General features: G+C 42.4%; 2 protein-coding genes across 6 annotated transcripts in view; both read right to left on the bottom strand.

Moving 5' to 3' along the window:
• Positions 1 to 1,001, bottom strand: part of rpusd1 (RNA pseudouridine synthase domain containing 1) — a 9,776-nt gene extending 8,775 nt beyond the window's left edge. The window contains exon 1 of one of the 3 annotated variants that reach the window (XM_036590078.1): positions 763 to 1,001. In XM_036590078.1, the coding sequence (XP_036445971.1) occupies positions 763 to 808 (46 nt within the window). In that variant the 5' untranslated portion in view covers positions 809 to 1,001. The remainder of the gene's footprint in view (positions 1 to 762) is intronic. The other 2 variants (XM_036590079.1, XM_036590080.1) reach the window with 2 other exon arrangements.
• Positions 1,002 to 9,193: 8,192 nt separating this feature from the next.
• On the bottom strand, positions 9,194 to 66,064 carry LOC118821680 (trinucleotide repeat-containing gene 6A protein-like). Of its 3 annotated transcripts, none has more exons than XM_036590401.1 (23): positions 65,930 to 66,064; positions 52,837 to 52,883; positions 50,049 to 50,136; positions 37,377 to 37,673; positions 35,932 to 35,979; positions 30,089 to 32,692; positions 25,879 to 26,088; positions 24,643 to 24,812; positions 23,583 to 23,660; positions 23,286 to 23,334; positions 23,046 to 23,176; positions 18,765 to 18,896; positions 18,450 to 18,587; positions 17,091 to 17,165; positions 16,640 to 16,841; positions 15,194 to 15,331; positions 14,942 to 15,103; positions 14,208 to 14,348; positions 13,145 to 13,252; positions 12,572 to 12,781; positions 11,264 to 11,331; positions 10,787 to 10,926; positions 9,194 to 9,722 (listed from the first exon to the last, which is right to left on the bottom strand). In XM_036590401.1, exons 5-23 carry the CDS (start codon positions 35,975 to 35,977, stop codon positions 9,368 to 9,370), a joined length of 5,157 nt encoding a protein of 1,718 aa, XP_036446294.1. In that variant the 5' UTR covers positions 35,978 to 35,979; positions 37,377 to 37,673; positions 50,049 to 50,136; positions 52,837 to 52,883; positions 65,930 to 66,064; the 3' UTR covers positions 9,194 to 9,367. The 3 variants fall into 3 exon arrangements, with proteins under 3 accessions (XP_036446294.1, XP_036446295.1, XP_036446296.1); XM_036590402.1 differs by lacking the exon at positions 65,930 to 66,064 and adding an exon at positions 65,734 to 65,801; XM_036590403.1 differs by lacking the exons at positions 50,049 to 50,136; positions 52,837 to 52,883; positions 65,930 to 66,064 and adding an exon at positions 43,167 to 43,873.
• Positions 66,065 to 68,581: the final 2,517 nt, after the last annotated feature.

Below are 68,581 nucleotides of genomic sequence, written 5' to 3'. Positions count from 1 at the left end.
CTGGTCTGGTTGCTCCATCTGACTGACTGGTTGAGCCGCCTGACTTTTCAGACTAATTTCAGACTAAACAGGATCTACTCAGACACCCTGTAGAAACCTTTGACCTTCAACCTGAGATTATACTCACATTTTCTCAAATAAATAAACATTATAATAATAAATCCACATTTTCTTGGTTCCCCTGAGGTCAGAACACCTGACATGGTAAACAGAACCGTTTCTAACCACGACTCAAACATCACTTTTACTGAATCTGTGAATTTCACTGAAGTTTTCAAAGATAAAATGATGCCAAACTATTTTATTTAGAATTTTATAACTAAATTACCCTTTTAATCAACACACATGGTTGGACGGCTGCACCACCTGACGTGTTCAGGCCTTTGGAGGCAAAAAGAAACTAAAATGAATTTTATATGAATGCACTGAAAATTGTTTCACAAAGAAGTTGAGTAATTTGAAATGTGTGAAGTATTTATTAAATTATTTTTGACTTGGACACAAAAAATGCACGTCATGTCAATGATCTCCACACACACACGATTAAAAATGACAATATTAGGATGAACCTCAGGTAAAGCTGAGAAACAGCGCCATCCAGTGGCAAGTGTGTGAATTTTAAACTGCCACAGTATTTGCGTTCAGTTTAAACTGCAGGTTCTGCGGACACAGCGGCGCAGTCTAATAACCCACGTGACTCAGTCAGGTTTAAACTCGGTTTAAACTCTAAACCTCAGCTTAGAAATGAACCTAATAACGAACCGCTACAGTCACAGCTACAGCAGATCCAGCTCGCCGTTTCCTTCATTCCGCTCCGGGTTTTAATCCTCGCTCTGTACTCACCGCTCAGCGGAGGAGCGGAGACTCCGGACTCTGTTAATTAATCACATTAATTAGCGTCTTAATCAGTTTCAGTTTTCAGATTCTCTCACTTTCATCTCTGCTACACACAACACGCGCTCCCCTCGCACACAAGCCCCTACCTCCGGGTAGGGATTTCAAAATAAGAGTCTGACCCTACGTATTTAGGTACTTTTATTCGTCAAAATAAGAGTCTGCCTCAACGCATTTATGTATTTATCAAAATAAAAGTCTTACCTAACGTATTTATGTATTTTTTATTTATCTGTCTGCACATTTATGACTTCATTTATCAAAATAAGAGTCTGACCCAACGTATTTATGTATTTATCAAAATAAAAGTCTTACCCAACGTATTTATGTATTTATCAGAGTCTGCACATTTATATGTACTTCATTTATCAAAATAAGAGTCTGACCCAATGTGTTTATTTATCAAAATAAAAGTCTTAACCCAACGTATTTATGTATTTTATTTATTTATCGGAGTCTGCCCAAACATATTTATGTACTTCATTTATCAAAATAAGAGTCTGACCCAACGTATTTACGTGCTTTATCAAAATAAGAGTCCGTCCCAAATATTTTTTTACTTCATTTCGTCCACACATACTGAGGTCAGTCGAACCATCTGTAGATCCAACGCTGCATCTCAGGTTTAACTCCGGTCTAACTGACCTCTACAGAAAAGATCATTTACACATACACACACGCTTGTCTTGCTATACTTGTGAGGACATCCATAGGTTTCTATTGATATTTGTATTACCGTATTAAAGCAGCACCAGAGCTAAACCTAAACCTTAGAATCCAAAAGGCATTTTAGTCTTTGCTATAAAAAAATGTGATTTGTGGTGAAAAACATGTTGACCAGCAAAATGGCTTACCTGAGCAAAGTGAACAAGTATAGCAGAACAAGTCCACACGTTTTATATTCATTCCAGTACAATTTTGAATGGAAGTTTTTGAAAGGAAATATAATAGAAATTTCATTTCTGTAATGAAAGTACTTTAATCACAAAACAGCACCGGTATTTCTTGTATGTGTACAAACTAGATTTACATCCAGAGGAGTTGCTTCTCAAATCGAGGGTCACATAAGTGTTAATATTACATTTTTATTTAAAGTATTTATTTAATATGTTATTTCTTTATGGTTCAGTAAACACAGATGCACATAGTCTAAAATTAAAGCTGAATGTTCATCTGGAAAGACGTAAGGACGGCAGAGACCACAGCTTTTCTTCTCAGTCCAAAACCAACACTGTGCTGATGCAAATCCTCTACGTCTTCTTGCGGAAATAAAAATGGGAAAGTTGGTAATTTTTATCAATGATAGAAATTTAGTCTTTGCATTGTTATTAACCAAACTCTCTATTCAGTGACCTGTTATGATAAAACGTTGGTCTTGGACAGATAACAGGTGACTAATTAGGCCCATCACTGCACACCGGCCTGTGAGCCTCATGGTACCTCAGACATTTCATATCATCATTCACTCCTGAATAAACACATTCAGTTTCATGAAAACAGATTATCCTCATTTACGGCTATTCAACCTATAAAACAACTCGTTAAAGGTTTTCAGTAAAGACAATGGTTTTTATCTAGAACGATGAACACTCAAAAAACCATCTGCATGCTTAAAATCGTTCTTCAGATTGACAGAGAATGCGTCATATGGTTCTATACAGAACCATGTTGTATAAGGTTCTATATAGTACCAAAAAGCATTCCCCTGCTGTTAGAAGCTGGACATAGGAGAACCCGTTTTGGTGTTATATACACACACAACACAGTTCTATATAGAACCACTGTCTTCTAAAGAACCCTTAAAGAACCTAAAGAGCATATAGTATCTAAAAATATTCACACTGAAACAGAGGTATATATTTATTCCAGTGTCTATATATCCATCCATATATGGGCAAAACTGTTGGGACACACCTCTTCAGGTGTTTCATTCAGTCTCTTTGCCACAGGTGTATAGAATCCAGCACCCAGCCATGCAGCCTGCCTTCACACACATTAGTGAAAGAACGGGTCTAAAGAGCTTAGTGAGTTCCAGTGTGGTGCTGTAATAAGACGTCACCGTTACGAGAAGTCATTTTGTGAAATTTCTTCCTTGCTAGATTTTCACTGAGTGAATCACTGAAAGTGGAAGTGTTTAGGAACAGCAGTTCAGCCATGAAGTGTCAGACCATGTAAAGTTACAGAGCGGGTCTCCGAGTTCTGAGGAGCACAGAGCATAAAAGACACCAACGCTCTGCTGATCAATCACTGCAGAGCTCAAACCTCCTCTGGATCAACATCAGCACAGAAACTGAGCCGGGAGCTTCATGGCTCAGCAGGCCTTACATCATCAAGTACAAAGCCGAGCGTCGGATGGAGTGGAGTAAAGCGCCACCACTGGACTCTGGAGCAGTGAAACGTGTTCTGTGGAGTGACCAATCTTCTCTATCTGTCAGTCTGATGGACGAGTCTGGGTTTGGCGAATGCCAGGAGAACGTTACCTGCCTGACTGCACTGTGCAGCTGTAGAGTTTGGTGGAGGAGGGATGATGATATGGGGCTGTTCTTCAGGGGTTGATCTAGAACCCTTAGTTCCAGTGAAGGGGAATCTTAATGCTTCAGCACCAAGACATTTTGGACGATTGTACACTTCCGACTTTGTGGAACAGTTTGGGGAAGAACCTTTCCTGTTCCAGCATGACTGAGCCCCAGTGACCAAAGCAGCTCCATAAAGGCCTGACTGGGTGAGTCTGGGGTGGAAGAACTTGACTGGCCCTCACAGAGCCCTGACCTCAACCCCATCAACACCTTTGGGATGAACTAGAACGGAGATTTGTGAGCCAGACCCTCTCATCCAACATCAGTGTCTGACCTCACAGATGCTCTTCTGGATGAATGGATAGAAATTCCCACAGACTCTCCAACATCTTGTAGAAGCTTCCCAGAAGAGTGGAAACTGTTAGAGCTGCAAAGGGGACCAACTCCATATTAATGCCTATGATTTAGAATGGGAGTCATAAAAGCTCCAGTAGGGGTGGTGTGGAGGTGCATGTGTAGACCGCAGCGTTAAAAACAAAAGACTCTGAGACGCACGTCGTCACTGTTAGACTTTTATTGTGGGTTGTACCCGAGTTATACAGCTTTGTATTCTGATATTAAGATCAGAACTTTTACAAACAGTTATCAGTCTACAAGTACAGCCAACAAAAGACCTAAAATCTAATCTACGTCTTATTCCATAATATCGCGCTTAAGGGCACTATAATCGAAAACCAAGCAACAAAGAGGAAAAAAATAAAACAGCATTAGAGGAAACATTCATCACTACACATGAGTAATCTACCTTGTATTATTAGACTAAATATCGTCAATTATTATTACCATTACAAATAAGGATTGTCCTTCAAAAAGTGCAGTTCCCCAAGTTAAAATTCTAAGATGACCCCAGGAAGACGCTGAAAAAGACCTTCCTGCTCGTTTAAAGTTGTTATTGACATTGATTACTCTTCGATCAATCGTTGTTCAAACAGTCTACCAAAGCAGTGTGTGCATATAAGGATACGTGAGCAAAAAAACCCCAAGATTTCGTGACAGTTTCTCTAAAAATGTTGCAGTTGAGAATTTGCCGTTTCACAGCCCGTTTGTCTGAGGAGTGTTGTGAAAGGTAAAATCGCTATATAATGCTCCGTCTGCTACAACTGGCCCGCTTTTATTTGGAGAAGAGGAAGAGGAACGAAAAAAAAAAACTGAATAAATATCGATTTCAGTCATGGCACGTGTTTCAGGAATCGTAACTTTTTTTTTTCTTTTAAAATCCCGTGTCAGGGACTTTTATTATGCAAACACAGACATGGAAGCCTCACCCTTCACTGCATAGACTTTCTTAGAATTTCCCCCGGTGGAAGATTTCTCGTTCTCCTCTCTTTGTGCTGGTTTTTCTAAAGCTTTATTTCATCATTTTCATTTTATACATAACGACATGACAGCGATACTCACAGTTTAAGTCAATTGCCTTTAGCACATTGTTCTCGACAGTAGGAACCATTTAAAAGACGTGGGTAAATATTTCGCTCACAGGATAATTCTGAAAATACAAAAACGTTAGAATGTCAGGCCAAGTTCATTGTAATTTTTTTCCCTCCACTTTTACCTGGCCATAAAAATGGGGATTGTACATTGCTCGTGAACTTTCCTCGAAAAAATAATAAAACAATTGCAAGTGAAGCATTTTACGCATAAACATTGTCCAGCTTTTACACCAAAAAAAATATCCCTTTCCGACCCCGCCCCTCCGAATTTGGCATGACGATGACTTAGCAAAGACACTTTTCTGACAGCTGAAAGACATAAAACAAACTTTAAGAGGACAGAGGTGGAAAAAAATAAACAAAAATCAAAATAAAAGCTGAAATAAAACATATGAGTGGAAATAAACTGGCAATGGCTTCCCCTTCGCCTTCCGACTACTCAGTGCCGAAAAGGGAAATGAGCTCGCTCGCCTGAAGGAACGATCGCGGTTAAAGCTGAGTGAGGCCAGAATCGTACGCAAGCACGCAAACGCAAACGATGCGACGTCCTGACGTGGCAAATAAAACACTGACCTGTAGGGGGCGACAGAGGACAAATCAGAGCGTCTGTAAACAAAACCTGTTATTCAGCCACAGCAGCGAAGCATGGCGGCGGTAGAGCTCCGTACTGTGTGCCGATTTATTTGTTCAACTGGAATAAAGAGATGATTATTTATAAATAAGTGTTTATATGAGGACCCGTTCTGAGAGACATGCGGTCGACTGCTAGAGGTACAAAGTCTGGTGAGTCTTGGCTGCCGCTACAGCGCCCCCTCACTGCAACGCTCAGAATGCAGCTTCTAAAACCGCGAAACCAAGTCTTTTGCGTTAGGATGGTCAAAATTATTACAAAATCACCCGACCGCAATTAAGCTGATTATCCACAGTGGTTAGTTTAACACAAGTCATTTGTTTACTTCACGAACAGAACATGAACTGTGTGCGTTTTCTTTCGCTGAGCTGATGGAAAAAATATATTTCAGTAAAAGAATTCAAAACATGTTTCGGACGCCACAGGTCTTACAAATACAGTTCTAACTTGCAGCAAGGGACGTTCACGCGATGTTTGGGTGACGCTTTTAGAGGGCGGCCGGGAGCGTCGTTTGTTTATTTGACGTTTGTTAATGATGCCTTTAGAGGGCAGTGGTGAGTAGTGTTTGTTTATTTGATGTTTGTTAATGACGCCTTTAGAGGGCGGCGCTGAGCGACGTTTGTTTATTTGCCGTTAATGCCGCCTTTAGAGGGCGGCGCTGAGCGACGTTTGTTTATTTGCCGTTAATGACGCCTTTAGAGGGCGGCGCTGAGCGACGTTTGTTTATTTGCCGTTAATGACGCCTTTAGAGGGCGGTGCTGAGCGACGTTTGTTTATTTGCCGTTAATGACGCCTTTAGAGGGCGGTGCTGAGCGACGTTTGTTTATTTGCTGTTAATGACGCCTTTAGAGGGCGGCGCTGAGCGACGTTTGTTTATTTGCTGTTAATGACGCCTTTAGAGGGCGGCGCTGAGCGACGTTAGTTATTTGAACTGTTCCTGTTGTCAGTTTGGAGCTACTAAGTATGGACAGATAGGTAGGAGATCGCTAATCAGCTACTTCAGGCTTGTACTTTAATAAATTAACCAACAGAATTTAACTGCAAACATCTGAGTGGAAATTAATCGTCAGTTAATATTCATCGATTGCGACAGTCCTAGTTTGCATTCGCGCACTTGCGTTCAGTATTTTTCTGGCCTAAAGCGGCGAATTAGACGGCGCGCACACACACTAACCTGGGCACAAAACACTCCAAAACACACGGGTTTGGACTAAACCACATCAAAGGAGAACAAACCCCCATTGAGAAACACAGAGGGAGAAAATGAATAATAATAAAATAATCACAGCACTCTAGTCTTAAGTAATGTATTCCTGCAGTTAAGCTTAATGAAGACGAGGATGGGCTGCGCCGCAGACGCAGACGTTCCCGAAGCCAACAGGAACGATCAAGACAAAAAAAAAAATCCTCTGTCAAATTCGTCTCGGCCCAAAAACACACACAAACATCAGTTTAGATCAGTTAATGAACTCCAAGTGCAAATCCAAGGCTTTCATTTTTAGGTTCTAACGCAAACCTGCTCCAAAATGTTCCACTTAATATTCGATACTCGTCACACAGAATGAGGAGAAAATTAAGGAATTAAGCACAGAACTCTTCTGATTGAAGGATTTTTGGTAAAGCAGTTACTTAAATGGTTCAAATACTGGCACGCCAACCACCAAGCACAGGCTAATACTCGCAGGGCTTTCAGAGCGCTTAAATACGGATTAAATTAAATCTTCAACTTCTTCTCAAAACAACAGCTTAAACAAATTAAGGTCCATGGCTCGGCCTAATGCTGACATCTCACTCTCTCTCTCTCTCTCTCTCTCTCTCTCTCTCCACCATCGCAACTAAACAGTGTCAATGGTTTAATCTACCAGCAATTGATTACATTCACCTCCGATTGAGAGGCTTGCCATTTACAACAAACCAGCTGTGAGAAAGGAGAGGGGGAAATAAAACAAAAGTAAAAGGGGATACATAAGCAGCCAAAAACACAGATTTAATATCGTAATGAACTTCAGAAGAAACAAAAAAACCAAAAACTGTACACGTTACAATCATATTCTATTTGTAAACAGTTAAAAGCCACTTGACTTGTTGCATCTTCGGACACTTTTTTTTTTAATCAAGAATCAAGGCAATGAATGAAATGTGGACGACTTTTGCACTGTTAAAATAACCCAAAACAAAACAAAAGATTTCATTTTTAACACCATCTCTGGCAATGTAAAAGATTCAAAGTAAGGTATATTCGATTATTTTTTTGAAAAAACGACACGTAAAACATCACTTTCAGACGAAGAAAAAGCGGTTCTGTGAGCCGGACGACGGGCTACAGTATGCATAGTTACAGATTTCGGCTTTTTCTTCTTTAACAGTTACACCGACGAGCGGAAAACAAACACTCGATGGAAATAGAGGAGGAGGACAACAATAATAATAATAATAATAATAATAATAATAATATAGTGATTCAGCAAACCAAATCCACTCAGTAATAAAACAGCATTGAAAGCAGTGTAGAATGTCTCCAGCTTAAAGCAGTTATTTGGCAGAAAAACTTACAGAGCTATAAGTAGTTTTCAGTGCTAAAAGTTGGATTTTTCCTACAATTAGGAGTTTCTATGGGAGTGGGGGGGAGGGGGGGGACTGGCTATATTTCCTGAGAACCATGCTGGTTATTTAGCAGACGAGGAATAGATTAAAAAAATAACCAATGACATGGCCAAACACTGATCAGTATTCCCAGAGATAGACCGCTTCGTCTTCATCCTCAAGAGGGTTATTTTTATTATTTTTATTTTTTTTCCTATGTTTTTTACTTTTTTTAAAGCGTTTTTACCTTTTTATTGTTTTTTTGTATGTTTTCTCTTTCTTTTCATTTAAAATGAAGGAAGAATGACCATACTTTCCCCCTCAAAAGAGTCTGTAAACAAGAGGGCGTGCCTCCAAAAACGAAAAACAAAAACAAACCGAAAAAAGAAAAATAAAACAAAACCAAAAACGAAACAAAAAGCCTATCTGAAAGTGAAAGTGCTGTTCCCCCTGGTTTTGCAGGTCGGGTTTGCAAGTCACAGCTGTGGCTACAGTTTTTATTTTTTAGACTGCAGAACGCTAAATTCTTTAGTTTTAAAACATAAAATCGGTGCAATACTCATTTCTGTAATCAGATAATCCTAGGTCAGCATCTATAGTCTTGATCTCCAACTCCACAATACCACAAAGAAGGTAGGCGTACATCAAGGCATAGTAGAGCGCACACTTTAGTTGTTTGTTTTTTCTTTTTCTTTAAGAACGTCCTTGAGTAAACATCTACACTGGAACTGTCGGCTCCCTCGATATTGCAGATTATACTGAGAAAAACCACATTCAGTGCAAAGTTAAAAAAAAGCTCATACTCCAACATTGTCAGCAAACAAATGCGCAAAATAAAACAAAAAAAACAAAAAAAAAAACTGGAATTCAAATAAACATGATGAATAAACATGAGCTGAAGATTTTTTTTCTCGTATGAAGAGCACTACCTGGAAGTTTAAATACATCCTTTCACATTATAGTTATTGGCCTGCATGATTCAAGTATTCAAACTGATATGTTTTGGGCTAAAACAAAGTGGACATATGTGCAGAAAAAAGTAACTTATTTCCACAGGGTGACCCCGCCTCTTTTTTAGGTTTAATAAGTGAAAAGTCCAACTAGTGCCATTAGATTTTGTTTTTTTATATAATATATATAGTCATATGATTATGATTAACTATCCACGCTGAGGTCACAGGTTTATTTCTATTTTTTTTCCTTTTTTTGTGTTTTTTTCGTGTTTTTAGTCTGAAGGTATGTGAGTAAATGAACTACATGGAGTCTCCGCCGCTGCCCGCGAGGTGATCGACGGGGAGGAAGGAGCCGATGGGCCCAGGGCTGCCGATGCGGCCCCCCTCTCCGCCGCTGGGGCTGCCCCACAGGCTGCTGGAGTAGCTGGGACCCCCCCAGAGCGAGGAGCCGTGCAGGTCCCCCCCGTTCCAGTGGTTTGGATCAGTGCGGTTGGGGAAGGCGTGCGAACCCTCCATGGATCCGATCCGGTTCTGAGAAGAGGCCAGCGTCTGCCAGCTCGGCGAGGCGGTCAGGGACTGACCTTGTGCAAAGAAACGGTTGATTTCCTCTTCACTAGCAAAATCAGCGAGAATAGTAGTGTTCCCTAAAACACACCTGGAACAGGAGGGGGCGGAGCAGAGTTACTATGGCAACATTCAAAAATACACTGATTTATTCAAAAATTCAGGCGTAATTGACTGGTTCAGATGTAAACAGAGCGGTTCAGAGTGGTTTGGTGTGAAACGCTCCGTTCTAGATAATCTTCCCGAGTCAGAACTGTTCACAGTGGTGGTGATAGGAACCAGACGTCCACCTCTAAAAGCTCCCTCACAGAAAGTTCCTACATGAAATGGTTATGAATTCACTGCCTGAAGACTGAGACACTGTTTTATGATAGTTTAGAGAACTTAAACTCCATTCATGGTGGAGGGATACATGCAGGGCGCTGTGAGGCAAAATAGTCCCCAAAGAAAACTTATTATTTCAGATTTCCCACTATTTTCCATCATCAACATTCCATACAAAGCAATACTCAAGAATTTATGTATTTTTTTTTCTTCATGTTATCCAGGTTGTCTCAGTTTAAATAACTTCCATTTATTCGACTTTTTCTTTTATTACTGTTACAGAACTTTATTACCTGACTTATAACCTTTATTATAATAAAACTGAAATAGACAGACAAAGAATGAAGAGGAAGAGGAGGAAGGAGGATAAGTTAAGTTTGTGGAGAAAAAGGAGAAAGAAAAGAAACGAGGAGAATTCATTTCAATTTAGTAAATAAAATGTCTATATTTGTGTTGTAGTCATGGCGACCCCTGGTTCCTATCACCACCACTGTAGAGACATCTGAACCATTTCACACCAAACCACTCTGAATCTCTCTGTTTACACCTCACACACTGAATTATGGGGGAATTTGTTAAACTCAAGATCTAAAATCTCAGTCTCACTGTAGTTTAGCGTAAACTGCATCAATCAAGGCTCATCAGTGGAAGCCCAGCTGATAATGTCTTATTAAATTCTGGATAAGAAAACCATTCAGAAATGTGAATAACCAACACAGTAATAACCTCAAATACACACACACACACACCCCCACACACCCCCCCCATCACCGCTGCGGACTGAGCAGCACCTGAAACACTGATGGATCAACTATAAGATCACAGACTCACATGTGCAGTGACTTCTGGGCCTTGGCCGCCTCCTCCTTGGAGCTGTAGCAGACGACGGCGTTTCCGTGGGGCAGGTTGAGGTGGAATGTTATCAGTGGACCGTGCTGCATGCACAGAGTTCGCAGGGTGGAGCCATCGATCTACAGACAACACGGAGACGCTCACTACAGCAGACACACCAGCACAGCTCACGACCTTCATCACTGCCAGGGGGGCACTGATACCACCGTTTCCCTTCAGATACGACACCTGATGCTCATCTGAGCTCTGATACTAATGCTATCTAACTCCACTTTCTAAATATTTACTTTAGTAAAGGAAGCGATTTGTGTCACACAAAGCATAAAAGCCTGAAGGAACAGAACCGGGAAATACATCAGGGCTGGACCCGAATATAACAAATCCATATATTGATTCTTTTAGGTGGGTATTTGGTTTTAAAGCATTCTGCAGAGAGCAGATCCGAGTCGTTCTTACCTGAGGCGTGAGATTTTTGAGAACGAGCCAGTTGGTTCTCCCTGAGCTGCTGTCACCCCAGCTGGAGCCTGTAGAGAACCAACACAGTCATTTCACTGCTTCACAACAGAGTTCACAACTAACACAATCACACCACGAGAGCCGTGACTCTGCTGACCGCTCTGAATGATCCACACAGGGCAGAGCAGTAAGCGCTTACAGGGCCTAAAAGTTGTGATGTATTTCTGTGTAAGCTAAACCACAGAACCCTGCAGCCGCTCCACACAGCTCACTCACACCAACTCAGGGGTTCTCAACCTTTTACACCCAAAGCCCACCTGCGCATAACTACAAAGCACAGCGGCCCACAGGAAAACTAAAATCAACCTTTTAAATTCAAAATCTGCAGGTATGTTAAAACACACATAAAACATGTTTAAAAAACAAAAACATGGTCATAGTGATGTTAAAAAGGAGGAAAAAAAAGCAATAAAATACTAAAAAATAAAGAACAGAAGCGTACGAGGCAGATGTGGACTGTGATTTGGAGCTGCCGTCCATCGAGTTTTTACTGAAAATTCTCCACTGGCTTCCCAAAGAGAGCAACTGTTTGGTCTCGAGACGTCTCTTCAGTTTTGAGGCTTTTTGTGGTTCATTTGAAATAAAACACTTCACTCTCTGAGCTTCTGGATCGGCGCAGTCACGATCAATACTAATGATCAATCGCGCTTGATCTGCTTCGTCATTAGTTTAGTAATTTGAGTTTAACCACTCAAGTCGTTGATGCTCAGCCAAATATACACTTTGCAGGTCCAAGTCACATCTCTTCTCTATTGTTTTATTGTTTATCTATTTTACAGCAGCTCCTGCTGAGTCTGTAGAGTCAGTCGTTAAAAGTGCTGACTTACAGAAAAAAATACTTTAAGTGTAATTAAGTTAATCTAATGCAAAGACAGGCCTGTAATTTAAAAAAAAATCTTTATCTTAGTAATAAAACAAACCATCTTTTAGTTAATCAGGTAATTAACTTCTAGATTTATGTGCAGTTTTATTATAAAGGCCTACATGATTAAGCACAATGTTGCCACCCAGTGGATTCAAGGAGAACTACATTTATGAACATGGTTAATTATTGTTTATGAAAGTGTTTGAGAATTAATATTTATTTTGCTGAACAGACATTTGAATATTCACAGTGTGTAAATTGGTGCTCAGTTCATGCTAAATTTCTATTCCTCACTATTAACTGTGATCATGCGAGCTGATCTGGGTAAAGTCCTGTGTGCTGAAGCGAACGTATGCGTGTTATCTGCGTGTTGTGCGACTGACCCGGGGTGTATCTGGATTCGGAGCTGCCCCAGCCGGCCAGTCTCAGAGAGCCGCTGTCCCAGGAGGAGGGCTGTTTCTGCCCCGATAGGCCGGGTGGGGGGCGGGACGGAGCGGACACGCCTTTCGACGGGAGGGGAACCTTCCACAGCTCGTGAGCTAAAGAGGTGTTGGTGACGGAACCAGGAGACCATTTGGAGTCACTGTTTCTGGCTGTGAGGAGAAAAACAGCAGCCATTAGATGACAAACAGACAAACAGCTGGACAGAAACAGATTTCATACCAGATAATTTAACTTCCTTAAACAGAAGTTTGTACGTAAAGTGATCATTCATTATTAAAATAATGAAGCTTTCTGCTCGGTTAATAAAAACAAAGTGTTCTTGAAGCTTATAACGTTTTAGAATAACACACGTCACGTAAAGAGTGACAGCGGCTAAGAGACGGTACCCAGTGTATCAGACACGTCTGGCCGATTTGTTTAATAAGATCACCATCGTTGCCATAATAACGTACGTGTTTTTGTTGTATACGTTCAGAAGTCAGATCCGGTGTAAAGCGTATTTAAGGTTCTACCTGAAGTGCTTTGTGCTGTACTGCTGAGGGAACTACTGTGGTTGGAGGCACGAATGGATGTCCAGGCACTATTTGAAGGCAGCGTGGTGTTCAGTGATGAGGATGGCCCTGCAGAACACGAACAACACCCTGGTCAGACACACTTATACCGAGACATTCACACCAGCTGCAGCCCTCAACCGTTTACAGGAATAAGAAAATATGAAACAGGCAAGAGTGCAGATTAAAAAGAAATAAAGAGGTAAAAGAATAGAAGAAAGCAGAAAAAGAAGAACATGACAGTGGAGTGGGAGGAAAAAAAACAGTAGAAGAATAACAGGGAGAAAAAGAAGGAGAGGAAAAGAATGAGAAGGAAAGGAAAAAGAGAGAAGAAGAAAAGAAAGAAGGAGAAGGAGGAGAAAGAAGGATAAGGAGGTAGAAGAAAGGTGAAAAAGGAAAAAGGAGAAAAAAATGGAGTACAAGAAATAGACAAAAGATGAAAAGGAAGAAGGAAAAAGTATAAGAAAAAGGAGGTCAAAGGGGAAGAAAGAAGGATAAGGAGGGAGAGGAAAGGTGAGAAGAAAGGAGAAAGAAGGAGAAAAAGGACACAAGGAAGGAGAAAAAAAAATGAGGTACAAGAAACAGGCGAAAGATGAAAAGGAAGAAGGAAAAAGAATAAGAAAAAGGAGGACAGAGGGGAAGAATGGGAAGAAGAAGAAAAGAAGCAGAAGAAAAGGAAGGAGGAGAAAGAAGGAGCAGAAAAGAAAGACACAGAAAGGAGAAAAGAAATAAGAGGATAAGATAGAGGATAGAGGAAAAGGGAGAAAAGAAAGGAGGAGAGAAAAATGGAGGAGAAAGAAGCAGGAGAAAAAAAGCAGGCGGAGAAAGAAAGTGACAAGAGCAATGAGGAGGAAAAGAAGGAGAACAGTAATGAGAGGAAAGGGAAGAAAGAAAAGGAGAAGAAAGAGAAAAAGGAGGACAATAAAGAGGTATTTATACAGCGCCCTCACAAACCCAAACAGACAGAGAGATAAAGGAGAGGAGTGATCAGCGATCAGTGCAGCGGAGCAGCGGAGCAGCGCACCATTGTTCCTGTCCCTGAGGTGATCAACATCCCGGACTGTATTGATGGAGAGATTATTAATCACACTGCCAGGAGTGACGAATGGGTCCGTTTCAGGGTCGATGTTTGGATAACCTTTCCACGGCTCACCAGGACGGAACTCTGCACACAACACACACAATCAGCACGAAGCAGCGGGACACACGCTCATACCTGCAGGGGAATTCCACCCATTTTTCAAAAAGTCAGTACTGTTCACAGTGGTGGTGATAGGAACCAGACGTCCACCTCTAAAAGCTCCCTCACAGAAAGTTCCTACAGTAAATGGTTATGAATTCACTGCCTGATGACTGAGACACTGTTTTATGATAGTTTAGAGAACTTAAACTCCATTCATGGTGGAGGGATACATGCAGGGCGCTGTGAGGCAAAATAGTCCCCAAAGAAAACTTATTATTTCAGATTTCCCACTATTTTCCATCATCAACATTCCATATAAACTCAGAAGACTCGTGTAGGTTCACTGGTGGTTCTGGATAGTAAATAAAATGCCTATATTTGTGTTGTAGTCATGGCGACCCCTGGTTCCTATCACCACCACTGTAAAGACATCTGAACCATTTCACACCAAACCTCTCTGAATCTCTGTTTACATCTCACACACTGGATTCGGCTATAATAATAGTTGGACAAATCAATAAAAAGTGATTATTTAGTATTTATGTTACAAAAGCTGCAAAGGAGAAGACAGAGACCTGGTGGCCAGTTGACGTTGGTGGATCCATGAGGTGATTTGGCACGGTTGGGCCAGCCGTCCCCCACCGATCCGGGCGGGCTGATGGGGGAGCTGCTGGCGTTCATAAAGTCATATGGACCAAAGGGGGAGTCTTCGAGCCTCAGAGCAGAGGACATAGCACCTGCAGGACAACAGAGACGGTCAGGAGGATTCAGACCACTGACACGGACTCGGACACACACAACGAGCCATCGACCGATCGATCACTCACCAGGTTTGCTGGGGTTTTGATCGAGTGGCGAGTTAACGGAAATATCCATGGCAGTCCACTTCTTCAGACGGGACTGCGGCTCTTTAAATCCAACACTACCGATATCGAGGTTGTTTACATTCAAGTTTGAGTTCAAGCCTGCAGTGAGAGTGAGAGAGAGAGAGTGAGAGAGAGAGAGAGAGAGAGAGAGAGAGAGAGAGAGAGAGAGAGAGAGAGAGATATTCAGACTATGCTGTGGAATTATAGAAATGCACAAAAACATTTTGCTATGAAAGGAAAAAATAAAAAGTTGAAATTTGCTGGTAGGGTTGGGCCGATAGACGATGCCATCGTCCATGGCTGACTGAGATCAGGCTAGCGGAGTTAGCGCGGTGCTGTTTGGGATTTTTATGTCAGCTCTAGTTTAATTCTGAATGTTTGAAGCTTATAACAGGCATTTAAGTAACAATCTTTACTTTGTATGTCTCAGTTTTTAAGCAATGCTTTATTTAAAAGCTTAAAGTCTGTCTCATCATCGCAGCGTTAGCCTGTTAACCAGATAGCTTTCTGCTACCTGTCCAGTCTGCTAGTGAGAGCAGAATATGTTCAGTCATAAGAAGAATATAATGAGTAAAATTTTGAAGCGAGTCTGTTAGGAGCAAACAGTGATGTCTAACCGGCACTTTATCATCTGGTTGCATTTAAAAGACATTTAATTTCTAACAGCTTCTTCACTGAGTCACTATGAAGCCACAGTCTCATATCTGCTGAAGCTCGGGGCTGTTTATGCTGGTGGCTTTGCTAATTTCATCTTCACTCGGCTGTACTGACAGCTGGAAACTGCACGCTGTCCCAGAAACACCTCAGAGACGTTTAATTAGACAAAACAATAACTTAAGACACTTTCTCTGACTTCACTAAACACGGTAACGAACGACACTTCATTTCCCAACCAGACATTTCAGCCATAACCGTGAAACACAGAGGTATCCTGAAAAATAAAGTGGATAAGGAGGAAAGACGGAGGAAAAGCAAACAAAGACGGGCTGAGGAGGGCCAGGGTGGGCTGTGAATGAGCTCAAAAGTAGAATCTCAATAGCACACATTTTTAATACAACTTGGGCCGGTTCTACTATTTTGAGTGCTAAAAGCTCCCCCTTGTGGAGGGTCTTTAGACTGCTAAACATGGCTTTATTATGACATCCATCACTCCTGTCCCTGCGGTGGAGTAATTAGTCTCCAGACTAATTACTAAGCCAAACACTTTACTCCATTTAAAAAGGTAACAGATTAATCGTGACAGCCCTGTTACGCTGTTCATATGATCTTGTGCGCTGTTTGCACTTCACAGCATCCGCGCTTGGCTTTGATAAAATCTATCATGGAACATCAAACCGCAAATCAGTCTTTATGCTGCATTTGGCGGAAGACATGCTGGTCTCTCTCCCACCACTAGAGGGCACCCACCTAAAGGGAAGTTTGAGAAGGAGCTGAGGGCGTTTTGTTCTTTCTGCAGGTCGGAGGTGCTGGGGGGCATGAAGGTGTCCATGTAGGACTTGAGGCCAGGCTGGTGAAGAGTGGGGGGCTGGGGGGAGGTCTGCTGCTTCAGCAGGGAGGGGTCCAGATGGCGAGGAGGCTGGATCATTGGGGAGGGGCCCAGGCCACGAGTCTAAAACAGGAAGATACAGACAGTACAGAGCATGAGGACAACAATACTGTAATGCACTACAGTAAAGAAAAGAAATACAATAAAAACATCCAGTACAGAGGGACTTCATACTATTCTCTTAAATTAGGTGTTCGTTTTCTTCAGAGCTCTAAAATATATCAATAATTATCAATACAGAATGATAATGAAATATCACAGACGATTTCTGGCCACATTGCCAAGTTGTACAGTTCATACGTTCAGGCTCACCTGCTGCTCCTGGACCTGGCGTCCGTTTCCAGGCATCACTCTCTGATTCTGAGCTTTCTGCTGAATGAGAAGGCGCTGCGGACAAAACAACAGACGGAACACATTTCATTACATTTTCTTATTAAAATCAACTAACAGCACATATTCAGACTCCATTCTTATTAGCATGGTGGACGAAGTACACAAACCATGTACTTGAGTTAAAGTAGGTATCAAAAGTAAAAGTACTAAAAGATTAATTATGACTCTGATGTCCTGTTATCATTTTTATAACAAGACTCGCTTCATTAACTCAGTTTTAGGTGAAAATACTCCAGTGTCTCTCTTGGTAAACCAGTCTTTTAGTAGAAGGTCATTAATTAGTGACGCTGATGTCTATTAAAATTATCATAAGCACAAAACACTGAAGACGAACAGTTTCCATCAGGTAGAACTGAGTGGCTCTGAAATCACTTTTTACAAACAAGCAAAGTTTCAGTTTAAGATTTATTTACAAGTTTAATAAAAACTTCAAACTCAGATTCACAAATGAGTTTCCTTTACTAAACTGCATCTGTAGGTCTCTGTTCATAAACATAAACTAGCCAAAACTAATTTACTATAAATGAAATGTGTTTGTATAAATTCAGAACAAAGACACGTCAGTCACAACTGCATATGAGTACATATTTCTATATTGTGGTCTGTTTACACAAATTTAGGTTAGTTCATCATTTATGTTGAATAGACTCTCCCAAAATTTTACGCTGCTGCACTGATGTTGAACCGTGTGCTGCACTGGGTCGGTATGACCAACAGGTCAAAACAAGCTCAAAACTAAGTGACCGCTGTGCCCTGATTGGTGTTTTTGCTTCGCGCTTCTTTCATTTTGACGTTACGTTTTTATACACACATAAACCAAAAAGATTTTGCATAATGTAGCGGAGTAAAAACTAAGATAAGTGACTTTGAAATGTAGTGGAGCGAAAGTAAAAAGTCGCCTTTACTTCAGTAAAGTACAGATACACAAAAAAACTACTTAAGTACAGAAACAAATTACATTTGCTTCGTTACTGTCCACCACAGCCTAGTAGCAAGCGCAATCTAACCACCAAGTCTTAATATGCTTGAGATCTGCCTCTGTGGCCAATCAAGCTGTTTTAGTTCTGCACCTAGTTCTATTAAATACCTATTAAATTTATCTGAAATTTACCCTAAACCCAACTTTAACCTCGACCCGAAACAAACCCAACCCTATTAATCCTGAACTTGACCCCAACGCTGTTAACAAAGGTCTGACTCAGATAGTTTGTTAATAAGCTGCACATATACAGATAATCTACTGAGGGCTGAGCAGACTGAGCAGGTTTAGTTCCGTACCTGTAGCTGATTAAGCTGAGAGAGCTGCGAGAGCTGGTTGAGCTGGGAAAGCTGATTGAGCATGGCCACCTGCTGGGGTCCGAACAGGGGGTTCAGACCACCGTTACTGGGAGAATACTTCAACAGGGATGGTGGAACCTGGAAAAAGGGAAAAATAAATTCCATAAGTGTTCTATAGTTCTATAAATACACATAAGGAAACCCTGCACTCATAGAACAATGAGAAATAGTGCAGACAGTACAAACACAGCTTAATATAAACTGTCTGCTCAAATATATCTGGACTTGTTCAGGCTCAGGAGGTGCCGAGTGTACCTGAGAGGGGAGCAGTGGAGGAGGCACTTGGTTTCGGAGATTGGGCTGAGCCGAGCTCAGAGGTTGTGCTGGAGGCTGCTGGGGGTTCCGGCCCTGTGCTGCTGCGTTACCACCACCGTACATGTTCATATTCTACAAACAGAAACGAGAGAAAAAGACGTGAACAAGGCTGGACAATACAGGAGCAGCTCCCACCAGAGCCAGCTCACATACCACTTTACAGACAAACACAGTATCAATCAACCTTTACTTAATCTTGGAAAACACTGAGGGCGACTCTCACTTACAGTGCTGCCGAGTTGACACAGAACAAAGGGTTGATAATGTGTAAAATAATAACAAATAAAAGTAAATTTAATTTAAAAATGTCTCCGAACTCCTGATGAGCCCATATTCTACATGTACCTTGTGTCATCATTCATTTCTACACGATCATCTTGCAACCTCTCCTTATTCAGAACAAATGAGGCTGTCGTTTGTGCTGTGCCTTTAAGACTGATTTGCAAATGCACTCTGTACTGATTGGTGGCCCTGTGCTGAACGGGCGGGGCTGAAGTGCTGCAGACTAAATGAGTATTTTTTTTATTATATAACAGAACTCAAAGGTTTTCAGTGTTTTTTCCTGGTATAGACAAGACAGGTATGTTTTGAAACTAATGTTTACACAAGACATCTAACATTATTAAAAAAAGCGAGGGAACTTTTTTCATGATCAGAGGCGTCTGACAGTTTGAGGCTGCAGTTTGAGTAGCTGGCGTTGGTATATAACAGCGCTGAAGCGTTAGCCTGTATGTAGCCTTATCTGGTGCCACTTTATTTTGATATCCCACTGCAGACGATTCACAGATGCGCATCTTGCATTTAACTCGCATTCTATTAAATACCTATTAAATTTACCCTAAACCCAACTTTAACCTCGACCCGAAACAAACCCAACCCTATTAATCCTAAACTTGACCCCAACGCTGTTAACAAAGGTCTGACTCAGATAGTTTGTTAATAAGTGGCACACATACAGATAATCTACTGAGGGCTTTCCAAATAAAGTGAGACCCGTTATTCTTATTCTGACTCCTTATTTACCTCGTAATTCAGAGGATCCAATAAAATGATTCAGAACATTTTCCAGCAGTGATTTTAATAAACGCTGTTTATTTTTTTCCATAGAGATGAACAGTTTGGACCCCAAGTATCGAAAACAGTCGACGCTGTCAAAAGTTGATGCATTAAAGATGCGCTCAGTGTAAACACAACCAAACCAGCACAAAGACTCGTCTGCTAAGCGAGCCAATGGCACTAAATATGCTGCAGAGTACAGTGAGATATATATGGTTATTGTGATGAATTATGTCACCATGTCATTTTGTGGACACTGTCAGTACTCAAAAAAAACACTGCATGTCTGATTATAAAATAGCATATTTAGTGCCGTTTAATAGGATGTAGTGCAGCTCAGTGTGTGAAATGTTGAAAACAAATGAGAGGATTTTTTTTTGATGTAGCACTTTGAAGCTTGGCACTACTTCATCTGTCCCAAAGTGTCAAATGTTAGGAAAAAAAAAAAAATAAATCCATTCTGAGACATCGTGTATCATCTAAACTTGAAATATCATGATCATAATTTTGGCCCATAGCCCAGCTCTACTGAACGCTGAGCTGTATCTACAGCACTGAGGATTTACGCCTTGGGTTCACTACACGGCTTTTAGAGTCTTAACAGATTATCAAGACTGGGCGTCTCACGCCTTCACACTGTTTTTTGCAGGTTTTTTTAGGCGACTGAAATATTGGGGATCCACACTCAACGATTAGGGATCAAACACTACTCAACTTTTAATCTCACGTGAACTCTCGCGTTCTCCTGTTACTAGGAGACCCAAATAAACAAATGTGGAGCTGCTGCTGCTGTTTTCTCTGCCATTTGCGCTGAAACAGTAGAGAAGCAGCAGGTAAACGTTTACGTGACACTCATGGGTTTAAAGATGTGATCAGTTGGTATTTTTAGAGTTTTAAATGTACATAAACTCGATTGTGCCTTAAACTCAGCCCATTAAAAAGCTTCGCTCCACACATGAAAGACCTCCCGTCATTTTCTTTGTTCACTTGCTGTTTTTCTTCTTTCGTGCTCTCCGTTTTTATTGGCTGTCGGAGGAGTCTGTTCAGATGGAGTTGACCAGTTTACACTAGAGTTTAATAAACTCTGACTGGTCTGAAATGTGATCAGGAGGCAGTAGATCTGAGTCAGCGCCGCTCACACACGACTCGACTCTCTCCAACTATCGACTCCGACTGACCCAGAAATCTGCAGACTAGAGCCGACCAGCTCAGACTCAGCCTGAGAATCGGGGCTAAAATCAGGGTTAAAGTCGTGCAGTGTGACCTCAGCTTTAACGTTTGTTTGGTGTCAGCTTTTAACGTTTGCATTTCACATGCGAGAAGTTGATGAGACCCGAGAATCTCGACGACAGCGTTAACTGTTTTGGTTCCACCGGAGAACCTTATACGGAACGACGCCAACTACAGAGCGACTTCAGACGTCTGCACGTTAGGGCTGGGCGAGCAATCAAATTTTATTTTCAGCTATGATTTTGGATTCTAACGACTGAGAACAAGATAATCGAGATAAACATTTATTGTGCCACACTCTGCTCCACAAAGATGCTCTCGCTTTGTCTTGAGTTATTAATCGAGCGCCGCCTTTTCCTTTATTTTACTTGTTTTTATTTAAAATTCAAGGAAATCCACCGACAAAAAAGGTGTTTTAAAGAAGAATGAATGTATGACGTTCCATAGTAAATGAGTAATTTGGTAGTAGTTCAGTTAGTAACTCCACAATCTTCACCTTGTTTATTTTAATTAATGTCAGTGTTTGTTCTTTTATGTATGTTTTGTGTATGAACGTATATTGTTTGTGTGTTTGAGCAGCACCTTCAGTCAAATACCGACTGATAAAGCTATGAAGTACTGAAACTTGTAATCGTGTTAAGTAATCATGACCTCAATACTGACCAAAATAATTGTAAATGATTTTTTGATAATCGAGCAGCCCTACTGTCCACGCAGTGAGCTGGAGGCTGCAGCCTGCAGAGACTCACCTGCCTAACCGCGGCGGGGCTGGACCCTGGGTTGGACCCAAGGCACTGGTTAGGTTGGGCAGAGTGTGAAGGGGAAAAGCTCATGCTGCTGTGTGCTGTGTTCTGGGCTTCCTCTGTTACAGAGCTATCGTAGGCAGAAACGGGCAGCGCGAGCTGAAGCGCAGGCCAAGCAGAGAGGAAGAGGAGGAGCGGCGGCAGGAAATGCACCACGGAAAAGCCCAGAGAGAAGAAACGACAACCACCAACACACAGGAGAGAGAGGCTCTGTTAGCGGAAGCCGCAGAAAACAAGCAGAGAGAAAAAGAAGCACTTCCAGTCCGTTAAAGCGACAGTTCAGCCACAGATCTGTTCAGAGTCAACCTCTTTAGACCAGATGGGGTCAATCAGCCAAGACAGGCCTGGTGTCTCTGAGGGTTCTGAGTCTACATGCAAAATCAGACAGCACGCTAATTAGACTCAGGTGGGAATATTAGTATATTTAATATATACATTTGAAGAGCTCTTTTCAGGAATGTAGGTTCTTTATGCTCCAAGAAGCATCAATATAAAGTAAATTCCTTAGTTTTAACAGTATAATAATGTTTGGGCTGTACTGTAAACTCATTCTTCCCATTCAGAACATGTTTAATGAACATTCAGCTTAATTACTCCATTTTTTTTTACAGGTTAAACAAAGACTGAACTTAAAAATCAGGTGTGTAAAGTTGTAACAACTGATATATTTCTGTGTTCAGTCCAATAAACATTTGTTGTACCAAACACTGTGATACTTAATCAGTATAGAAATTAAAATTCGTGTACTGTGCTAATTGGTGGGGCATAAGCTTCCATTACTTTTTGACTACATTAGCCTCGTAGCTCCAGCACAGAAACTAAAGAAGCAAACTTTGTACGCTAAACGTGTCTCGGCTGATTGAACACATTCGGGGCAAGAGGAAGGAAAGCGTATCTACTTTTGCTGAACTATCGCTTTAAAAGTATTGTTGATCTAGTACAGAATGTTCTGAACAGGCTGGCATGCGAGTCGGAAAGTTCAGCTAAGAGCAACTGCCCTACAGATCAAATGGCGCTTCATATGAAAGGAATAAGCAGGCGAAGCTGCAGCAGAGGGCGCTAAAGGGCTAAAGCTAGAGAGCAGCAGAGAGGAGAAATACAGGATGGTGTGACGCAGTAAAGCCCCACTGACCTTCTCCATGTAGGGACTGCGGTCCATGGACGAGTCTTTATGGATCTGATGGCGTGAAGCTGAGCCTTTTCCATAATCTCCCACGTTAAGGACGTGTTTGTCAACATCCATGCGCTTATCCGGCATCATTCCTGCAGAGAGAATAAGGCACGTTAGCACAAAAAAAAACAATAAAAATCTGAAATTCTGAAAATTTGGTGGAATTATCCTTTAAAAAAAAACAGATTAAACGTGTCAGACCTCCAGGCATGTCCATCTTATTGCTCTTCATGGAATCTTCAGAGTCCCTCTGCAAAACATTACAGTATCATCAGCACATTATTCACATTCTTCAAATTCAACGCAAAAACCCACTGAAATCTCAGCCCAAATGAAGCCAATATGGCAAAACGTTCATCTGGAGCTTCACTCGAGCTACGTGGCTAATGTAGCTAACCAGTAAGGTGGTCCTGCTTCCTATTCAAACTTCCAGTTCCACCTTAAATTGCACCGTTTAAGGTGGCGCTGGCTCAGGTAGTTTAAAGAATGTGCACTTACAGGAAAATTCATGCTGTTGAACTGCTTCACAAACTGGTTCATCCACGGATCGTCTGGCTTACTGGGTCCTTTATTCATCTGGAAAAACAAGCAACATTAGTGACAAAATCAGATACAACAGGGTTTAACTCTTCTTCACACGCTGGCGACACTAGATCGAAATAAAAACTATAAACACCAAACATTACACTGTTGCTGTTTGGCATGAATTAATATAATTAAGCAATACAGGACAAACTATTTGTAATAATCCACTCCTTAAATGTCGCATGCAAAAATTAGTGACGTTTTGTTGATGAATTTAATATATTCGGGGGAACAAAGTGCAGCCTGAGTAAAGGCTTTTCATTACGACTTAATTGCGAAGCTGTTTTAACACTTTGTTGTAGCTCCAATAAACACAGTGACTGTCCATTTTCAGCTGTCTTTACTCTCCAACAGCTGAAATTTGTGCATTTCCACTATAAAACACTGATTAGATCAGGGGTGCAAACCACTAACAGGGCCATATTAAAAAACCTCCACAAATCTGAGAACCTGAGTGCGTTTATATTTTAATACCACAAAAAGTGAAAAGCAAAGTACAGCCACTTGTAGTGAACCTTCAAATATTACAAGTGAATAATTGATATATTTAGGCTACAACAGCTACAGATAACTGCTAACTCTCTAAATGATCCCAGGAGGTCTTTTAAACCTACAGGTTTGTTCATTGTTGATCAGTTTCTGAAAGCGTTTATAGTGTTTACGTTGGCTGACCTGCAGCTGAAGTGCAGCTGGTGTTTTGGGTGATATGACAAGTGCAACTGGGTAGAAAACTGCTGTCCTATAGACTTGTTGGAAGTGGGGTGTCAGCGCAATGCATGCTGGGGATTGTAGTGCTACTGACTATGAAATGTGCTAATATTAACAGAAAATCAAACTAATTTTGTGGGTTGGATTGGATTGTACCAAGGGCCTGATTTGGCCCGCGGGCCTGGCGTTCGACACGTGGGGGTTTAGACAGTGAGCCTGGTGTAGACCAGGATTAGAGAAGCGGGTTAAGCTCAGTCTGAACTACCTTAGGAGGCATCTTCTTCATGTAGGACCAGTTTCCAGTCTGGTTCATTTCCTGTGACGTGTTGTTGTTCCACATGCCGATCTCCACCTCCTCCTCCTCCTCCCCCCAGGAGGACGCTCCAGCCATCGACATCTCCTCTCCACCCCAGCTGTCTTGCATAGGTTTGGGTCCTGGAGGACAGAAAGGGGCGGGGCAAAGGGGAAACAGTTAGGGGTTTTTACCTTTATGGGTAATGGTTAGGTTTTTGTTGGTGCTGGGCAAAAGGATTTATCAGTATCATGATGACTGATATGGTTTTCTGAGTATATCTGGATACTATCAGCACTTAAAGCAGCACCATGTAGGCTCTGGAGATTTCCTCTCTGGAAACATGTAACTGCACGTGTCTAAACTCAGTGAAGGAGCGTCTTCAGAGGATGCGAGTGAATTATCTACTATTGTCATCATATCTTCATCAGTATACGTTGATTTTGAGATCGCTTGAGGCCGAAACATCGAGCCGGACCTTCTTTTCGAGTCTGTGTTTAACGTTAATACGTAAAGACGTACGATGTGGTGTGAAAAACTCAAAGCCTCTGAGTTTAACTGATTATTTCTGGCTTTACAGGGCGACTCACAGCAGCCTGTTTTTACTCTCCTCACTCAGTAACAGCACTTCTTTCAGTTTTAATTAAAAAAAAATGTTAAGTAGCGCTGCTTTAAACGAATGCTGACCAACCGCTCATCTCATTAAAGAGCGTAATTAGTCCTGTTCAACCCTCTTATTGTCTTTGTGGTCTACACTATTGTTCTCATCTGTGTATGAAGAGTTTCATGTTTATATAATGCATTTATAAAAAATAATAGCTGACAAATAAACAAAAACATTTCCATTTCTAATAAGTGAACCATAAAGCACGGATTTCTCGTATGCAACTCCCAACAACGTACGTTCACAGGCTGTGGACTATATGTTAGGTATTCGGTGCAAAAACATAGCATTTACAGCGGTGATACACCTGTCAACACAGGTTAAGCTTAATTCGTGTTCAGGAAAGCAGAGCTTCAGGGGTTAATGAGGCTGAGCTGGCGCCATGTGGTGCTGTTGTGATTATACACAGTGAAAGTGCTTTTAGTGGCCACACTGAACACCACACCGCCGCCCACGGGCAGATAAACACCGCTGAGAGAGATTTAAGAGACCACCCATAAACCATTAATGATGCTTTGCCTGGCCCAGATGGGCTCTGGACTCACCGGGTTTGTGCTGCGTGGGCGGAGCCATGGTCGCCCCGCCCCAGCCGCTGCCTCCGCCGCTCTCCCTGCCCGAATCCTCCCAGCTGGAGCCCGTCTCCATGGGTTTCCCCCAGGCAGCCGTGCCATTGTCCACAGTGACAGGTGGGCCGGCGGGCTCGCCCCACGTCGAGGACTCCATCTTCTGCGGCCCACCATATGGCTCTCCCCACCCTGCAAACACACCCACACTCAGGATCAATCAGTGCAGCTGAACAACTACCAGCAGCTATGCACGTTCAGGACCAATACGATCTACAAAAGGTGTTAAAAATGTTCCTGATTCCACAGAACTCTAATTTACTCTACACAGTCCGGTTCAGCTCAGAGCAACAAAGGCTCTCCAACAGGCTTGACCCGACTGACCACAGGCACCATCACTATTATCAATCTCAGGGCTGTTTTAAACGTACCGCTCGCGGACTTTAGGTGCGCACATGTAATTATTCTTCCCGTGATGGTTTTTCTTTGAATGTGTGATGCTGGTTAACGTCCTGAATCAGTCCTGACGGGCTGCCCTGCTTTAGAACGTTCTGTAGCAGAGCTGCAGTAACAGCAGCGCTCAGACCAGCTCAGTGATTAAACTTCAGCTGCTTTATGATTTTAACAAGAATCAATTTATAAACATGATTTATTAAACAGCAGAAACTTCAAAACCATACAAACTACCAAAATAAAACTACCATTTAACAAACCATATGAAACACCAAAAAAACTACCGAACCATACCAAAAATTACCACTGTATCCAAAAAAACCCCAAAACAAAACAGACCAACTACCAAACCAAAAACTACCAACTAACAAAACATTAACCACAAAAAACAAACCATATCAACTACAAAACTATATATAAAAAACCTACCAAACCAAAAACTACCAACTAACAAAACATTAACCACAAAAAACAAACCATATCAACTACAAAACTATATATAAAAAACCTACCAAACCAAAAACTACCAACTAATAAACCATATTAACCAAAAAAAACCTACCCAACCATACCAACTACCAAATCAAAACTATCAAAGCATACCAACAACTGCCAAAAACTACCAACAACTAACAAACCATATTAACAAAAAAAAACAAACCATATCAATTACAAAACACCAACCAACCATACCAAAAAAAACCCCAACTAATTAACCATATTAACCAAAAAAACCTACCCAACAAAAACTACCTAATAAGCCATTTTCACCACTACAAAAAATAAATAAATAAATAAATAACAAAAACAAAAAACAAAAAAAACACCCTGCATGTATCCCTCCACCATGAATGGAGTTTAAGTTCTCTAAACTATCATAAAACAGTGTCTCAGTCATCAGGCAGTGAATTCATAACCATTTACTGTAGGAACTTTCTGTGAGGGAGCTTTTAGAGGGGGACGTCTGGTTCCTATCACCACCACTGTGAACAGTTTTGACTCGGTAAGTTTCTCTAGAACAGAGCGTTTCACACCAAACCACTCTGAAGCACCCTGTTTATATCTTAACCACTTAATTATGCAGAAATTTAAAACAGTGAAATTCCCCTTCTGAAAAGGTCAGATGAATATAATGTTTTAATTCTATTTTAGAAGGACTGCAGAAAAAAAACCTACAGCAAAACATGATGAAGCGCTTACAGGGTCTACAGACCGTGGAATAAATTCTCCAGGCCTGCAAAGACATGCAGCCACATCTCAAACATCCAGGAAGCTACATCAGTGTCAGTGAGATATGGAGCTCCAGCTCTGGTGCCCTGCAGACCCCGCTGGCCCTCACGGTGACGTTATTAATATATGCGTACAGGGCGCTGAACTCTGACGCTGGAAACAAAAAAACTCACTCAAAAGCAAAAATAACGACATAGTAATGAAGCTGCGTCCATCAACTACAGCCTGTGCAGATCAGCCTAAAGTAGCTGTCAGCGTTTACGCCTACAACCCCAAACTCTGTGAGGCCAAATTAGCTCAAAAAGCCCAAACATTACAACCAATTCATCTGCCTAGTGGTCACCCACAACATGGTCTGGATAGACTTTAAGGAGGGGAATTCCTGCATAATTAACTGGTTCAGATGTAAACAGAGTGATTCAGAGTGGTTTGGTGTGAAACGCTCTGTTTTAGAGAAACTTACAGAGTCAGAACTGATCACAGTGGTGGTGATAGGAACCAGACGTCTGAAGAGTTTAAAGCAGGGGTGCCCAAACTTTGTCTTAGAGGGCTGAAACACAAAGTTGTGATGGACCTGGTGCAAAAAATAAATAAATAACTATAGATTAAATTAAAACTACAAATGCAAAAAATATAAAACGGAGGAACATTTAAAAATGGCTTTGTACAGAACCATCAACACCCAAAGAACCTTTTGCATTATCGTGAATGCGCCCTTCAGAATGATGCAGAATGTGTTGTACACGGTTCTATATAGAACCTATCTGAAAAAGATTCTATACTTCAACAAAAAGCGTTCTTCTACTGCTGCAGTGTCAAGTTTGTAATAATAGAACAACCCTTTTCAGTGCTGTATAGAACCATGTTCCAAAAAAGGCTCTACATAAAACCGCGTACAACACATTCTCCAGCAATCTGAAGAGCCTTTTCACAATGCAAAGAATCATTCAAATCTTGCAAAGGGTTCTTCGAGTGTTCTTGGTTCTGTATAGAACCACTTTTTCTAAAAAAGCATTTTTTTTTAAGTGTGTAGAGTTTAATGAGCTCTGAGTCAAAGAGCTGCGTTTTCAGGTGTTTATTAAAAGTGAGCTCTGAGCTCGACTGTCTAATAAAAGCTGAACTGAGCTCCACAGTTTAGAAGCAGAATAACTGAAAGAGTCTCTCCACGTTTTCTGTGTTTTACTGAGTTCAGAAGGTCAGAATCTGCAGATCTGAGATCATAAACAGACGTTCAGGAGCTTTAAGGTCATTTAGAGTTTTAAAAACCAGCAGCAGAGCTTTAAACTCTCTCTAACAGATCCAGGCGGTCAGTGCAGTGTGTAGACGGGGGGATGAGCAGCTTTTTGGCTGCTCTGTGCTGCAGCATGTGGTACAAATATGATATTTTTTATATAGTATGTTCTCCCATTTTGTGTGTGTGGGTGGGGGGTGGGGGGTAACAACTACGCTCTGTTTTAATGTAATCATGGTTAATGGTTATGAATATGCTGGTTGATATAAAATCTTAGACATTTCTGAAAATATTTGGACTAAAACATATCGTCATGGTGGAGGGATACATGCAGGGCGCTGTGAGGCAAAATAGTCCCCAAAGAAAACTTATTATTTCAGATTTTCCACTATTTTCCATCATCAACATTCCATATAAACTCAGAAGACTCGTGTAGGTTCACTGGTGGTTCTGGATAGTAAATAAAATGTCTATATTTGTGTTGTAGTCATGGCGACCCCTGGTTCCTATCACCACCACTGTAAAGACATCCAATCTACAGTCCAATCTAAAAAACTGAAATGTAGAAATTCCCAAATCACATTTAACAAGTAAACACACTATTTTGTTCGAAGGTGATATAGCAGGTCTACACCAGCTTAACATGAGCAAACAGTGAACTAACGCTTAACAGCTTTACCAAAAACCTGCATTCTCATGAAGAAGTGTTTATGTTTTCAGTCTCAGGAGAGTACGAGTTACTGGACTGAGCGTGGGCGGACCGCCCCAGTCTGGCCTCCCGTATAAACATGCTTATGTAAGCTTTGTTTACTTTGAAGTCCTGATGAAGGATCGGCTTACATCTGACCACTGAAGATTTTTTGCACTTTCACCGTCCAGCGCATGCCCTGGATTCTTCGTACAAAAATAGCTCCGTCCATGTGCGTCCTTCTGCTCAAGTTGCTAGCATATGACTGCACCTTCGGTTACAGCGTAACCCGAGTCTATTTTTTCCCCCGAGCGCAGCTCATCCACGGCCAAAACCTGACCTTCTGAAACACTGCCGCTGTTACACGCCTAGAACAAACCTGTTCCTCTCAAACAAAACAAAAAGAACCTTTCTGTGGGTCTGAGCAGAGCTGATTCCCCACAGAGCTGCTCTGCCTGCGCAAGTACTGAGGAACGTGTAGGAGGGAGGAGAGCGTCCGGAGAAATTCCAGAGGTATGACTACACCGCCATAAATAAATACAGCCTGCAAGTTTCTGAAGAAAGGACAGGGAAAAGAGAGAGACACCTACCTGAGCCGCTGCTTTTCTCCTTCTGCCCCATGGAGCTCGGGGCTGGTGGGGGAGGTTGCTGCTGAGACCCAGCCATTCCATCCTGCTCTGCCGAGCTATTCTTGTTCCACATGTTCACGTTGCTATACTTGTATTTGCTGGGGTCTCCCCATGCAGAAGTCCCATCGTCGATCTCCATCCTGCGCCGGATAGACTCGGGCGACGGCTCTTCCCAACCGGTAGGTTCTTCTTCTTTCGGAGCAGCTGGCATCGGACCTCCTAGCCAACCCGAAGGCTTGTTCTGGGATCCGGTTTGAGAAGCGTTCCCTGCCCTAAAGGTTCCCACGCTAGTATCCTGGGACTTGCCCCACTCCGAAGTGTTGTTGGGCTTTGCGGAGTCACCCCAGGCTGGGTTAGAGTGGCTCGGTTTGATCGGCTCACCCCAGCCTTGGTTCTGATTATTGGTCTTCACAGGATCTCCCCATCCACCGGTGGGGCCTCCTTGATCAGGGGTACTGGCTCCTCCACTGCCTCCCCAGGTGTTGCTTGGGTTGCAGCGGCCTGTATCACTCCAGCCTGAACCGGAACGGTCACTGTCGCTGTCCCAACCTCCTGAGCTGGCTTTCTGAGGTTCTCCCCAGTGGTTTCCTCTTGAGCTTTCTCCGCCCCAGCCCTCTCCAGAAGAGGAACCACCCCATCCCTGCTTTGCCTTCGGTCCATTATTCCAGGAAGAGGACTTGTCATCCTTGCTGTTTCCCCAAGAGGAGTTGCTCTTGCTCATTCCGACGGAAGAATCCTCCCAGCCGTTCTGGCCGGCTGGGGTTTTGCTGCTTTCTCCCCATCCCGAGGTTGGCTTCTGCTCGCCCCAGCCAGAGTTGCTACTGTTAGTGCTAGGTCCATCCCCCCAACCACCTGAGTTTGACGGCTGGGTAGGAGGGTTACCCCAGCCCTGCGACCCACTTCCGGTCTTCTTGTCGGAGCTGGAGACGTCCCAGGCAGTGTTCTGGCGGACTGGGGTCTGGCCCCATCCTGTGTTGGACAGCACCCTCGGGTCCATGTCGGCTCTGGAGAGAGCCGCTTGTATCATATTCTGCTGGCTGCCCCTCTTGCGGTTGGCACTTCGCTGCCCATCTCTCTCGCTACGACCTGCCGAGCTTTCCCCACTTCCTTCGCTGCCTGTAGATTTGTTCCATGTGCTGCCTTGGGATGACTGGCCAGCGCTCCCCAAGCCGAGAGCGTCATCCTCCAAGGACTTCCATCCGTTTGTTCCCTTCCTGCTCCCATTCGTGCCATCATTGGAATGCTGATTGTTGCTGGGCAATGCGTTCCATTCCCCGTTCGAGACCTTAGTGCCAGTGTTCGAAGAGGATGAGGAGGATGAAGAGGACGAGGAGGCACTACCCCAGGGCCTGGGGGCCACTGCCGGACCCAAGCTGTTCCCTGCTCCCCAAGTCATGCTCTGAGAGGAAGCGGACCCCGAGTCCCAGCCACCTCCGCGGCCGCCCATCCCGTTATTATTATTCTTGAAAGAAGAAGAAGTAGAAGAAGAAGAAGAAGTAGCGCTCACAGAGGAGCCATTGGCTCCGGACTGCATTAGAGTTGCGTTCACAGTGTCGCCCACAGCTTGGCCTTTAGGGACAGGACATTTGTCTCCAGAGTAATTAGTGCCGGGGGTAGCGCCCCACGCTGTACCATAAGACCCGCTGCTGCTGTTCATTCCCTCGCCATTGCCATGCTGAGAAATGGAAGTGCCATTAGAGACTGGAGAAGTTTGGAGCTGAGGGGAGCCCCCTGTGCTCACAGGCCAGGCTCGGTGCCCTGGGGGCTGTTCATTCATCTGCACTGAACCTGTAGAGTTTGGTAAACTAGAGGTCATCGTGTTAGTAGTGTTATTTGGTCCATTAAATTCAGTGTTAAGGTTTTGAGGCTGCCCACTTAGAACCTTGTTTGTACCATTGACTTCGGATTCCACAACGCTTTCCTGCAGGCTTCCCCAGGACATCTTAGAGCTAATACTCTGCATACTGGGGTTCTGACCTATGGTGCTTCGTTGAGTGTTCGTGCCCCCATTCCCGTTGCCCACAGGCCCGTGGGGGCTGGGCCCTGTGTTCTGCAGAACGGGCCAGGCACCATGGTTGGCATTTGGGTTCAAAGTGCTTGGATTTATACCTCCATTGGTTGAGGGACCTTGGGTACCCCATGCATTCATCTTTCCGTGACTACCTTCCGCCAGCTTGCCGCTGGGGCTCTCCCCAGAGCCTTGACATGTGCTTAGCATTGAGCCGTTGGATACGCCCCACGGCCCCTTAACGCTCCCGTTAGCCACGTTATTGCTGCCGTTTGCAACCATAAAATGAGAACCTTGCCTATTGCCATTGCTGTCACCGCCAGCAATCCCAGACGCCATCATACTGAGGTTTTTCTCAGACCCAGAGCTGGAGGCCGAGTCAGCGTCCATACATTCTGAGGCTAACTCCGGGTCGCTGCCGCTGATGGAGGGCCAGGGTCCCTTATCACAGCCGTCTACAATGACTTTGCCCCAGTTACTGTTTGAGTCGCTGCACGGTGAGCCAGAGCTCCAGGGCGAATTCTCATACTGAGGGTCCAGACCAGCGTGATCCAAACCTGCGGAAAGAAGAGCAAAGGTCAAGTTTAGAGCGCATGCAAACAAGGAGGTGACACCAGAAGGCTAAACATAGCTTTCTCTCAACACGGCCTGCGATAAAAGCAAACGAGCAGACAACACATAAATAAAGCTTGCAAATAGAATTACTAGGGATGCGTGATATTGGAATCACACCTGTATGAACTGATAATTACTTAGAAACAATTATTCGGACCAGACAGGTGTTCATACTGACTGATGGGTCACTTTGTTGCATCTGTAACCCCACAGAATTAAATGTTATGCTAACCCAGGCAGATTAAGTCCCAATTCTTACACTGCATTTGGAGACAGTCGATGCATTGGCAGACATTTGATGAAGTACTCACTAATTTATCACACTCTGGAAGAATGTTTAGGTGATGTCTAAAAACCCAAGTGGATTTAGTCCTAACGTAAACATTTCAGAAATGTTTATGTAACAGTAGATAGGTAAAATATATCAGTGCATCCCTATTAATTACCTTCGAAATGACAGCATGATAAACGAATGAACATTTGACCAGATATTCATCAAAAACATCAGAGGCCCAACTAACGATCTCTCGGCACACCAGCAACGACCGGAACGATCCGCGGACTCGAACGATCCGAACGTTTACGTCCGTTTTCACGGATTAACGGACATTAGCGTGCCCCGCCGAGCGTCGTCTCATTCGAGTCTGGCTAATACAGAGGCACAGCTGCCACCATTTTGTATCAGCAGCGTGATCCTGCAGCATGCCAGAGGATCAGAGCGAGCTCAAGGGTGTCTGGATTTCACTTTGACCCAAATAAGGAAAGAAAACAAAAGATGATAAACAAACAAATGAAAAAAAAAGCAAAACTGCCAATCAAAACTCCAATTTAATCACTAAACAAAAGAAACCTATTTAAACTGCCTTCCTCTTCTTCCTCCCCAACGAGGAGTTCTCAAAACTTATTTCTGCCTGCTTTCAAATTACACTCAAAGATGGCTGCCAAGCTCCCTGAAGAGCGCTTCTCCTGCCAAGTCTCAGGGCTTTTCTCCCAGACGGGCTCTGTTCACAGCAGATACAGCGCAAAGATGAGAAAGAAAAAAAAACCAAAAAAAAAAACCCAGACGCTCCCACTCGGGGGGCCTCGAGTAGACGGTGGCCACGGTTAGCGTCACAGATTCTGATCACAATCGCACAAAGCACACGCTTAAGTGTGTTCATATATTAATCAGAGGCTGCAATGAGTCATTCACCACAGGCATACTGGAAACATATAGGCCTGTGTACGAACGTAAGCTGAGACGTGCCTCTGCGGCGCTGCACTCTGGCCTGAATGAGCTGATACGCTGCTTTTTGGCAGCAGACGGCACAGAGAAGGCAGCAGATTAGCACTATCATTGTATGCAACTAGTATGAGCCTAAACTGGCTGATTCCGTCTGGCTTCTTAACGCTGTTTGCTTAGAAGCAACACAAACTGTGGTGATATTAAACAAACAACACACTCTACAGAAATTGCACATCAAGTAAAGCTATTTCTTCCCTGAGAGTAGAACTATATGCATGCTACAAAGGCCTGAACTGGCTACACAGCTAAGAAATAAACAAATATTGCTCTAAACATGTTTTAGCACCAAGTTAAAAGCTGTTGTGTCATCATTAATTTCACATTTACCATCAAACTCACACTGTGCTTATTGCAACGTAATAGATTGTGAGGGGAAAAATGGCTGCAGACTTTTACAACTGCAACCTTCTCATATAACTGCAAACATCACAAATGATGGTAGTTGACTGTGTAATAATTGTGCACTAAGGGTTTTATGTGAAAAATAAGAAGAATCTACACATAAATGCAAGACTAAGACAAACTGTCAATTGCTTCTGATCTTAGGGGACCTTAAAGATTGTATGATATCCTCTGAGAGCAACTCCACCAACATTTCTGCATAATTATGTGGTTAAGATGTAAACAGAGCAGTTCAAAGTGGTTCAGAGTGGTTTGGTGTGAAACGCTCTGTTCTAGATAAACTTAGAGTCAGAGCTGTTCACAGTGGTGGTGATAGGAACCAGACGTCCACCTCTAAAAGCTCCCTCACAGAAAGTTCCTACATGAAATGGTTATGAATTCACTGCCTGATGACTGAGACTCTGTTTTATGATAGTTTAGAGAACTTAAACTCCATTCATGGTGGAGGGATACATGCAGGGCGCTGTGAGGCAAAATAGTCCCCAAAGAAAACTTATTATTTCAGATTTTCCACTATTTTCCATCATCAACATTCCATATAAACTCAGAAGACTCGTGTAGGTTCACTGGTGGTTCTGGATAGTAAATAAAATATATTGTGTTGTAGTCATGGCGACCCCTGGTTCCTATCACCACCACTGTAAAGACATCTGAACCATTTCACACCAAACCACTCTGAGTCACTCTGATTTGCAGGAATTCTGAAAGATCGGTGGAGCAGATGTACTGGGTTATCCATGTTTTTGGAACACTGGAAAGTAGAAAACTGCAAAGTGGTACACATCTTGACTGCCAAGGCCTTGAAAATTTTGTTAGACTACACCTATATGGTACCTCTTTGGTACTGATCAAGAGGACTGGCATAATATCATATATAGCAAAGAAATAAATCTTGCGCAACTAGAACCAATAAAGAACCACTCACTATGTAGAAAAGAGTCGTATGTACTGCGACCGTAAAAATGTTATTTATTTTCCTTCTTTTTGTCTGTTATAATTGTTTTTATCCATTTCTTCCTTATTATTTATTTTATGTAGTTCTTTCTTTTCTTCCCGTCATTCTGTGTTTGTTATTGTTAAAAAAGATGAAAAAAAAATTAATAAATAAATAATTAAAAATAAATACAAATATTGATGTAGCTGCCCTCCAAGTAATGTTCCCCCTCTAATATAGAGTTCATATTAGTGCCGATGTAAAAATCGACTGCTATTTGAATACAGGCAAACTGAAATGTCAACAACAGGAAAAGTCAATTGACTCCAAATGAATGCTGGCTGAAAGCGCTCCACCGCTCCACCGTCACTGCTTCACTTTCAGATTCAGTTTGACGAAAATGAGAATGAGTGGCATTAATGGTGACGTCAGACAGGCCTGTGTGATAAAGCAGCGCTATGACAACACAACACAAACACCACCAGCACAGCAAGCACACTGCGAGCACACAGCAGACGCAGGCACTACAACGAGAACAAACAAACAAACAAAGAAGTCACCTGTTTGGTTAGGGGAGTGGCTGACCGAGTCCCGAATGGGAGCCATGCCTACGAAACAGAAGAGCAACACCATGAGTCTCAGATACGGCAGCTCGTTAGAGTCTACGGCACTAAACCACCTCCTCACCTCCCGCAGCGAATCAGGACCATGTGACTAAACTAAACCACCTCCGTCTCCACAAATCCGCCCATCAAACACCGACGCACACAAATTAAACATCACACTGGAGACATCTTACAGTCTGATCACGCTGCAGTAAACGCTGAACTCTGTTTATACATTAACCGCCAAACACCGTCGCAGTGTCAACACAGACGCAGCAGGGGTTTGGGGACACTTAGCGTTCTGGCTTCTAAACGGAGCTGAGCGATACGGCCAATATAATACTACGATATTTCAATAACCTTCAATACACAACACAAAACTTGTGCTACATTTTTAAAAAATACTATCAAAAACTGAACACAGTGATTTTTATTCAATATTAGTCACTAAATCCAGTTAAACTGACTAATTTTACTCTCTTTTAGTGAAACATGTAGTTGGTCAGTTTCTACAAGCATTGACGATAAACAGGATATGATCAAAAATGCTTACTGTAATCAATCAGTGGTGTAATTTATCACAATAACAATACTGTCATACTGCCCAGCTCTGCTTTTCAAACAAATTACTGCCCATGTTATTAATTTTCAATAAGAGCCTACATGCTACATTTATTTTACCTCACGGGAAACTGTGGTTTGTATAGATTTACATACCAAAAACTGCTGTAATTCTAACATTTCTTTAGTCATAACAATTAAACAGGCCAACTTTGTTACTGTGCCTTTAAAACTGATATGTAAATGAGCTCTGTTCTGACTGGCTGCCCTTTATTGTGCCTCAAAAAGCAGTTTAGGCTGAAACACTGCTTATGAAGGTCAGTCTGAGGGGCTAAATGTCCATGGGCCAAATGGGCGGGGCTAAAAAGCCATGGGCTGAATAGGCAGGGCTGAACTGCTTTAGGCCAAATAAGCAAATACAGGTAAACGTGACATTTTTTGTGACATCACAAACAGCGAATTTATTTTATTATTTTTCCCCCCCAATATGTTATATTCAAGTAAATAAACGGAAATTGTGCACTAAAACAAAAGCCAAGAAGGCCACGCCCATTGCTTCGCCCTTGTGATGTCAGCACTCAAACCTTTCAGCTGTTTAAAGCACCTTTTAAAAGACCAAAAGAGTTTCAATTTGAGCTTTTAACAACAGTTTGGAAGAGAAAACTGTCAAATGATGATTTAAAAACTTCTTTTTACAGCCAGTAGATACTCTGAAAATATGAAGATACGCTGAAAATAAATAAATCCTCCCTTAAACGAAAATGAACTTCTAAACAAAGCCAGTGTTCCCAAACTCCTCCTGAGCAGAGAGTGAGAGATTAAAGGGAAAGCGTGGGGACCTGAGTGGGGGGCTTTGGTGCAGTGTAGGACAGGCTGCTCGGTTAGCTTTCCTGGCTCGCTGGACGACGTAAGCTGCACTTGAGTTCCCAGGACTGCGGGCAGGACGGCGGACCGGCGCCCACGCTTCAGCAGCCGCGTGCGCGAGAGCTGGCGGAGATGTGGCGGGCGATAACGGAGCGGGGGTCGGGGCGGGCCGCTGGCTCGGACCCTGTTGGCATTGCTGATGGCGCAGAGTGTGCTGCTGATGGGGTTGGCAGACTGAGGCTGGCAGGAACTGGACTCGATATGTTCTGGCACTGCAGGAGAAAGAAGGAGACAACATATTAGAACCAGAGCTGGAGACCCACTCGGTTTAGCAGCACCTGAACGCCCTAACCTTTCAGTCTGACTAACAGCAGAAAGAGCGTCATTAAAAGGAAATTCCACAAAATTCCTGCGTGACTGAGTGTGTGAGGCGTAAACAGAGCGATTCAGAGTGGTTTGGTGAGAAAAGCAGTACAAGCTGAAACTTTCATAACTTCAGCATGAGTAGGCGGAGCCAAACTGCTATCCAACTGTAGCTACAGGCTGAAAGGCGGACGTGTGTGAAACGTGTGACATCACAAACAATGACTTTAAAAACAGGCTGTTTTTGCGGTTTATATTAGAGTCACAGTCCTTACAGTCTAAAAGTGGAACAATTTGAACAATGTTTACGTTCGACATCAAACTTCTGTTATGAACCCAAGGACATTTATGATACTGGCCCTTTAATTATATCCTAAACTTTAAGCAAGAACATTTCACCTAATATCTCAGAGCTTGTGAACTAGCAATCTTAAAAAGCCAGGATCTTAATTTTATAGAAAATAATCACTTTGTCCAGCGTTTAAGACATTCAGGGTACTTTTCGCGATCATTCTTAGTTCATCTGTTCATTTACTTTTAATTATTTTACTTATTAAAGTAAAACAGAGCAGTCAGCGTCACTTACCGCAGTCTAGAGCTGCATTTAATTCATTCACACAGGAGGTTCTAACCTCTCAGCAGGCCTGTCTTCTTTACAGTTACAGTCTAACTTACAGTTCCATTTATAATTCAATGACATTTCTAAATGATATGGGCCCTTTAATGATATCTTACACCATTGTTAAGTTTTATGCTAGGAAATATAACCTTACAACTTTTAAATCATAACTGCACAACGTTTAAGAGATTCAGGGCACTTTTTTCCATTCATTTTGGTTTGTTTATTCATTTACTTTCAATTATTTTACTTATTAACACTGCAGAGCAGTCGGCATCACTTCAGGCCGTCCAGAGCTGCGTTTAATTCATTCACACAGGAGGTTCTAGTCTCTCAGCAGGCCTGTCTTCTCTGCAGGTACAGCATAAAAACAGTGTAGTTTATAATTTAAGGACATTTCTAAGTGATGTGGGCTCTTTTATTATATCCTACATTATTACAATAGATTTTAAGCAAGGAAGTTTAACCTACTGACTCAGTTAACTGGCAATGTAAGCTTTTCAATTGGAACTGCACAATGTTTAAGAGATCCGGGGTACTTTTGTTGTTTATTTTGGTTTATTTATTTACTTTCAGTTAGTTTACTTACTTCAGGCAGTCCAGAGCTGCGTTTAATTCACTGTTTCATTCACACAGGAGGTTCTAATCTCTCAGCAGGTCCATCTTCTCCACAGTTACAGTCTAATTTACAGAAAACGGAGCCGAAAGGAAGTTTATTGCCCGTTTAGTTCTGCCACATTCAGCAGCGTGGGCTCTAAATCACGACTGGCTGATCAATAATCGACAGCATGTCCCACTTCTGAGGCTGAAGCTAATCATCAACCTCACTTCACACGACCTACTTTTAACCCTCTGGCGGCGAGAGCTGACACGGCAAACGGAGCAAACGCTCAGAAACGCGCGTTTCATTCAGTGAACTGACTAAAAAAGGGACATAAGGAAATTAAATCAATAAATGATCCGATTCCAGTCGTGGAGCGTCTGCAGCCGTCACACTTCCATTTAGGGCTGAGACTGTTTTTACATAGAAATCGCAATTTAAGACAAAGGGTTGTTCTATAAAGGGTCAATAAAGGGTCGTTCATGGTGCAATGGTTCTACATAGCACCAAAAAGGGTTCTACTCTTGTTACGATGTCAAGCTTGTAACAATAAAACCCTTTTTGGTGCTATATTGAACTATACACAACACATTCTCCATCAATCTGAAGAACCATTTCACCATGCGGAGAACTCTTTATGGATGCAAATGGGTCGCTGAGTTCATGGTTCTATATAGAACCATTGTCTTTCTTAAAGAACCACCTTTAAGTGAGAACATTAACAAAAATGGTGTCTTAAGTTTTAAGAGGGGAAACTGAACCTAATAAAAGTTAGAGAACTGCCTGTAGGTGAGTCAGACCAATCAGAGGCAACAAATCTCCATGTGTTGTGACATCACAACCACAGCTTACTGGCAGTTTGGGACACCATGTTCAGGGGTCGAGCCTCAAGACAAAAATGGTGAATATTCTGGTCTTCTTGGCCAAAATAATCAGGCCTGAATCTTAATTAGTCAGAAAAATTGCTATTTTCCCCAAATCGTTCAACCCTTTTTCCAATTAAAGGGCCCATATTCTACATTCCATGTACCAAAAATGGCCATAATTCTAAAATTAATCATTTGACCCACCTGTCTTTATCTCTTACAATCAAACAGGCTGTGCATTAAAGGCTGACATGTAAATGAGCTCTATTCTGATTGGCTGCACCTTGTTCAAAAAGCAGTCTCAGCCAAAATGTTCCTTATAACGTTAATGAGATCAAACTTGTGAAATAAAATAAATGTATGGAAAACAGTGTTCAAAATCTGCCCTTTAAATAAATACAGAACTTGTCAGAACCTGTTCTGACTGGATATAAGTGATGAAACTGTACAGTTATACTGTGGAAAATATCCATACCCAATCAATTTTTCTGATTACATGTAATTTTCATACTTTTATACACAAACATCACTGTTTTGTCAAGTCAGACACCGATTTAATGACAGTTTGAGTGACAAAGTCACTTTATATCCACACAGTTTGACTAGTTTGAAGAATCTCTGCAGATTTTTACTCAAAACATACAAACCAAAGGACAAACATTTCAGACAGACATTAGATATTAATAAGTCATAAAGGGCTGCAGTCTGAACGTCTGTGATCAGAGTTCTACTGACGATGCCCACCATACACTCAGAAAAGGGGTCTCGCTACAGAATCCATCACAATAACACAAAGCTCACATCGTGCAGCTCTTCTGGACCCTCAGAGCGAAACCTCCCCACAGACAGACTCTTCAGACGCAGACTGTCAGAAACAGACGGTCACAAAACTCCTGTAACTGACAGCCAGTCCGGAAGGGTCTTACAGAACCGTCCTACAGCTGCTTGTAGAGACAAGAACCGGGTTCTACAAGTCTGCACACAGCACTGCAGCTAATAACAGAGCAGCTTTAACCTCAAGCCTGACAAACAGGTCCATCAGAGGTCAAACACAGCGTTTATTACTGTCTGACCACGCGTCCAGCTTCAGCTCCTGAACATCACGCCTGTGTAGTTATGAGAGTTCAGTACCTTTATGGTACTGAAATACTACACTACTACAGAACATGACTGCAGCAACTAATCAACATTATCAATGACGCCGATAATAAATGACTGGAAACGAATCAAGTGATAGATGAGCTGCCCCGATGGCGCCTTAGACCTTAAAACATCGTCTACAAGGACGATCTGAAAGGACGATGTGTAAAACTGAGCTCAGAGGGCAGCGAGACGGTCAGGCGTGAGAATAAACTGCACCCACGGCAGTTTGTTAGTGGAACAAAACCTCGTATCTCCAAAATGGTAACTTTACAGGAGAAGGGAAAAAAAACACCCACACTTCACTTTTAATGTAAGTCAATGGAACCAGAATTTTCTCCAAGTAATTTGGAGTCGTTTCTTTTGGTCCATTCATCATGAAATTTACACACAATGTAAAGAGCAACAGGTATTTTCAAAATTACATCAAAATCTGAAAAAAGTAAAAAACACAGCACTGCAGTAACACTGACGTGGTGGTGGTGTGTTAGTGTGTGTTGTGCTGGTCTGAGTGGATCAGACACAGCAGTGCTGCTGGAGTTTTTAAACACCTCAGTGTCGCTGCTGGACTGAGAATAGTCCACCAACCAAAACTATCCAGCCATCAGCGTCCTGTGACCACTGATGAAGGACTAGAGGACGACCAACACAAACTGTGCAGCAGCAGATGAGCTATCATCTCTGACTTTACATCTACAAGGCGGACCGACAAGGTAGGAGTGTCTAATAGAGTGGACAGTGAGTGGACACAGTGTTTAAAAAAGCAGTGTTTTTTTTCAGACCAAGGCAGAGCGTTTATGGTTCTATGCAAGGTTTGGTACAATGTCAAGCTTGTAACAATAGAAGAACGCTTTGACGATCTGTAAACACCAGCATTCCTTCACACTGTGTGGAAGTTTCATGATGAATGGACCAACAGAAACTCTCCAAAATAACTCGGAATAAATCATGTCTCCATTTCATCAATAGTTAAGGTGTTTTTCCTTTTCCTGTTAAGTCACCTTTGGAGACACAAGGCTCTGTTCCAACCGTGACAGCGAGTGTGTGTGTGTGTATATATGAACGTGTATATACGTACACACTCTATGTTCTGTATATACTCCGCAGTGTTTCGGTGACCGTAAACGAAGGTCGGCGTGTTTCTAAGAGCCGTGGTGAGGCTATCAGTCTGAGTCAGACGGCTGTAACGCAGATCACACAGCAGTGTTACTCACTGATAAAGCAGCCACGAGGCAACTCGCGCTACAATAACCACGTCTGATCTGATACACGGAGGAAGTCTGTGACGGAGCTGACGACCTGCAGGCATGCAGACCGACCGGACAGATGGGTCTCTACAGCTTCTTTACAGAGGCAGGAACCTCTCCACACAACACGACCATAAAGGACAGCAGAAAAGGTGGAGAACCGAGTTTAGAGCCTCATTTCATTTATACATGCAATAAAACCAGAATGCATTTAAAAAAAAAACTCAGCAAAGTGTTTCACACTGGAAAAAAAATATGCAAGACAAATTGGTTCCCTAAAGAACCACGAGCTTGAAAGAGGTTTAAGGAACCACCGCGTAATGTCAAAAGTTCTAAACCACTTCAAAACCTTTGTATTACATGCAGGTTCTTTAAACTTAGATAAGGTTCTTCACAGTCACATCTCCCTCACAAACACAGTTCTTGCGCAGTTCTCATGGCGTGACTCCTAAGAACCCTTTTTGCCACTTTCTTGTGAATTTAGAATGAGTGTATATATCAAGCTTGCTTTAATAATTATTAGCCCATATCTAGACAATTTAACTTTTTATGTTCTTTAATTGTCTCTACTGGCAACTTTCCTTGTTTCAAGCATTATAAACAAGATCACTGATTTTTTTGCAGTGCAATTTCTGTTTAAACAGTTTAGCTCCATTTCAGGGGACTTCCCCACCAAAAAAAGACCTCAGGAGCTCCAATCCAGCATTAATCTGGTGAAGTAAGGCACGGCTGAGCTACACATTCCTCCGCCTGACCTTTCAACAACAGATCCACTGTGGAGCTAGCTTTCAGCACACAGCGCTATTTATAAACACACGCTGAAGCGGCGCCCTTTCGAAAGAAAACAGAGTTTTAAAAGCTGGAGACCCTCGAAGCGGAATGCGCTGGCAGCCCTGGCGAGAAAGTTTAGCCACGTAAAGCGGTTCTACCTTCCAGTAAAACAGGCTCAGAGCGCCTCTGCGGCTTTTCTCCTCCCTCGTCCGGCTGCGATCGGAGCTTTCAGAGCCCTTCCAGCCTCGCGCCGTCCCTCTGCGCACATTTCACTGGAAAGAATGGAGGAGCGCGGTGTCATTTTACTGCCGGGAGCCGTTGGTCGCTGCGGCTCCTCCCGCAGAGCCCCTGAGAGCTGAAGGGGGGGGGGTGATCACACAGAGAGGACCTGCCTCAGCGTTTCCCTTCAAAGTAAACAGAAAGCGCTGGAAACACTGCAGCTGTGCAGGAGATTCCTGAGTCTCCAGTGTTTACTTCCTGTTCGAACGCTCGCCGGAGACTGACGGCATCGAGGAAGTCCGTCCGCCGTGCCGCGACACGCAGCCTGAAAAACCACTGCGACTCTAATTCGCAAGACGGTGCAAAACAACAGTGCTTAACATACCAGCACTGTAATAAATATCCCTACACACTGCAACACTCGCATTACTAAACACACTGACTCACCGCGGCGTGACCTATTGAACCAGTATCAGGGCTGCAAAGCAACATGTAAATATTTTGCTCTTCGTTTTATATTATTCTTCTTTTATGGTAGCAGGAGACTTAAGGTGGTAGTGGATTTAAGGTAGAAGTGAAGTTAAGGTAACAGGAAATTTAAGGTGGTAGTGGACTAGTGGAGCAACCACCTGTGATACCACAGCAACAACCTAGTGTCCACTTAGCCAGATAATAGCAACCACCTAGCAACCCCCAGGGAAACCATAGCAATCACCTAGCAACACCATAGCAACCAGCTGAGAAACCATAGCAACATTTTAGCAACCACCAACTTAGCAACAGCACAGCTACCAGCCGGGAAACCATAGCAACACCTTAGCAACCACCAACTTAGCAACAGCACAGCTACCACCCGGGAAACCATAGCAACATCTTAGCAACCACCAACTTAGCAACAGCACAGCTACCACCCGGGAAACCATAGCAACACTATAGCAACCACCAAGCAACCACACAGTAACACCAGAGAAACCACCATAGAAACTCACAACAACCACACAGTAACACAGACCCGTTTAAGCTGCGCATCCGTTCAGCGTTCCCTTCAGGAAATGCACGTTTCTAATTACCATTATTAGGAATGCATCGACACCAACAGTGATCCTGATATCGGGCTGATACTCGCGCTCAGAAGTTCACCGATAAACATTCCGCTACCTGCTGTGACCGATAACCGAGTGTAGCTGCTGCGCTAACGAACAAACTCAGAGGAGGATCTGCTCAGCGAAGCGTTACTGACTCCGACACAGTCGGACACAAAGCCCTCGCTCACTGTAAACATTCCGCCTCGGCAGATTCCCACCAGGACACACTGTGGGATTTCACACCGCTTCCCCAATACAGGTGGAGATGCACATCGCTATCCAAGTAAAGGTTGGTCTCCTTATCAATACTGAAATATTAATAACCAGCCAGATTCCTACAAACAGCACCTCACAGCATTTACACACGCTGCTTAATCAATAATGTACCTGAACTACTTTATTAATTTCCCTAAATTAGTTTATATGTTATGTCAATTCATCAAAACTCCTACAGAGACTGTCCTGGAGCCTGATTGGTCAGGAGGATCACAGCACACTACGATTGGCTGGAATGCTCATTTGCATAATGCAGTCATCTGATGTCACTACTTGAAAGACCAACATCACAACATACAGATCAGGCATAACATTCTGACCACCTCCTTGTTTCTACGCTCATTGTCCATTTTATCAGCTCCACTTACTATATAGGTGCACTTTGTAGTTCTACAGTTACAGACTGTAGTCCATCTGTTTCTCTGATACTTTGTTAGCCCCCTTTTACCCTGTTCTTCAGTGGTCAGGACCCCCATGGACCCTCACAGAGCAGGTACTATTTGGGTGGTGGATCATTCTCAGCACTGCAGTAACACTGACGTGGTGGTGGTGTGTTAGTGTGTGTTGTGCTGGTCTGAGTGGATCAGACACAGCAGTGGTGCTGGAGTTTTTAAACACCTCAGTGTCACTGCTGGACTGAGAATAGTCCACCAACCAAAAATATCCAGCCAACAGCGTCCTGTGGGCAGCGTCCTGTGACCACTGATGAAGGACTAGAGGATGACCAACACAAACTGTGCAGCAGCAGATGAGCTATCGTCTCTGACTTTACATCTACAAGGTGACCGACAAGGTAGGAGTGTCTAATAGAGTGGACAGTGAGTGGACACAGTGTTTAAAAACTCCAGCAGCACTGCTGTGTCTGATCCACTCAGACCAGCACAACACACACTAACACACCACCACCACATCAGTGTTACTGCAGTGCTGAGAATGATCCACCACCCAAATAGTACCTGCTCTGTGAGGGTCCATGGGGGTCCTGACCACTGAAGAACAGGGTAAAAGGGGGCTAACAAACGTATCAGAGAAACAGATGGACTACAGTCTGTAACTGTAGAACTACAAAGTGACCCTATATAGTAAGTGGAGCTGATAAAGTGGACAGTGATTGTAGAAACAAGGAGGTGGTCAGAATGTTATGTCTGATCAGTGTATGGATTAACCAACGATAGCGCAGCCGTGAAGAGTAATTACAGTAGATACTCTGCACAAATACGATTAAACTATTATCATCACACCAACAACAAAAAATAATTGTATAATATTGAAGAAACGATATCAAAACTACAATTTTTTCAATTATAACTTAAACTGGGGAATATATTCTGTCTGATCTTGTTAAGGAAGAACAAATTATAATTGTATACCATCTTAAACATGAATATCTTATGAATGTGTCTGTGTTTGGTAACATTCATATCAATAAACAATAAATCTTTGTTCCACCTTCTATAAAAACACAATGATCTTGGGTGAAAATACAAGTTGAAACAGAACCTGCACAGCAGTTCGTAACTCTGTAAGCAGTGAATCGGTTCCTCCACGTGCTGAAGCCCCTCTGTCAGAGCTGAGGAACGCAGCTGTGTATAAATAAAGAGAACAGTGCGGCACGGAGCCGTGCGGAACGCAGCCCCGGCGGGCCCCGACACGCTCGCTAACTCGGCGCAGACAGATGTGAGGATCAGCTTCACCGTCGCCTCTCCAGGAAGGAGGGAAAGATGCTAATCAGAGTTAGCTACGCGCTAACGCTCGAACGCAGTGGATTTAATCTGCGCAGTGATCACAATAAAATCTCTATCACAGTAAAACTAGTACTGAAACCCCAAACAGAACCAGACCAACGTTCTCTAACGTTCTCCAGAGCCTCTTCCTCCCCCGAGTTAGCGTCTGCACTCAGATCAGCCGTCGCCAAGCAACCGCAGAGTGATCTGGTCAACAAACAGAAGCTTCGCGGGACGTCAGAACTAATCACCTCGGGAAGGGTTCTCTTCTTCAGACCCGGAGCACAAAGATCTCCACCATGAAGAACCAGCAGTTTCAGCACCAAACCGAACAGGAACCACATCGACACACACTTACATTACAACAACAAACAACCACAGAAGAACCAGATCTGCATGGAAACAGATCTCAGAGCAGATCTGAGTGATCTGGAAATAAACACTGACAAAAACTAGAAAAACACCTGAATAATATAATAATAATAATAATAGATAATATTTGAATAAACATTAAGCAAAGCTGCAACAATTAAACTACTGATTACTGAACCTAGTAAAGTCAGAATATCCACAATACATTCATTTAAATATTTACTCAGCCAAAAAAGAGACACAGAGAAAGAAGAGAATATCAAGAAATATGAAAGAAAAAGAAATAGAAGGAAGGAAGGAAGGAAGGAAGGAAAACAAAGAAAGAAAGAGAAAAAAAAAGAAAAAGGACAGAGAGGAAAGAAGAAGGAAGGCAGGAAGGGTGAAGAGAAGAAGAAAGAAAGAGAAGAAGAAAGAGGGTATGAAATGAATAAGATGAGGAAAAAAAGAGAAGAAAGAAAGAGAATATCAAGAAATATGAAAAAGAAGGAAAGAAAGTAAGAGGATAGAGAGGAAAAAAGAGGAAGACAAAGGATGAAGAGAAGAAAAAGAAAGAAAGGATGAAGAGAAGAGAAAGAAAGAAAGGATGAAAAGAAAGAAAGAAAGAAGGAGGGCCAAGAAAGATGAGAGAAAGAAAGAAAGAAAGAAAGAAAAGGAAAAAAAAGAAAGGGAGAAACAGAAAAAACAGAAGGGCCACAAATGAAGGAAAGAAGAAAGAAGGAAGAGAGAGAGGAAGAGAGAGAGAGAGAGAGAAAGAAAGAAAGAGAGAGAGAGAGAAAAATGGGGGGGTGAAGTGCGTCCTGTACGTCTGGATGACACAGCGATACAATCAGATATCAATGATGATCAATAAGTAACCTAATAGCGACGTACACAAGGCACCAAAAAGGGTTCCTCTGTCTTTACAAGCTCTACACTAACAGTAGAACCCTGTCTGGTTCTATATAGATCCATACAGAGCACATTCCCCATCAGTCTGAAGAACCATTTCACCATGCAAAGAACCATTTAAGCTTGAAAAGGATTCTTTGAGTGTTCTGTATAGAACCACTGTCTTCACTAAAGAACCCTTGCAGAACCATCTCTGGGAGTGTAGAGTGGCCCCTCCTCCGTCTGTGCTGAGCGTGATGTACTGTGCAGTATTTCCTGTATTGGTTATAATCGATATTTTTGAGTGAGTAGATGAGGCGTTTATGTATATCGATTACAACTGATGATTTTCTAATTAGTAAATAAGGTGTGGATCATGTTTATGTATCGGTCAGGTGGAGCGCCCTGACCGGAGCGCCCTGACCGGAGCGCCCTGACCGGAGCCCCTGCTGTGTGAGTGAAGAGAGAACACGGCTGCAGTAAATCCATCAGCACTGAATTAATCACCCAACCACTGATACGATAAACAGAACCTGATAAACAGGGAACAGTGAGGAGCCGAGAGGAACTGGAAGACCCGGAGCTGCAGATACAGAAGATTCTTCAGCTGTGATCTACATCGACATCAGTCTGACCAGACCAGCTCCTAAACTGACCAGCACGCGTCCAGAGATAAACAATCAGAGCGACAGCTGATCAGAAGTTCTGATGACTGACAGCTGGACTCGTCACCCAGAATGCCTTTCAGCTCGCTGTGAAAGGGCGCGTTATTCAGCCGCTTCTTTGGTTTCTTTAAAATTCGCTTTCAGTCTTTTAACCGTTGCCGTCTGGATGAGTCTCTTCTAATGTTTGTACAGAAACATCAGCCCAGATGTTTAAGAGTCTCAGCAGCGCCAAATTATGATGAATGTTGAGCTGGATTGATGTAGAAGTTGTTTAAATTCTGATTCGGCTGTTCAGACTGCATCAAATTTCGGTATCACAGATAAAAGCGTCCCAAATCAGAACTGAAAAGGTTGAGCTGATCTTGCTGCAGATAACACACCTGTGTCCTCAGACTGGGGCCACTTCTACCTGCTGTGTGAACAAAGCCTGAGAGTCACTTCATCACAGTCCAAAACCACACACACACACACACACACACACACACACACACACATATATGTATATATATATAAAAAAAATCACCAGATATGGACAGTGATCAATAAGTAACCTGACAGCGATGTGAAAACGGTCCTGCACAGCACCAAAAAGGTTTCATCTGTCGTTAAACGCTTTACAACGCAACAGTGGAACCCCTTTTGGTTCTATATAGATCCATATACAGCACATTCTCCATCAACCTGAAGAACCATTTTACCATGTAGAGAACCATGTAATCACGCACAGTTATGTATGTGTGTCGTGTGTCGTTGTAACAAAACCTCGTATCTCCAAAATGGTAACTTTACAGAAGGAAAAACCTACTTTACTTTGAATGTAAGTCAATGGAACCAGACTCCTCCCCTGCCCCCAAGTCATTTAGGGTTGTTTCTTTTGGTCCATTCATCATGAAATTTACGCACAATATAAAGACCAACAGGCCTTTTACAACGGCAAAAACCGTAAAACTACACAAATGGAGATATGAGGTTTTCTTCCCACAGCAGCGACAGATAAATCATATTTACACCTCAAAATTTATGGCTTTGTTTTAATCATTTCTCCTTAGGAACTTTTCATTCACTTATAAATCACTGACGGCCAGTTTTGTTTTTCTGTAGGGCTCAGCTGATATATCATTAAGCCAATATCGTCAATAATATCGCTGATCCTGACAGCAGATGCCAAAAAGCACCAGTTATCGGCTCTGTGACAAACAGAGAAACCAAACCTGCCAGCTCTTTAAACCTCTGAGCTCTAAACCTGGTGCTTTATTTTAATTAGCTACTTTTAATAACACTTAAGCCCTTTAAATTCCCTTTATGCTGTTACTTTGCTTTAAATTTAGTAATTAAGCTTCTATCACTTCATTTTTCGTTTTTTTGTTTCTCCCCTCTTAAGCACTGTCTTTATTTTTTCTGTGTGTTTATTTACGTAAAGCACATTGAACTCCCTTCGTGTTTGTAAACAAACCTGTCCTGCCTCATTATGCCCCCTGTCTGCAGGTGAGGTAAAGGCCTCCTAAAGTGTGACCGCGCTCTAAAAGCAGCACAATAAACCAGCTCTGACTCTCTCACGGCTCCGCCGCGGCGGCGGCCGGCGCTCCGGCTGTTCAAACGAAGACAAGGTCAGGAGATAAAGTCCTGAGCTATCAGACTTTCCACATCGCTCAGTGGAAAACTAACCAGCTCCACACCTACCGACAGGTTTCAGCATGGAGTCTGTTCATTCATCACCATAACAGAGAGCCTGTCCTTCACTGTGTCCCGCAGGAGAACCGCAGACACGCCCACTCAGACGCCTTCAACACGCAGTCAAACAGGTGCGTTTACTAAAGATCAAACACACGTACCTTTACACCAGCCCCCTCTTCCTTATCGTCCTTCAGCCGTACTGTACTCTTCCTTCCATCAAATGCCCGTTCGCTTCTTGAGATTTCCCTGCAAATGCAAGGATTAAAGAGTGAGGACACATTTCCCGAACGGAATCATGTCGGAAAAGTGAAACGCGTCTGTCGTGAGGATCGATTCGGCTCCGCGAGGTAAAACGGTGCAGCAGAGAGAGAAGCTTCACCTGGATAATCTCCTTACAGGATTACAGCGTGAATTACCCTCTATAAACAGACCACGGCCTCTGTGGGTCAGACCTGCACACTCTGCCTGGGGTTTACACACCTTTACCTGCACACTGTGACACACCTGCACACTCTCCCTGGGGTTTACACACCTTTACCTGCACACTGTGACACACCTTTACCTGCACACTCTCCCTGGGGTTTACACACCTTTACCTGTACACTCTGCCTGGGGTTTACACACCTCTACCTGCACACTCTCCCTGGGGTTTACACACCTACCTGCACACTGTGACACACCTGTACACTCTCCCTGGGGTTTACACACCTTTACCTGCACACTCTGCCTGGGGTTTACACACCTCTACCTGCACACTCTCCCTGGGGTTTACACACCTTTACCTGCACACTGTGACACACCTGTACACTCTCCCTGGGGTTTACACACCTTTACCTGCACACTCTGCCTGGGGTTTACACACCTTTACCTGCACACTCTGCCTGGGGTTTACACACCTACCTGCACACTGTGACACACCTGCACACTCTGCCTGGGGTTTACACACCTTTACCTGCACACTGCCTGGGGTTTACACACCTTTACCTGCACACTCTGCCTGGGGTTTACACACCTCTACCTGCACACTCTGCCTGGGGTTTACACACCTACCTGCACACTGTGATAAACTGCTGTGACAGACATAAATTAACAAAAAATAACTTGTGCCAAAATCATTCATGCTAACATTTTAAAAAAGCGCTAACGTTAAAATGATTAGTGCCAACATTCACTTTAACGCCACCTAAACACTCTTTACACTGAGATCAAACTTCATGCTAAAATTTGAAGCTAAGCATTCAGAACGGTAAAGTTTTCATTTTGATGACAATTTTTACAGCAACATTAACTTTATTATTATTTATTTATCATTAAATAACTACCATAAAAAGACTAACTACAGTAACAGACCTGATCAGAGCTGTGGTTTAAAGGGCCAATGTGCCTCTGCTCTCCCCCTCCCCCTCCCCCACTGTGTCCTTTAAAGAGTATCTGAGCAGGTGTCTCTCTCTCCTACAGACAGACCAGCATCTGTTTATGAATACACAACACTGACTGCAGGAACCGAAAGGAACCCAGACGGAGTCAAAACGACGGGACTCTTTGACGTCTTAAAGAAATTAAAAAAAAAAACAAAACACCACACTCTAAGAAGCCATATCTCCCCCTACACTTCCTGTAGTGTATTACAGTCTGTCAGAGTGACTGTGTGGATCATACGAACATTGTAACAAGACACAAACAGAGTGGTTCAGAGTGGTTTGGTGTGAAACTTTCTGTTCTAGATAAACTTACCGAGTCAGAGCTGTTCACAGTGGTGGTGATAGGAACCAGACGTCCACCTCTAAAAGCTCCCTCACAGAAAGTTCCTACATGAAATGGTTATGAATTCACTGCCTGATGACTGAGACACTGTTTTATGATAGTTTAGAGAACCTAAACTCCATTCATGGTGGAGGGATACATGCAGGGCGCTGTGAGGCAAAATAGTCCCCAAAGAAAACTGATTATTTCAGATTTTCCACTATTTTCCATCATCAACATTCCATATAGACTCAGAAGACTCGTGTAGGTTCACTGGTGGTTCTGGATAGTAAATAAAATGTCTATATTTGTGTTGTCATGGCGACCCCTGGCTCCTATCACCACCACTGTAAAGACATTTGAACCATTTCACACCAAACCACTCTGAATCTCTCTGATTACATCCCACAGACTGGATTATGGGGGATTTTGAAATATCGGTCAGATCCTATACAGGTGGTTTCTTTCTGTTCAGGCTCTGGCTGGACAGATAGAGGCCTCTGCGTCCACCTCAGCACACAGAAGAACCTCTTTTGTGTTCAGATCTCTACGTCAACACAGCGACGGCACAAAGAGCCACACAAACGGCGTTTTGGTTAAACGTGTTGAAGCAGCAGAGCTGACTCAGCACGCCGGAGCGCTTTAATTCACACGGAGCCGACGCTGCCCCAACGCCAGCGCTCTGTCAGAGCAGGACCTGGAAACATCCAGAAACATCCACACACACACACACACACAGACACACACTCACAGACACACACTCACAGACACACACTCACAGACACACACTCACACACACACACACACACACACTCACAGACACACACTCACAGACACACACTCACAGACACACACTCACACACACTCACAGACACACACTCACAGACACACACTCACAGACACACACTCACACTCACAGACACACACACACACTCACAGACACACACACACACTCACAGACACACACACACTCACAGACACACACACACACACACACACTCACAGACACACACACACACACACACACTCACACACACACTCACACACAGACACACACACTCACAGACACACACACTCACAGACACACACACTCACAGACACACACACTCACAGACACACACACTCACAGACACACACACTCACAGACACACACACTCACAGACACACACACACACACTCACAGACACACACACACACACTCACCTGTGTTGCTTCTCTGTTAATGTCTTTGGTGGGAATAGCATCCAATTCTGTAAATAAAAGGAAAATAAACAAATTAGAGCCGACAGTAACGATCAGGAAACAATTACACTCATTTATAATTCACTCCGTTTTACTTATAAAGGAAAACAAACTGAAGTCCAGACAAAATGACAGTAAACTGTTATTGTGATAAACCATCACACCACATCTGCTTTTCTGATCATATCCTGTGTATCATCAGTGCTTGTAGACACTGACCAACTGCATGATTCATTATAAAGAGTGACAAATACTGGAAAAAAAATAAATAAATAAATTAAAAAAATAATAATAAATAAATAAATAAATAAATATCAATCAACCTTTACTGAATCTCGGAGAACACTGAGGGTGACCCTCATTTACTATGCTGCTGAGCAGATAGAGCACGTGACTGATAAATGTGTAAGAACATATCAAATAATAAAATTAAATTTAATAAATAAAAAAAAGACAAATCAGGTAAGTATAAAAAGTGAAACATTAATAAAAGTATATAAAAATACAATTAAAAATATAAAACAATAAAACATAGCTAAAACATAAAGGTTAATAAAATCAGATCATATCAAACTAAGAGGATAATAAGATCAAAACGTAAACAAAAAATTGATTAAAATGACTAAAATAATGATAAAAATCATAATTTAAATAAGAGTAAGAATATGAATAAGAAAGAAGTATCACAATATATTTTTGCCATATCGCCCAGCTCTAACTGAACTAATAATTCATATTCGGGTTAAAACATGAAAATTAGACCTTGGGTTAACATTTACCTACATAAAGAACACAATGATCTCTGTAGGGATGCATGAAATCCCAATCATATCAGTCTCAGCAGATAACTGCTTATTATAGATCTGACAGATATTTGATGTGTATTGAACTCCAGAGGAGCAGAATCTCACGTGTATGCAGGGGTGGGCTGTTTTATCCTTATCGAGATAAATTATACCACGATACACTTTCCTGAGCACATCGTGAATTTTGTCAGAACTTAAAGAACACTAACTACATTTCGTTACAGAGTGAGCATCGTTAGGCCTGTTTAATTAAGCAGAACACAGAGGGAGTGTGTTATCGTGGAATAACATCACTGTGATTTGGTCGCCGTAGATCATCACAGCCGTGATGTTATTAGCGATAACACACTCCTCGAGTGTTCTACTGCTTTAATACAACAGTTAAATAAATACAGTAATAAATTAATAAACTGGGCCGTGAACGCGGCGTTTAATATGTTTTAATGTTCGCAGTTCCTTCACCAAATTATAGTTCCTTAACGAGCAGCTTGTTGCTACGTCAGAGTAACGAGCTCCGCCCACTCGCTGCACAGCCGGCAGTTCGTTCTCCAGCTCCTTACACTAAATTCCCAAACTGTCATCACCACTGAGCAGCTTTTCAGTCGGCAGCTGTGACAGAAGAACAGCTAAACAACCTGGAATCAGCCAGAAATGAACCCAACACCATTCGCCAAACGTGTAGTCTGATCTTCAGAGTCTGACCAAATCAGACTGAGCCATAAAACTGCTGCAATATCAAGTTCAGCTCAGTTTGGTCAGTTTTTGCCAGATCAGTATTAATGTTGTTTTGTTCCAGCCAGTCTGTAAAGCATCTTACAGCCCATTTAGTTTGGCGAATGGTGTTGGGTTCATTTCTGGCTGATTCCAGGTTGTTTAGCAGTTCTTCTGTCTCAGCTGCCGACTGAAAAGCTGCTCAGTGGTGACGACAGTTTGGGAATTTAGTGTCGTCTCATCTTCAGAGTGACCAAATCGGCTGTCGGTCAAATGTGATCTTAAAAGTGTCCATTTTCTGTTTGTGCGGAAAGTACGAAGTAACAACGTTCAAATGTCTTGAGTGTCTCCTACAGCTGTCAGAGTTGTTGCTTAGCAACAGCGTCTCAGTAGAGTGATACAGTGTTTGTGAAAAACCTGTGATGTTATGGTGAAATAACAGTTAAATCGCTTCTCAACCACTCAGCTTGCGTGGCTGGAACTGTTGCATAACTGGATTTAGTGTGGTGCAGTTTCCAAAACAGTAAAAAAAATTCAAACTGTGTTAATAATAATAATAATAATAATAATAATAATAATAATATTAGTAGTAGCAGCAGTATTATTCTGCTATTGTATACAAGCTTGACAACAGCAGAACCCTTTTTGGTGCTATACAGAACCACACACACATTCCCATAAATCTGACAAACCAATTTACCATGCAGAGAACCACTTAAGCACCCAATGGCTCTACTTAGAACAATGAGCTCTGTAAAAAACCATCCGCATGCTTAAACGGTTCTTCGCACGGTGTAACGGTTCTTCAGATTGATGGAGAATGTGTTGTAAATGGATCTATACAGCACCAAAAAGGGTTCTGCAGTTACGAGCTTGACATCGAACCATTTTTAGCACTATATAGAACCATTTTCAAAAAAAGTTGCACGCAGAATCACATACACCACATTTTCTAGTAACCTGAAGCACCATTTAAGGGTGCAAATGGTTCTTTGAGTGTTCATGGTTCTAGACAGAACCACTGCCTTTACTGAAGAAGAACCAGCTTTAAAACTGTATAGAAACTGTGTGAATTTACTATAAAACAATAACAGCTATACTTTAGAGTCACTGAGACAGGGGTCCAGCCACCTCTTACTCTCACTACAGTACTTCATCAGTTTTATTAGATTTATGTAATTTTCAGAACTTAAAATGCCAGTTTGGTTCATTAAAGAGCCAAAAATGCTATTAATAATTCTAACTTTGGTGAATAGAAGTTCGTTTTCATGTGTTCATTTTCCCCAAACAGTCAGAGCACCAGGAAAAAAAAGCCACAATAAGTCACCAAAATTGGCCAATTTGGTTGTGAAGAAATCAAAACCAATAATAACCAAAGCTTCCTCAGCTGTAAGACGCTGTGAGCTGTGCAGATCTTCCTGTGGGGCTGACTGAGTAGTTTCAGCATCATAGCCCACTTTTACATCATCACTGAAGTGCTTCAATTAAACACTAATCACTCTGAGGATCAGCAGACTTTAAGGACTTTACTGATCACAATCAGACGAGACTCAGAGCTCCAGTGGGCCTCTGACGCTGAATCACGCCATCATAGGAACGCTGGGCAGTTAAAGCAGTTTTCCCCATTACAAACACCACTCGGATTTCTGAAAAAACACTGCCATCACATTCTGTGGTAAATTTTGTGATTTTAATCCAGCATGAATCTGCCGTGTCTGTAGTTTTTAAAGTCTGCCAAGTAATAATTCCAGAGCAAATTATCGTCTATAAGCCCGACTGGAGCTGGAATAGTTTAATCTGGGGAGGTCCTGTAATCTGTGTGTGGTTAGACTGACCGATTCATACGGGATAAAGGATCTGTGTAATCTCCCCAAATTATCCCAAACAGCATGGATCCAAAATCACTGTGGATATTTTTACGTCTGCATTATGCGACAGGCGCCACTAGGGCTGGGCGATAAAACGATAACGATAATTATCGCGATTTAACTTTACCTCGATAGAGCGATACGACGTTCGATAAATGTTCGATATAATACACCCCTCTCACACTCCCACGTTCAGCGAAAGCCTTGGAGGCGTTTGCAAGGAAGGCGACACTACTCTGCTGTCGCCAGAAGAGGGTGCACTTCCAAGTTTTTCTACATGATTTAGAGAGGGAGGGGGCGACGAGTAAGATGAGTCTTTAGCAACGGCTGAAACGCGGAGTTATACAGTCCGTTTGAGTGGAGCGACCGGCGATCTGCTCTCCTGTGACCGAGTGTGAGTGAGGAGGTCAGTGGTGTAACTGTAGTGTCCTACAGTGAACTCACCTCTTTACTAACATCCTAACAGCGTTAAAGCACAATCACAATCCTCACAACTACAGCGCTGTTACAGCGCTCAGTCTGATTTTAGTATTAGTGCGTTCACAAGCAACGAAAGTGAAAGAAAGAAGTGGTTCATGTTAATTACAGCCCTGATTTACACGAAAGTAAACTGAGGAAGCTGTGAGGCGTTGGAGAGCGGGAGAGCGCTGTCTTTCCAGGCTAGCTGTTTTTAGCAGCTGGCTAACTTGAAGCAGCTCCGTCAGTCACACAGCACGGCAAACTGATGATACTGTGGATCAAACAAGATACAAAAGCACTGATTTCAGTTTAAACGTTCCTGAAAGGAGGTTCTGTTTGTCTGGTGTTGATATTTTGCGGTTCACCACTTAAACTACTACAATTGAATAGAGAAATCCAGTCGTCTAGCTGGTGTCTGAATACTGTGATGTCATGTGTAGCGGGGTAGCCGAGCGCTCGGCACCAGCTAAAATAATCTTTCTTTCTGAAATTATGACTATTACAAAAATAGCCGTGCTTTTCCAGCTGGTAAAAACAGCCAACCAGACACTTTCTCCCACTCTCCCACGACAGATCTGTGAAATGTTCCAAATCAAATCAAATTTATTTGTATAGCGCTTTTTACAACTGATGTTGTCACAAAGCAGCTTCACAGAAATCCGTTTAGAACAAAGTTCCACTGGTTGGTGAGTGTTTATCGTGTTCTGACCATAAAGGATAGTTTAAAACAGTAACTGACCACTCAGGAGCAAAAATCAGCCTTCAAACTTGAAAGAAATAATGATGACATTTATCGCGGTATGTATCGATATCGAACGATATGAACTTTGTTTATCGTGATAACATTTTTGGCCATATCGCCCAGCTCTAGGTGCCACACTTCCCTACAATACAGCACCGAAGCGTTGAGGATTTCTGTAGTATTGAACTTGGAATAAAGCATCAGATCAAAAGAAGCTCAATCAAGTTTTAACCGTTAGCCTCGTCCTTAGATCACAAGATAAAGGAATCGCGGTGGTTTTTTCTGCTACCCAGTTTTATTACGTTACTATGATGTGGATTGGAGCAGCACTGCTGTTACTGAGGAGCTCTGAGTTCAGCCAATTACAGAGGGAATTTCAAAGATTACTGATCAGACTAAACTACAGACGCTGCTGATTCATACTGGATTAAAATCACAGACCTCATCAGTTATCACTCAGATTACAGTACCTCCCCAGATTAACCTAATCCAGCTCTGATAGATCTCATAACCGGCTGAACTCGGAGCCCCTTCAGTAACAACAGCGCTGTTCCAACAGACACCTGTAATGTAATAAAACCACACAGCAGGAAACGGCGCCTCCACTTTCCTCCCTACTGCGACCTGGAGGCGAGGCTAACAGCTAAACTGGAGCTTAATCTGACTCAAATCTGACTTAAACCTCAAGTTCAGGACCAGACTACTGAACCCACAACGCTTTTGGTGGTGGCTGAATTGCAAAGAGGATCTCTCGAAGGTCTGGTCTGGGTGCCACTTGGTGAGCTGAGCTGAACGAACCCGCTTTACTAGCCTGATTGCTGAGCAATATGACAACATCCATCATTTTTGTGATAAACTACTTCACAATATGCTTCACGGGGAAAAACATTCATCACAAAGGCAGCATAATTAGTGCTGTTTTACTGGAACTGTTGCGGCACAAGATGTGAAAAGTCGCCTACAAATCATCGCATTTACTGTTTTTAATAGCATTTAGTTAAAAAGCGGGACTTCGGCTCTTTGTCGTCTGTTCCGATCACACCTCCGAAAAAAATCAATAAGTTGGAATATCACGTTTTGTGGAAAGTTCTGATATAAGTATCATGATATAACGAGTGCGCATACATGCACTCAATAATCTGATCATAATCGGATTTCTGCAGTTATCCAATTATTTAAATGGTCATGTAAACACCATACTCCGATCTAGAAATCCGACAGAGGCTGGATTTTAGCTCAGTAATCAGACTTCTCAGTGCACGTAAACTCTTTTCTATCGGATTTCTCAGTCTGCGCGAGATCAGACGGTGGATGTCGCGAAACGGAGTAAAACACTGTTGGAGCGGCGCTGAAACCAAACATGAAATAAAGGATTTAAATATTCTTCATCTTCTAGATGATGTATGTTCATATTTCGGATTGGATTAAGTGCATGTAAACACATTCAAACACAGGTTGTAAGTAAGTAAAGTTTATTTTTATAGCGCTTTTTACAACAGGTGTTGTCACAAAGCAGCTTTACAAGGAAATGAGCACTTGATTAGAAATCAGAGTAAGAGTTTACATGCACTGAGAAATCCGATTACTGAGCTAAAATCCAGCCTCTATCGGATTTCTAGATCGAAGTGTGCTGTTTACATGACCAGTGGAATAATCGCATAACTGCAGAAATCCGATTATGATCGGATTACTGAGTGCACGTATACGCACTCATTGTTGGGAAGTGTGGCTGCTGTCCCATAATGCTGACGTAAACGTGGGTGCGATGATGTCTGGATGCAGGGTATTGTGGGTAATTATGGGAAGTTATGGAGATCCTTTATCCCGTTTGAATCAGCCAGTCAAATCACAGATTATATTCCCGGACCGTCTCTGCTGAAACTAATCCAGCTCCAAAAGGGCTTATAACTAAACTTCATCACTGTTATACACCAACACCAGCGACTCCAACTGCTGAAGCCTCCAAACCCCCACAGTGGACAGAGCTGCTGGGCTGCTTTGGTGAGGTCAGTCTTCTGACGTCAGTTCAGTGGAGAAGTGTTAGCTAGCATGTCTTAACATTAGCATTCTGTTCATTTTCCTCAGAGAAAACCAGGTTAAGCCCTATTCGGACGGGACCATCCGAACGCGCCGTCAGTGATTTCCATGCTCACTCCTGCGTCAGTAGAGACTGTGGCACCTTTCACCCTCTATAGCCCTATTCAGATGGGATTAGTTCTCTATGGGGAGGTGGGTGACGCCAGTTCACCTCAGGACGTCTAATGATCATGTCCAAATTGCACGGGATAAGAAATCTCAGAATAAATGACAGAGATGGAGCAGCTGGGAAAGATGTTAAAACATTTATCCATTATTTTGTTTACTCTAAGAATTAATCTACTTAAATATATATAGATAGAGCTAGATATTAATAAATCTCGCTGTCTTATGCAAATGCACTGTGGCATTAGCATCACCATTAGCTCAGGAATTCACACCCAGTCAACTTCACTGCATAAAAACAAACATTTCTTTGTAGTCGTACCTATTCTGAGCCGTACATGTGAGGCAGGACAGTAACGTTACACATCAGTCTGATTTTAGTCGCAGAGAACAACAATCAGCTTCTTGTTTGAACCTTCCTGTTCCACCTTAAATGGTGCATCCAGCTAGCTTCTTGTTCTAATTTTCCCATTCCACCTTAAATGGTGCATCAGCCAGCTTCTTGTTCTAATTTTCCCGTTCCACCTTAAATGGTGCATCAGCCAGCTTCTTGTTCGAACTTTCCCGTTCCACCTTAAAAGGTGCATCAGCCAGCTTCTTGTTCTAATTTTCCCGTTCCACCTTAAATGGTGCATCAGCCAGCTTCTTGTTCGAACTTTCCCGTTCCACCTTAAAATGGTGCATCAGCCAGCTTCTTGTTCGAATTCTCCCGTTCCACCTTAAATGGTGCATCAGCCAGTATCTTGCTCGAATTTCCCCGTTCCACCTTAAATGGTAAAGCAGTTACATTCTGGCGCTTGAGGCTTTATAATAACTGCTGCACCATTTAAGGTGGAACTGGAAAGTTCGAACAAGAAGCTGGTGAACAGGAAGCCGACTTCAGCTTCGTCAGAACACGAGTAAGCGCTTCTTTAAGTGTCTCCAAACTTAAGAGACTCCATTACCACAGGATACATGACAGCATTTCCATGTCGATTCACGCGGGACGGTTATAACCTGAGGTTATTCCTACAGCTCGATTTATAGAAGGCGAAAGGCAGCGGAACCTTGACTGAAGTGAGAGAGCACAGCTGGGGACTAAAGTCACTGAGAAAGCCGGTAATAATTACACTAAACTCCTCTTCATGTACAACTAATCCCACCCAAATAGGGCTGATAAGCCAAGCTGCAGAAAAACCCCCAGGTTATATTAATCCCGTGCAAACAGACGTGTCTCTAAAACCGGCATCATGTTCTGCGGAAAAGGAGTGTATTAAGTTTGGAGGCTCCAACAAACGCTTTAGCTGTGTTCACTGCGGCTAAAATCAGGCCGATGTGTAACGTTACTGTCCTGCCTCATGTGTGTAACTCAAAACCTACACAAAAAGGCGTTGACTTCATGCAGTGATGTCGCCCGTCGGCTGTGAAGTCCCAGCTAAAGACTCACTGCGTTCGCTTAAGACTGCAACACAGAAGTTAGAGTAAACAGAATAACGGCTAAACTGTTCAAAATGGTTCTATGTAGCAAGAACCCTTTTCAAAAAGTCTCCATTATAAAACTCTCCTTCAATCTCCAGAACCATTTCACCATTCAAAGAACCCATTTAATCATGCCAAGGGTTCTTAGAGTATCCATGGTTCTATATAGAACCCTTTTCTTCACTAAAGAACCCTTGTTCTCATTTAGCACAGAGAAATATAACATTTATTTTAGCGCAGTAACGCAGCGTCATCTAAACATTCTGCTCCACTGGAGTTCAGCCAAATCCAAACATCTGGTACAAAACTGATATTATTAAAAACCAATAATCTGCCAATACTGATACGACTGCATACGATATCAGTTTAGCTGTGACCCGCCTCATACACACAATATTAACCCACAATTAGGGCTGGGCACTTTGACAACGTATATCATAATTTATCAGAATAATGTCACAATACAATACGGTACACTTTTCTGATTTTTCTTTTAACTGTATTTCGTTACAAATACCGAATAAAAATCACTTCAGTTTGTTGATGGTATTGTTTAAATGTAGCACTACTGTTTTGTTCTCTCATCAGATGTTTGAACAAATAAATATTGTGACATTATGAATCGTAAAAATATTCCAGAAGTATAATATTATATATTTGACATGGTATTAAAACAAATATACCCAAAGAATTTGGGGCGATATGGCAAAAATACTGTATCATCATACCTCAAGACATTTTCACAATACGGTAAGAATCACAATATTTGTTTTTCTAAGCTTTAATTTTTTTCAACTCCTTGAGACCACCGGTGGGTCCAAAACGCACTTCGTCATATTCTTCATAACTTTCATATTTCTTAAGCTACATTCTAAAGGTGGGGGTCGTATGAGGCTGTAACTGTCTTCTCTCCAGTCAAATAGATGGTGATGTAATTTTAAACCCTTATAATAAAAGAAGCTGAACTCTTTTTTCTTCTACTGAAAGTCGACCCATTTTTCACAAATCTGGGCTACAAACTATAAACAGATGGCGTCTCTTCAGTGATCTGCTCTGTAAACATTATTTTTATAAAATAATACAAAGAGCGTCTAAGATTTTTGGCTTTCAGCAGTAAATTGTAAGCATATAGCAACATGTGTGATCATAAAACACCTTCTGTTAATTTGAGGAACTTTTACAAAAATAAATAAATAAAATAAAAATGTACGTTTATTTCATGCAGTTACTGAATAATGTGTCTTACGATTTGGTCATGTAAATTCAGATGGACAAACCAAAATATACCCTGGTCAATAAGAGGTTAAAAAGTTGGAACAGACCAAAAAGAACCTGAAGTGCTTCATATAAAACAATACTATAATATAATGTAATAATCCTACAAGTAAAATGATTTTTATTCAGTGTTTTACTGCACTAAACTGCACTAAATCCAGTTACAGGCCTCACTATGCTCACTCTAATGAAACAGTCAGTCAGTGTTCTTTATTTACTGACGACATCTACGATATGCTCAGAAAAGCATATGGTGACGTAGTTTATCATGATAGCGATACTTTATCCTCTCACTGCCCAACCCGACAACAAAACTAAATAAGTGTTAGACCCTTATCGAATGTCTGACACCTGCACAGAAGCAATTACACGCATTAATAAATAAACACCTCAGCTGATTTGCAACCAAACACTAATACGCTTAACCTATTCACACCGTACAGCTACATTTAATGAGACAGAAACGCCACAGAGCTGCTGCTGACGGGTCTAAAGAGACGACATTCATGGAGCTGTAGCACAGACGAACATCTAACAGTGCACATCTGATCATTTTTGATAGCGTGTAACCCATATGAAGTGAATCTCCACAGGTCTTTTCAAATTTTGCGCATAATTCAAATGGTTAGGATGTAAACAAAGTCATTCTTACCGAGTCAGAACTGTTCACAGTGGTGGTGATAGGAACCAGACGTCCACCTCTAAAAGCTCCCTCACAGAAAGTTCCTACATGAAATGGTTATGAATTCACTGCCTGATGACTGAGACACTGTTTTATGATAGTTTAGAGAACTTAAACTCCATTCATGGTGGAGGGATACATGCAGGGCGCTGTGAGGCAAAATAGTCCCCAAACAAAACTTATTATTTCAGATTTTCCACTATTTTCCATCATCAACATTCCATATAAACTCAGAAGACTCGTGTAGGTTCACTGGTGGTTCTGGATAGTAAATAAAATGTCTATATTTGTGTTGTAGTCATGGCGACCCCTGGTTCCTATCAGCACCACTGTAAAGACATCTGAACCATTTCACACCAAACCACTCTGAATCTCTCTGTTTACATCCCACAGACTGGATTACGGCGGAATTTTGAAAGTTGGTGGAACTGCCCTTTTCTAATAGACTAAAGCACATTAGAATCGCTCTGTTTACATCTCACACTGAGTTAGGCAGGAAGTTTGAAAAATCAGTGGAGCTGCCCTTTAAGTAGATAAAGTGGTTCAGTGTGGTTTTATAAGCAGGACACAGAGAGCGGACACCTCCCCCACCACACACACACACACTCTCTCACACACACACACACACACACACACACACTCTCTCACACACACACACACACACACACACACACACACTCTCACACACACACACACTCTCACACACACTCACACAGCTAACCAGGCTAAACCAGCTAAGCGGTCATTTTCAGCCTCAAACATCAGCCTTACTGTTACCAAACGCTTCACACTGACCACCTACAGCCGCACAGGCATTAAGTTATACCCTATTAAATCCTCTCAGGGACAGAAAATTAAAAATAAATCGCGATATTGGAAAACACAGTCGATTTAATCTGCAGCGCTGTTAGCTGTTAGCACTGCTAGCTCTGCAGTCGACACCTATTCAATTCTAATAACATTTGCTCCTTGTTTCAGGCGACCATGCACACTTTACACATGCATAAACGGTGTGTAAAGGCCAGCACAGGCATAATAACGATATATCAACACACCTCTTTATGAAATCGGAATACAGGTTCGCGGTCAGAGGCACTGAAGGGCTTTAGCCGAACAGCTAACCGACAATACGAACTGCGTAGTCGGTTCGCTTTTTCAACAGACCGAGCGGCTTTTCACTCACTTCACATGCTCGTTTAACACTACACACAAAAGAAATGGTTCTGCTTAGAACCACGAGTTCTATGTGGAGCCATCTGCATGCTTAGATGGTTCTCTGCATGGTGAAGTTGCTCCTCAGACTGATGGAGAATTTTTGGAACCATTCGCAACACAAGGACTGTAACAGTATCAAACCCCTTTGTGGTGCTAAAGAGAACCATTCTAAAAAGGATTCTATATAGAACTATATACACACACATTATCCATCAATTTCGCCAAGAAAAAATACATCTAAGCATGCAAATGGTTCTATACAGAACTCATGGTTCTAAGCAGAACCACTGCCTTTACTAAAGAACCATCTTTAAACGTGCAGCCTAGCTGGATGTTAATTCGGCTAACACAAGAAAATGACAAAAAAGGCATTTATACTCCTACTTGCCCGTTCTGTGCACAGTATATAGTGTAAGACGCGATTAAAGTTACAAAAAACGGAAAATTGTAGACACGAAATGTGAATTATTCTCTGTGGTTAATGTGAATGGCAGTCCGAACGCGAAGGGCTTTAGCCGCACAGATACAGCTTTTATTAAAGTGGTGAACTTATTTAAACTTATTAACACGAGCTGCGACCTATAGGACGTATTTGAACATACATGAACGCGATCCGATGTAAACACTGCCGAATTTACAGTGTTTTCGACACACGACGCTTGTTTAAAGTCACTTAACCTAATGCGGCTAGCAGGCTAGCGGACAAACACAACAAAACCGACGAAAAACACAAATAAATATGCGCCGTACTTTTACAAACATGACGATATGCTCACGTCGAGATTGTTCACGGTATAAAACGGTAGGATTTATACAGTTAAAACTAAAAATTCGGGTATTTTAGTCCGCTAAAGGCTTTAGCCGATAAGGCTAACAAAAATATCAACGACAGAACTCACCCGAATTTTCCGTTCCACCTTAAATGGTGCAGCGGCTGCATTCGGCATTTAAGGTGGAATGGAAAGTTACACCAGCCTCGTACTTGTCGGGACGAAAAGCAGACGAAATTCTTGACTTTTATTCACTTTTTCGGTAAACAATTTCACGTTTTTGTTTACATATGAACGCGATTCGCGGTAAACACGTCCCGACTGTTAGCTGTTCGGCTAAAGTTCGCGTTTGAACACATCGACGCCGCTAAAACACGACGAAACTCGTACAAAACCAAACAAACGACCAATGTATTGTTCTGATGTGATGAATTAAAGCTTTTTCATCTAAACCGTGTCGATCATTTTGCTGTTTGGCGAGCAGAGCGGGTTAAAAAGCGAAATGAGTGATGCTAAGCTATGCTAGCTGAATAAGCTATGCTAAAAGTGTTAGCACCGCTGCAAAAACCGCTCAACACAGACAGAACCGCCACAAACCCAGCGAACGAGCCGATATTCCATCGGTATAAACTCAAACAAGCGACAGAATAAAATGCATAGCCGTGTTTACAGGTCGCCGCTTTTTAAGCGATCGGGAAAAACGAGATTCGCCAGCTTCGTCCTCGAATCTTCCGTTCCACCTTAAATGGTGCTGCAGGCGCCAGAACGTAACTGCAGCAGCGTTTAAGGTGGAACGGAAAATCCGAGGACGAAGCCGGCGAAGAGCTGGACCACACAGCGCGACGGCGAGCAGCGCGGGGACCCACCTGTGTAGGTTAAAGTGCGGTGGGGAAGGTGTGCTGAAGGCCGACTCTCCTCTCTCAGTGATGGACAGGTGTTTAACCCGAGCTCGCGCTCTCCTGCAGAATCACCGCTCCGCCCGCGCGGACATTTTCTCTCTCACTGCGCGCTCCCGCAGGAAGAGCTCGGGGGCGCGCACGGCTCCACTTCCGCTACGAAATGGCGCCACAGAGCAGAGAAGCGACTAGAAAAACCACCAAAATCAAACCGACAGAAATAAATCAGTTAAACACGCGGCAGCATCAAATCTGTCTGTCTGTCTATCTATCTGTCTGTGTCTGTCTATCTATCGGTCAATCTATCTATCAGTCTATCTGTCTATCTATCTGTCTATCTATCTATCTGTCTGTCTATCTGTCTATCTATCTATCTATCTATCTATCTATCTATCTATCTATCTATCTGTCTGTCTGTCTATCAGTCTGTCTATCTGTCTCTGTGTCTGTCTGTCTGTCTGTCTCTATCTATCTATCTATCTATCTATCTATCTATCTATCTATCTATCTATCTATCTATCTATCTATCTGTCTCTGTGTCTGTCTGTCTATCTATCTATCTATCTATCTATCTATCTATCTATCTGTCTGTCTGTCTGTCTGTCTGTCTGCCTTGTCTATCCATCCACCTGTCAATTGATTTGTCTATTGATCTACAGCTATTGCTCTATTGATCTGCATTTCTGTCTATATTTATCTACTGATCAGTCTATCGATCTATCTGTCAACTTCATTCTATCTATCTATCTATCTATCTATCTATCTATCTATCTATCTATCTATCTTTGTGTTGGCTTGTCTATCCATCCACCTGTCAATTGATTGGTCTGTTGATCTACATCTATTGGTCTACTGATCTGCATTTCTGTCTATACATATCTATTGATCAGTCTATCGATCTATCTGTCAATCTCATTCTATCTGTCTATCTATCTATCTGTCTGTCTGTCTGTCTCTCTGTCTGTCTATCTGTCAGTCTATGTGTTGGCTTGTCTATCCATCCACCTGTCAATTGATTGGTCTATTGATCTGCATCTCTTTATTTGTCTATCTATATGTTTGCTTGTCAATCTGTCTATCTGTCTATCTATCTATCCATCCATCCATCTATCTGTCTGTCTGTCCCTTAGTCTAACCTTAAACATTTATTTTTGTGGCCAATATAAGGTGATAACAGACAGACAGACAGAAGAAAAGAAAATCAGATATATGAATGAATGAATGAATGAATGAATGAACAATGGCATAAAACGAAAGTCCAAAATCAGCTTTGTTTTCATCAGTGAACCAAAAGGGTGTAAAGTTCATCCAAACTGAGAGTGAAGTCAGACAACCAGGCCAAACAGAGAGCTGGGGTGATCTCAGGGCTGTGGATGTGCAGATAAATCTCTCAGGGTAAAAACAGCTCAGAGATGTGTGTCTGGGTGTGTGAGACGGTGAAGACTCTCGGTGTGTTTACACTTTCTAAACTCAGCAGTCGTTCTTTTCAGCTGTTTGTTTACAGCGAGGCACGTTTGGCTTTTGTGCAAAGGCCCTGTTTTCAATGCAGGCCGCAGAGAGAGCGTCCGGCCGTCTGCAGAGAGAGAAAAACCCTAAACAAATCAGAAACAATGTCGGTACTGTCCGGCCTCGCTGCTGGAATTTGCCTACGTTTTCACTTTGTAGACAAAGCAACGGCACACAGGCGAAAAGCGGCCCGGCGCGTCCACCCCGGTGTCCTTTTGAAGACGGTCGTTCTGCCTCACTGGGCAGATGCTCCACACAAACACCACGACTTCTCATCTTTACTGTTTCTCTCAGAGCAGAGTTAATTTCAGAGTTATTTTGTGATCTGTGTGGACTTTGCATTACTGTACAGTTATAAATCAATTAATAGCACAATTATAAAACCAATATAAACAATGAAACTTTAACTTTAACTTAAACTTTAACTGTCTACATCTTTTTCCACATATCAGTCTAATTACATATTATAATTATGGGGTGGAGTCAAAAATCCAATGTGCAGACACTACAGAAGATAAATGTAGACATATGTTAAGGGGAATTCCACCAGTTTTTCTAAAATTCCTGCATAATTAAACAGATAAGATGTAAAAAGAGTCATTCAGAGTGGTTTGTGTGAAATGCAGGGCGCTGTGAGGCAAAATAGTCCCCAAAGAAAACTTATTATTTCAGATTTTCCACTATTTTCCATCATCAACATTCCATATAAACTCAGAAGACTCGTGTAGGTTCTCTGGTGGTTCTGGATAGTAAATAAAATGTCTATATTTGTGTTGTAGTCATGGCGACCCCTGGTTCCTATCACCACCACTGTAAAGACATCTGAACCATTTCACACCAGACCACTCTGAATCTCTCTGATTACACCTCACTCAATTATGCAGGAATTTTGAAAGATTGGTGGAGTTCCCCTTTAAATGGCCAGTTGCTATCAGTGCTAACGTGCATAAAAGGCTCTGCAGGGTTACAGTGTAAGTGAGTGGAGCTACCACAGGGCATTAGGACATAAAGAGACACTGACTGGCCTCAGATATTAGTGTGAAATATACTCTGTGTTCATTTGTTCATCTCTTGGGGTGTTTTTGGCTTTTAATGGCCAAAAAATGTTAAGCTTTA

This window comes from Colossoma macropomum, unplaced genomic scaffold (assembly GCF_904425465.1).
Source record: "Colossoma macropomum unplaced genomic scaffold, Colossoma_macropomum, whole genome shotgun sequence".
Lineage (NCBI taxonomy): Eukaryota > Metazoa > Chordata > Actinopteri > Characiformes > Serrasalmidae > Colossoma > Colossoma macropomum.
This window is presented reverse-complemented; position numbering and strand designations above follow the sequence as displayed.

Bases quoted from the DNA above. Each gene is read 5' to 3' on its own strand.
- LOC118821680 (XM_036590401.1), bottom strand. From the start codon at position 35,977: ATGGCTCCCATTCGGGACTCGGTCAGCCACTCCCCTAACCAAACAG. The intron at 24,813-25,878 runs GTGAGTCCAGAG...TCTGTCCTCCAG, and splicing joins GCCCACGCAGCACAAACCCG to GACCCAAACCTATGCAAGAC. The intron at 12,782-13,144 runs GTAGAACCTTAA...TTCTCCTCACAG, and splicing joins TACAGCACAAAGCACTTCAG to CCAGAAACAGTGACTCCAAA.